Source organism: Aphelocoma coerulescens, unplaced genomic scaffold, assembly GCF_041296385.1.
Source record: "Aphelocoma coerulescens isolate FSJ_1873_10779 unplaced genomic scaffold, UR_Acoe_1.0 HiC_scaffold_63, whole genome shotgun sequence".
NCBI classification, from domain to species: Eukaryota; Metazoa; Chordata; class Aves; order Passeriformes; family Corvidae; genus Aphelocoma; species Aphelocoma coerulescens.
In genome coordinates, this window is record NW_027183981.1 from 1,790,113 (window position 1) to 1,857,500 (window position 67,388).

At 48.7% G+C, this 67,388-nt stretch overlaps 1 protein-coding gene across 7 annotated transcripts; it reads left to right on the forward strand.

Annotated features, from left to right (window-relative positions):
• Window positions 1-27,541: 27,541 nt before the first annotated feature.
• On the forward strand, window positions 27,542-60,731 carry LOC138102170 (centrosome-associated protein CEP250-like). 7 transcript variants are annotated; one of them, XM_068999904.1, is made up of 12 exons: window positions 27,542-27,611; window positions 27,869-27,949; window positions 29,161-29,267; window positions 29,727-29,886; window positions 30,475-30,787; window positions 31,296-31,423; window positions 31,687-31,807; window positions 32,401-32,552; window positions 33,034-33,630; window positions 34,140-34,280; window positions 34,645-34,761; window positions 57,731-60,731. In XM_068999904.1, the coding sequence occupies exons 1-11, from the start codon at window positions 27,597-27,599 to the stop codon at window positions 34,738-34,740; spliced, it is 1,911 nt and encodes a 636-aa protein (XP_068856005.1). In that variant the 5' UTR covers window positions 27,542-27,596; the 3' UTR covers window positions 34,741-34,761; window positions 57,731-60,731. The 7 variants fall into 7 exon arrangements, with proteins under 7 accessions (XP_068856005.1, XP_068856004.1, XP_068856007.1 ...); XM_068999903.1 differs by lacking the exon at window positions 57,731-60,731 and adding an exon at window positions 37,178-37,222; XM_068999906.1 differs by lacking the exon at window positions 57,731-60,731 and adding an exon at window positions 36,623-37,131.
• The last annotated feature ends 6,657 nt before the right edge of the window (window positions 60,732-67,388 follow it).

The window sequence follows — 67,388 nt, forward strand, 5'->3', positions numbered from 1 at the left end:
GAAGGTCCCACGAGTCATGGCAGCACTACCTTCCAATTGTGCCAGACTTTACCCAGCTATACCACCCCGTGGGTAAGGGGCTCGATGGCTCATGTCTCCAGACCCACTGGCAAGAGGTCTGGGGTTCCATGAGAATCTGCCACCCCAAGCTTTCATCACCAGAAAGATACTATCGAGTGGGGGGTGAAGCCACTCGGTAGGGTGGGAGGGTCCGTGTTCTCCCTTTATTACTGGGGCGGAGGCCAGTTCGGTTACCCAGGGCGGGGCATCCGGCTGGATCAACGAGGAGGTACGGCCTCCGCAGCTAAGCCCAGTTTGCAACTTACTCGTCCCGTCTTAAGAGAGTCATAGTTACTCCATTTACATAGTTACAGCCTTTTACCCGTGCATCATTGAATTTCTTCACCTGGAAATTCAGAGCACTGGGCAGAAATCACACAACGTCAATACCTGCCTGGGGTCACATCCACCATGAATACTTGCTTTGCCTTTACAAATATTAGCTCCTGTTTCTATAACTCATTGCTGTCGTCTCTTAGATGTGGTTCCTGAAACATTACCCACTCCTCCTGTTCAGCTCCCTTTGGTAACATTTCACGGATGTAATTGTGCCTTTTAATTCTTGCATCCTGCATGATTGGGCAGTTCCCGATGACCTGAGAGCGTGTTTCATTCTCAGCCTGGCAGTGGCTGCAGGATTTGATGTGCCTTTCTTACCTACCCTTTGCCAGAAACTTTCTGGTGGGGTAAATGTTGGCTCTCACCTGCAGTGCTGTTCCAAGCTCCCTGTGGGGTATGTGCCTCTGTAGCTCTTGATCCAGAAGTTGATGGTCCTTTCCCATTCAAAGCTGGTAACAGCCAGGCCCTGGAATACCAGTTTGGTCCATTTTGCAAATTCTACTTTTCTCCAGTTGTGAGGTTTCAGAGAGCTGGTCTTTGGAGTGGTTACCTCCCATTCTGATGTTATTTCCTCATCACCATATTTGGGTGCTTCTGTCGCTGGGTTGGGTTGCCATATTGATGGCGTCTTGTCTTTGTCTCCTGCGGCTCGTATCCATGTTTTTCATAGGCTTGTCGTATTTGTTCTTTCTTCAGAAATGTTTTGATTGTTTCATCTGCGGATTGAGCAAGTCTATTCAGTCTTTGATCTTGTACAGTTGGAATCAGTCCTATCAGCCTGGTGGTACTCAAACCTCCTTTGTGCTTGAATACAGGATGGTGTCACATGTGCTTGGTGGTAGATGCCACCATTCCTTGAAAGCTGATCATACTTGTGCGCCAAGGGACTCAAGGGACCCTGCTTTGACATCTGTGTGGTCTGCCAATTAGGTCCGTCTGGGGATGGTATAAGGCTTCAAGATTTCAATTTTCTGTAATGGTTTTAGTGGTGCCTTATTGATCATTGTAACCAATCTCCTGATTTTACAGATAGCTCCAGTTTAGATACACCAGCTCAAGGGTTAATCTGCAGGTCCAGATATTTCTCAGAATGACAGGGATCAGTCATATTGAGGATTAACTGTCCATGCTGGAGAGTCCTTGATTCTTATGTTGCTTGATATAGAAGCATTGGCACTTTCCTTCCTTTATCTGGAGACCAGTAAGTTTGCAGAAGGCCTCTAAGATTTTGGTGTTACTTTTCATACCTTCACAGGATCCACTTAATAAAGCCAAATCATTAGGAAAGGCTGTCGCTGTTTTGATGTTCCCTCCCTGGTGGTGCTCTTTGCTATAGCTTTAATTGGTTTAATGCCGAATTGAAGAAAAGTGGCGACACTGGATCTCCTCGTTTCACATCGGCTTGTGTCTGGATGGGGTCTGTCTGTTCATTCTTCCTGTCAATATACATATAGATGTTCTCATACATTTTCTTAATCAAGTTGACAATAAGAGGCTCTACTCTCTTCTGTTTCATCCATTAGGATGTACTGACAGCTCACAGTGTCAAAGGCCTTAAGTATCAGTGAATACCACCCCCTGTCCCTGTTCCTTCTATGCATTTTGAATTAATGGTTGTAACAGTTTCAAATTCTCGGAGCATCCTGCTGCTTTTATACACCTTCTCTGCTGCTCTTATACACCCTGTTTCTAAGGATTCTGGGGCTCACCAGGTTGAATCCTCCTGGTGGACTGCATGGCCTCACCCATTTACCTCTTAGCAGTTTCACACCCTCTTGAACTCTCTCTTTGAAGTTCTTTCAACTTGCCAAGTCTGGTTGAGGGGACCAGGTCTACACATGTGCAGATAGGGGATGGAGGGCCCAGTCAGGGTGACCAGGTCTACCCGTGTCTCTCCCACTAGGCACCAAGTCTGGTTGAGGAGACCAGGTCTATCTGCCGCTTGGAAGGGAGGAAGACGAGCCTCTTCTCCACCCCAGGCACCGAGCCTGGCACCTAGCAACGGTGGAGAAGGGGCACGATGGTGGGATTACACGCTTCTGCCCCACTCAAGGCAGCCAGCTGGCTGGGCACACTGAGCATCCATCTGTCCTTCCGGTCCTGATCATGAGCGGTGCTCCACGCTGGGCCCACCCGCAGACGGGTGGGCAGGCAGCTATCGCGAGCCCACCAAGGCGCTGGTGGCGCTGCGGTATCACTTCATCTAGGCAGGATTCGGACTTAGAGGTGTTCAGTCATAAGCCCGCAGATGGTAGCCTCACGCCAGTGGCTCCTCAGCCAAGCGCACGCACCAGGGGTCTGAACCTGCGGTTCCTCCTGTACTGAACAGGATTTCTATTGCAACAACACATCATCAGTAGGGTAAAACTAACCTGTCTCACGACGGTCTAAACCCAGCTCATGTTCCCTAGTAGCGGGTGATCAATCCAACGCTTGGTGAATTCTGCTTCACAATGATAGGAAGAGCCGACATCGAAGGATCAAAAAGCAACGTTGCTATGAACGCTTGGCTGCCACAAGCCAGTTATACCTGTGGTAACTTTTCTGACACCTCCTGCTTAAAACCCAAAAAGCCAGAAAGATTGTGAGGCCCTGCTTTCACGGTCTGTACTCGTACTGAAAATCAAGATTAAGTGAGCTTTCGCCCTTCTACTCCATGGGAGGTTTCCGTCCCTGAGTTGTGCTTTGACAGGTGTACTGCCCCAGTCAAACTCCTCACCTGCCGCTGTCCCCGGAGCGGGTCGTGGCCAGCACGCACCGGCCTCTTGGTGCCAGAAGAGAGAGCTCCCCTTGGGGCTTGCCACCCCTGCCTCTCAGGGTCAGTGAAAAAATGATCAGAGTAGTGGTATTTCACCAAGGGCTGAGACACCAGCCGGCAGGTCTCCCTGCACCACCGAGTCTGTGCCTGGTCTCCCACTTATTCTACACCTCTCATGTCTCTTCAAAGTGCCAGACTGGAGTCAAGCTCAACAGGGTCTTCTTTCCCCATTGATTCCGCCAAGCCCATTCCCTTGGCTGTGGTTTTGCTGGATAGTAGGTAGGGACAGTGGGAATCTCGTTCATCCATTCATGCGCGTCACTAATTAGATGACGAGGCATTTGGCTATTTACTAAACATATACAATTATACATTTCTTTTCCAGGTTAAGTAAAGGTGGACCATCCACCTAGTCCAAATTGGTAAATTTTTTCCAAGTATGAGCAGTGGGCGACACAGTATTGTGCAGAAGAATCATATTGTTCCCACATGTCCAACCCACTGTCCAGCGATGCCGAGCAGCCATATTTTATTTTCAATCAACAGAAACAATCAAACGAGCTCTGCTCGCAAACATATGAACGATATCAACGGAGGAGAGGAGTTCTCTGGATGCTAGGGCCTGGGCAGTCTTCTCTCACCTCATCTTAGAGAGACCTAGGGCCAATAGCACCTCAGAATTCTTTCCATACCACTTGCCTCATGCTCCTATAGGAAAGCCTACTATTTCAGTATCTGCTGCATTGGTAAGGTCTTCAATTTGTCTGAGAAGGTGCTGATATTTCTTAGCCTTCTCATTAGCAGCATCTCTCAGAGATGAGTTAGAGTGGTCATATTTAACCGTCACGTCCACAACAAATGCCTTATCCCCTTTAACAAAGATAAAATCTGGCTTATAAAGTTCATTATCATTGTCTCTTATGTGCGGTTCCTGGAATACAGTCCAATTTCCCTTCTTAGCCTCGCAGCTAAGCATCTCACAGATGGAATTATGTCTTTTGTTCCTGGCCTCTTGGGTAATTGGACAGTTCCCAGTAATATGGGCGGATGTTTCATAATCAGCGCCACAATGTCTGCAAGTTTTCACACAGTCATCTTACCTACCCCTGGCCAGGAATTCTCTTGTGGGCTAGACTTTAGCTCTTAGTTGTAGCGCGGTTATCAATCTCCTGTGAGGTATGTCTCTATACCGTGTTGTCCACTAGTTACTGATGTGTAGATACAAAAATGCTGCTAGCAAGGATTTTCTTGCTATTTTCTAAGTCCGTGAGAGACTTTTCTCTCTCACAGAAGAGGTAGCAGAGTATGTAAACAACCAAGCCACCTGCAACCTTGAAAAGTCTTGTTTATGGTATAGTAGAAAAATATTTTGACAATGGATGTTTTAGGATTTTAGCCAATCACCCCCAAGGGGTGGCTGGTCCTTTGTCCAATTAGACTATGAAGAAAAAAGTCTCTAAAAGAGTTTGTGAAATAATTCAATAAATCAATCTTGCTGCACAATTCCTGCCTGCTGGATCTTCTCTCCTCCTCCTCCCTATGGCTGTGGGACATGGTGATATACCCTAGGGCCCAGGCCTGCGGTAATATTTGGTGCTGCCCGACGTGATCTGCACTCTGTGACATGTCCTGCTGCTGCGAGCCAAGACGAATTTCTCTAGAGGTATGCTGTTCCCCTTCCCCCCCTGGACCGGGAGGTCCAACGTGACTGAGAAATGGCGAACAGCGGCTCACAAACCGACACTGTGGTAATGGTCTGGAAAGGTGTGTTTAGTATAAGGCACACCTCCATTTCTGAGAACTCAGTTTGGGAAATATTAGATTGGGCTACCGTAAAAGGGATTTCCATGGACAGAGATACTGCCCTGGGCTTTGCCTTATGGCAGGAACTTGGCTGTGCTCTCGGACACGAGCTCCCGTCTGGGGAGCCAGCAGTGTTAGAATTATACAAAAGCTGGCATTCGTTATTTATTCTGCTGACAGACCTTGATGGTAGCAGCAGAGCTGGCTCGCCTGTTTTGGTGATGAGTGACGGAGGAATGTCCGAGGGGGACCCCGCTGACTGAGCTTAGCCAAAGTGCCCCTCTCCGTCCATCTCTGTTCGCTCCCAGTGTCTCAGAGTTGCCTTTGCCTGATGATTCCTCGTCAGGCAGTGAGGCAGATGAGGTTCTGGCCCCAGGTCATCAGGCGGCTGTAGCTGCGCGGCGAAGAAAAAGGCTGTGCCAGTCTCGCCCCTGGACCTTTCAGGACTGCACAGTAACAGTGCGTCCAACCCACTACAATCACTTCTTAGACTCAGTTAAGATGCAAGCATTGGAGGAGGGTGACTGGAGGTTATTGGAAACACTCGGAATGCCAAACAGATTTGTGGATTCTGGGGGTAACTGGGGAGCTGTTACACTTCATCCATAGGCTGTGCCAGAAGTTCAGGATGGTAGTGACTCCCCAAAAGGGGAGATCAAAGCTTTCCCAGTGTATAAGGCTCTCCCAAATTCTGGCGAGCGTAATAAGCATGAGGTAATTGCTTGGAAAGTTGCCCGGGACCTGCAATCCAAGGTGGCACAATATGGGCTAGGTTCTGCTGAGGTTATGCAGATAATAACGGTGATAAATACAGATTTGCTTTCTCCATTTGATATCAGACACTGAGGTCAAATTCTATTTCAACCTGTACAATTTACAGTTTTTGAGAAAACCTGGAGAAAGCTGGCTAACAAGGCTGCATTAGGGAATATGCAGCTCCCTGCTGCCGATCCTAGACAGACAGCAGGAATGGATGCTTTGATGGGGACTGGTCCCTTCTCTGATCCCAGTCTACAGGGTACCTTGTCCTCTAGCATCCTGCAGCAAGCTCAACAGGTCGGCATGGCTGCCCTGTTGAAAAACCATAGAGTTGTCTGAGCCTAGAAAGCGATATGCTGAAATAGTTCAAGGGAAATCAGAGTCATTCCTCTCTTTTGTAGAGAAAGTCGCTGCTTCTCTCGAGAAGCAGGTTGAGGATGACGGGTTAAGACAGTTGTTGTTAAGGCAGTTAGTGAGAGATAACGCAAACGAGGAGTGCAGAAAAATCATAGATGCCTTACCAGGGGATCCTGAGGTAACAGACATGGTTGAAGCCTGTGCTAAAGTGGGATCTGGGAACCAGAAAAGGTCTGCTTTGGCTGCGTTCCTGCAGCCTGTTCACACATCTTCTGATAGTGAACCAAAGCCACCAAAACAGGCGAAAAAACGGAAGCGGCCTAAGCCGAGCCAAAAAGAGAACACACTGATCCCCAGTGCAAGAGGTGTGGCAGGCCAGGGCATCGCTCGGACTATTGTAGATCCCGGACTCATGCTGATGGTCGGCCTTTGTCGGGAAACTTCCGCCGGGGTGCAAGGAGGGGGAATTGCTCTCCGATGCAGTCACTCCCCCAGAGAGTGGCACAGGTACAGGCACAGGCCTACCCAGCCACCCTAGAGACAGCACCCAGGGATCAGACGGGTTTGACATCCACACCGCAGCCGCAGTCGTCTTAGATGCTAGCGGTATTTATAAGGTTCCCTTGGATGCATATGGACCCTTAGCCCAGGGATCCAGTGTGATGCTGGTGGGAAAACCTGACATTGCCCATCTAGGAATCTTAGTGCACTCAGGAGTTACAGATGCTGACTTTAAAGGTCAGATTTGCGCTATGGTCTCCACTCAAAAACCCCCTGTAACTATTCCTGAAAAGACCTGCCTTGCTAAAATTAGTGCCTTTTAAGTCCTGTGTCCCCAGGATAGAGCAACCAACTCACGAAGATAACAGCAGTGGATCTACAGGACTTCTGCAGGCCTTCTGGACTGCAGGTATCTCTGACCAAAGGCCACAGCTGACATGTACCCTGATCCTGCTGAACACCCATCTGCCCTGGACTCAGCTTCGAGGTTTGATTGATACGGGTGCTGATGTAACTATCATCTCCTTCTCTGCGTGGCCTCCCTCATGGCCTTTAGCCCCGGTGGGATCGGCCATCGCAGGATTAGGAGGAACCACACAGAGCTATTGAAGCGAACGGCCTGTGGTGGTGAAGGACTCAGAGGGGCACCCAGCTATGATTAGGCCTTATGTTGCTACCACTTCCTTTAACCTTTGGGGACGGGACGTGTTGGCAGCTTGGGGCGTATGGATTGGGACAAATTTTTAGCAGGGGTCACTGTGCGTAAGGGCGCACAGTATCCTACACTGCCTTTGTGGTGGTTCATTAACACACCAATCCAAGTCAGACTCTGCTCAGTTAGTTGAATTAAGGGCTGTTATGATGGCTTTTCAACGATTCTCACAGGAACCTTTGAATTTGGTTACTGAAGCCGACTAGAAAAAGCTTTGTATACAACTAATCACCTTATAGTACCACAAAATTCAAATAATCCTGTTATTCTGAATCATTTTCTCTCATTGCAGTCTGCAGGCAAGAGACAACTGCCCCGGGCAAAGGTCTGGGTGCGTAATTTACTCACTAACCAGTGGGAAGGCCCTCATGAGCTTATCGTTTGGGGTCGTGGGTATGCTTGTGTTTACACAGATACTGGGATACAGTGGCTACCTTCAAAATGCATTCGCCCTGACCTACGGCACCAGAGGCAGAACAGGCAGCCTCCAAATGATGGCCAGAAGGCCAACAATGCAAATTGCAACCAGAATGAAGATCATCAGCCTAATGACTCTTCTGATGATGACCAAGATGTCAACCATCAGGCAGATGGTCCTTCTACAAGCAGAGACTGGGATGGTCCTTCCACAAGCAGAGACTGAACTTTAAATTTCTTGTTATGGAGTCAGATAGTTAAAGCCTTAAGGACAAAATAAAAATTAATAACTGATGTAGATTTCTATTTAGGATTAATAGTGGAGTTGTTATCTTATAAAACAAAAAGGGGGAATTGTAGATACAAAACTGCTGCTAGCAAGGATTTTCTTGTTATTTCCAAGTCCATGAGAGACTTTTCTCTCTCACAGAAGAGGTAGCAGAGTATGTAAACAACCAAGCCACCTGCAACCTTGAAAAGTCTTGTTTATGGTATAGTAGAAAAATATTTTGACAATGGATGTTTTAGGATTTTAGCCAATCACCCCAAGGGGTGGCTGATCCTTTGTCCAATTAGACTATGAAGAAAAAAGTCTCTAAAAGAGTTTGTAAAATAATTCAATAAATCAATCTTGCTGCACAATTCCTGCCTGCTGGATCTTCTCTCCTCCTCCTCCCTATGGCTGCGGGACACAGTGATATACCCTAGGGCCCAGGCCTGTGGTAATACTGATGTTATCATTCTAAAAGTTCTCAGTACCATGGCCTTGGGTTACCATTAGTTTCCACTTATTAAATTCATGTTTCTGCCAATAGCAAGGTCTTGGATAGCGGATCTTTGGAAGGGCAACCTCCCGTTCAGGTGCATCTTCACCCTCACCAAAGAATCCTTCCAGTAATGGAATAGGCTCCCAAATTGGTGGGATATTCTCTTTATCACCCCCCAGCTCGTATCCACAGTTTCTCATATATGAATTCCAGGTGTTCCCCTGTTAGGAACATTGTCAAAACCTCATCGGAAGACTGGATCAGTCTATGCAATCTCCATGCTTGTATACTTGGAAGAAGTGCTGCGGCTTTGTCAAGATGGATGTAACAGCACACACTTGTTGTAATCCAAAGCTGTAAAAGTTTTTTATTTTCTCTACCGCTATTCTGATAGCTCTTCACAATTGCTGTGGCTTGAGATTGGCTGCTTAGCAAACAATGACAAGGCTGTCTAACAAGCAATGACCATTCAAGCAGTAAGACAATTAGCTATACAAGCAAAGGTATAGTTGTTACATATTATCCACAAGTTTTTCCTTGTACACTCTTAATGTCCCATAACAAGAACATCCTCTCCTTGTGTCCCAAACATCTTCTCTCATTGATTATCTTCTTGGCTTTCTCTGTAGGTTTCATTGAAGCTGCAAAATTTCACTGTAAAATTCTCACGGGTAAATTCTGACTGATTTCAGGTCTGACCCTGTGAGGCCCCCCAGACCAGCTGTTGGCCTCATCAAAGTGCCACCAACTTGAGGAAACCCAGACCACCATCTTTACAACCCGAGTACAAGATAGCATCACAGATGTTTGGTGCAAGATGAAGACATTCCTTGACAGAAGATTGAATTAACAAGTCAGGGGATTCGAGGAGCCCAACTTTTACTTCAGTGTGGTCGGCAAGGTATACCAACCTCTGGATGCTATAAGTTTTCAGTATATTGATTTTCTGAAGAGGCTTTAGTAGTGCGTCACCAATCCGATGGAGCCAATCTTCTGGTTTTTTGGATAAACCTGTATCTGCTATGCCAGTCCAGGGATCAATCTGTAAACTGAGATATTTCTCAGAGTGACCGGGGTCGATCATATTAGGGGGGGTGCCATTTATCACCCACACTGGACAGTCATTGATGGTATAAGTAGAGTCTTTAGTTGGCTTGATGTAAAAGCCGTGACACTTCCCCCCCCTGTGTCTTGAGACCAGTTAGATGGCAAAAGGTCTCTAGGATCTTAATGTTCGTACACATGCCTTCCCAGGAGTCACTCAATAACACTAAATAAATCATCCACAAAGGCCATGGGGGTAATTTTGAAACTTCCTTGATGATAACCTTCACCAAGATTCTCCAATTTACATAATAGGGTGTCATGCACCATGTTGAATAACAAGGGTGACATTGGATCACCCTGTTTGATACCAGGAAGGATCTTAATAGGATTCGTCTTTTCCTTTTTGGTGTCGATCTACATGAAGATACTCTCGTACATTTTGCCAACAAGATGTTTAATGTGGGGGTCAACCCCTCTCTGCATCAGACTCATGATAATAGGCTGATGACATACGGTGTCAAAAGAATCACAGAATCACCAGGCTGGAAGAGGCCTTCAAGATCAACCGAGTCCAACACATGCCCTAACACCACCTCAACTAAACCATAGCACTCAGTGCCACATCCAATCTTTTTTTAAACACATCCAGGGATGGTGACTCCACCACCTCCCCAGGCAGATGATTCCAGTACTTTATCACTCTTTCAGTAAAAAACTTTTTCCTGACATCCAACCTAAATTTCCCTTGGCACAGCTTAAGACTGTGTCCTCTTGTTCTGTCAGTTGTTGCCTCGAAAAAGAGACCAACCACCTCCTGACTACAATCACCTTTCAGGTGGTTTTGGAGAGTGATAAGGTCACCTCTGAGTCTTCTTTTCTCCAGGCTAAACAACCCCAGCTCTCTCAGTCATTCCTCACAGGGCTCATGTTCTAAGCCCTTCACCAGCCTTGTTGCCCTCCTTTGACATGTTCAAGCGTCTCAACATCCTTCCTGGACTGAGGGGCCCAGAACTGGAAACAGCACTCGAGGTGCGGCCTCACCAGTGCCAGGGAAGAATGACTTCCCTGGTCCTGCTGGCCACACTATTCCTGATACAGGCCAGGATGCCATTGGCCTTCTTGGCCACCAGGGCACACTGCTGGCTCATGTTCAGTTGGCTGTCGACCAGTACTCTCAGGTCCCTTTCTGCCTGGGCACTGTCCAGCCGCACTGTCCAGCCACACTGTTCCCAGCCTATAGCATTGCTGGGGGTTATTGTGGCCAAAATGCAGGACTCGGCACTTGGACTTGCTAAACTTCATCTTATTGGACTCTGCCCATCTATCCAACCATTCCAGGTCTCTTTGCAGAGCCCTCCTACCTTCCAACAGATTGACACACGCTCCCAGCCTAGTGTCATCTGCAAATTTACTAATGGTAGACACAATACCCTCATCCATGTCATCAATAAAAATATTAAATAAAACTGGCCCCAGCACAGATCCCTGAGGGACACTGCTAGTGACTGGCCACCAACTGGGTGCAGCACCATTCACCACCACTCTCTGGGCCCGGCCATCCAGCCAGTTCTTAACCCAGCGAAGAGTGCACCTGTCCAAGCCATGGGCTGCCAGCTTTTCCAGTTTACTGTGGGAGACAGTGTCAAAGGCCTTGCTGAAGTCCAAATAGACAACATCCACAGCCTTTCCCACATCCACCAGGTGGGTCACCTGGTCATAAAAGGAGATCGTAAACCCATGCTGGCTGGGTCTGATTCCCCGGCCATCCTGTAGGTGCTGTGTGATGGCACTCAAAAGAAACTGTTCCATTACCTTACCGGGTACCGAGGTCAGACTGACTGGCCTATAATTTCCAGGATCCTCCTTCCCACCCTTCTTGTGAATGGGCATCACACTGGCCAGCTTCCAGTCATCTTGAACCTCACCAGTGAGCCAGGACTGTTGATAAATGATGGAGAGTGGCATAGCAAGCTCATCTGCCAGCTCCCTCATCACCTTGGGATGGATCCCATCTGGTCCCATAGATTTACGAACATCCAAGCGGCTCAGCGGTTCTCTGACTGCTAATAACAGGGGGGCCATTCTGCTCCCTGACACCATCTACCAGCCCAGGAATTCAGTTGTCCTGAGGACAAACCGTCTTTCCGCTAAAGACTGAGGCAAAGAAGGTGTTAAACACCTCCGCCTTCTTCCCATCTGCGGTCACTAAATTCCCTCCCACAGCCAGTAGAGAACTGAGGTTGTTCTTACCCTTCCTTTTGCCATTAATATATTTGTAAAAACATCTTTTATTATCCTTCGCAAAAGTTGCCAAATTAAGTTCTAACTGAGCATTGGCCTCTCTAATTTTTTTCTACATGTCCTACCAACCTCCTTAAATATTTCCTGAGATACCTGACCCTCCTTCCAAAGATGATACATCCTCTTTTAATTCCTTAGTTCCTTCAAAAGCTCCTTGCACTTCCAGACTGGACATTTGCCTTGTTGACTCATCATCTTTCAGCAGACGAGGACAGTCTGTTCCTGTGCCCTCAAGATCTCTGTTTTGAAGCACGCCCACCCTTCCTGGACTCCTTTGTTTAGCAATAGCTAAAAATTAGCTTTAGCAATGCCCACGAAAACAATCCCAAGCTCTTTGTGCTCCTTTTTCGCATGTTTGACAATAAGTTGTAACAACTTCAGATTCTCAGAACATCCTGCTGCATGTATAAATCCCCTTTGTCTCAGGTTTATGGGACACGCTTTGGTCAATCTTGCCATTAAAATCCTGGAGAATAACCTAAACACCGTAGAAGCAATGGTGATAGGCCTCCAGTTATTGATGTCATTAAGCCTATCCACCTTGGTAGACTCGAGGGTCAAGATGGACTGGCATTCACTCAGGGCAGCAGGAATAGTTCTGGTTACGAGCCATAAATTGAAGATCTCCATCAACAGGGAATACCTGGGATGCATTTTGACAAGACAGCCCAACGTAATCCTGTGTGGCCCAGGAGCAGAGTTCTTCCTCATCTCTTTGATATTCTTTTCCACTTTTTTTCCATAATCAGGGCCTTACAAGCAGTGTTATCTGCTTCCTTCTATGAAGGGAAGGATTCAATGCCCATGAAATTTCCTGTTGTTTCCCCATCTGAATTTAAAAGCAGAGTAGACAATGCTAGGAGGTATTTCACATTTCAGGGCTTCACTGTCATCCAAAATAATACGCGCTAACCTCCGTCTATGCAAATGAAATAGTCTCTGATATTGAAGATATTTCCCTCTTTTCTTTGCTCTCCTTTTCACCCAGTTTGTCAACATTTTGACAAATTTCACGTTTTGGGACCTTTGCAATTTCTGATCCATGGTGGCATTTGTTATCTGACATAGCATATTCAGACATCCAAAACATTCTTCAAAGATATTGTTCACCACCACCTGCAGATCTTGTTCTTCCAAAATTCTCTCAAAGGCCTTCTGGCAATTAATGAGTCTGCATGATGATAACCATTCCTTGATGGTATCACAATAATGGAGCCCTAGTGGTCCCTTTTTTGGCAATTCGGCAGAAGGGGGATGTTCTCCTCTCCCCACATTAGGATCACCTTCCATATCAGGTTGAACAGTTTTAGAAGGAACTTCTGCTAGATGTCTCTTATCACTTATGTGCTTTGCCATTTTATATGGAATATGCTCTGCAGTTAAGTTAGTGGTGTTACCATCATACTTTATCACTGATTGTCTCAGAAGAGCCTCTTCCTCCTCAGTCCACACCTCTTGGTGGGCTCCTCTAACCGATGTTTCCTTTGGATGGGGGACAGCAATTCCTTCCAGGTTCCTTACGGGAGGATACACCAGCCTCTTGTGCTGTCCCAAGCCAATCTTGGTGGAGAAAGCCCTCTGGCATACTTCACAGATCCAATCACCCTTTGGGACCACTTCCACATTTCCTTTGCACTGTGGGAAGTGGCAGCAGATACTGTGGTATTTTAGATTTTCCTTACCACATTTGAGACACTTAAGGATGATCTTTCTTTTCCTGTGGGCTCTCTTTAGATGGTCAATCAGCCCCAGCATCCAATTGAATTGGGTATCACAGCATGGACAGGATGGATTTTTGTCAGGGACAGACACCACAGGAGTTTCAACCGGTGTCACTCCCATGCTGGTCCCAGGGAGAGCTACAGATATTTCTGGCTCATCTGTATCTCCAAGATCTTTAAGTACACACTCAGTTTCACCACCCCAGGCAAGCATGGATGACAAAGCCTCATATGCCTCGGGGTACTCAGCCAGCCCCTCCCAATTTTCACCTGGTTGGATTCCTGCCTCATAGTCAATTGTGGAGTTAACAAACTCCAAACATACTAAATTGAGCTTCTCAGTTCCCAACACAGAGGGTAAAGATGGAGCAATATTGGCTGTACTGACCCTCAGATCTGAGGGGTCGGTCTGAGTGGCCATTATAAGTAGAGCACTCTGATTGATTGTACCATTGTTCCAAGCCAGATAATTAATGTAAGTCAGTCCAAGTGAGGGTAGTCGAAGTCAGCAGCTGGCCTGCACCCATGCTGCCAACTGTATCCAACATGGCCCGTAGACAAGGCTCTGGGCAACAGCAACACAGACTGTACCAACAATTTTGTTTCATCAGGATCGTGAAACGACCGCTGGGTGGCGAGTTCAAGTGATAGGGAGAGGTAACTGTTGCCCTTCTCTCAGGCGGAAGCCAACTTAGTTACCACAAAGGGTATCCAGAGGGGCCACGAGGAGGTGCAGCTTCTGCAGCTGAGCCTAGTTAGTCACCATGCCCTCATCTTAATACACATATAAAATTATAAGTTTCTTTTCCAGGTGAAATAAAGGTGGCCCATTACCTAGTCCAACATCAGAAAATTTAGATCCAAATATGGGCAGTGGGTGACACAGTATGAGCGAAAGAACAGACCCTTCCCACGTGCCCAACCCACTGTCCAAGTGATGTCAAACAGCCAAGATGCATTTTATTCAATGGGTACAATTGAACAAGCTTTGCTTGCAAACATATGTACAATATCAGCAGAGGAGAGGAGCACTCTGGATGCTAGGGCCCAGGCAGTCTTCTCTCGCCTCATCTTAGAGAGACCTAGGGCCAGTAGCAACTCAGAATTTTTATTGTGCCACTTCCGCCGTGCTCCTATGGGAAAGCCCATGACAATGTCTGCTGCATTGGTAAAGTCTCAAATCTGTTTGAGTAGGCACTGGTGTTTCTTAGCCTTCTCAACAGCAGCATCCTTCAGTGACAAGTTACAGTGCTCATATCTAACCGTCACATCAACCATGAATGCCTTTCCCTCTTTAACGAAGATCAAATCAGGTTTCTACAGTTCATTGTCATTGTCCCTTATATGCGGTTCCTGGAACACAGTCAATTCTCTCTCTTAGTTTCACAGCTAAGGGTCTCACAGATGGAGTTGTGTCTCTTAATCCTGGCCTCCTGAGAAACTGCACAGTTCCCGATTATATGGGTGGATGTCTTACAATCAGCACCGCAATGCCTGCAAGATCTAACACAGTCATCATGCCTACCCCTGGCCAGGAGCTCTTTTGGGGAGTAGACATTAGCCCTCAATTGCAACGCAGTTATCAACTTCCTGTGAGGTATGCCTCTATACCATGTTAACCATCCATTACCAACGTTGTCATTCTCAAAGTTCTCAATACTGTGGCCTTGGGCAACCAGTTGTTTTCACTTGTTAAACTCACATTCCCGCCAATTGCAAGGTCTCAGGTAGCGAACTTTAGGAAAGCCATGACACTTCTCCCTGTATTTTGAGACCAGTAGGTTCACAAAAATTCTCCAGGATCTAAACATTCACTCAGGTACCATCCCCAAGAGTCACTCAGCAGCACTAAATCATCAGTAAAGGCCATGGCAGTAATTTTCAATGCTCCTTGATGGAAACCTTCACCAGCATATTTCAATTTACATAGTAGGGGATCAAGCGCTAGGTTGAATAGCAACGGTGACATTGGATCGCCCTGTTTGACATCAGTAAGGCTCTTAATAGGGTCCATCTTTTCTTTTTTGGTGTCTATGTATGTAGTGATGTTCTTGTACATTTCACCAGCCAGATGTACCACATGGGGATCAACCCCTCTCTGAACCAGACCCCTAATAATATGCAGATGACATATGGTGTCAAAGGCTTTGGCAATGTCCATGAATACAACACCAAGCTCTTAGTGCTCCCTTTTTGTGTGTTTAATCATGAGTTGTAACAGCTTCAAATTCTTGGAACATTCTGCAGCACAAATAAATCCCCTCTCTCTGGAGTTAATGGGACATGCCTGGGTCAATCCTGCCATTAGAATTCTGGAGAATAACCTAAGCACCGTGGAAGCAATGGTGATAGATCTCCAGCTATTGATGTCACTGAGTCTATCCGGATCAGTAGACTTCGGAATCAAGACTGTCCGTCAGTCCCTGAGTGCATTGGGGATAGTTCCACTCACAAGCCACAGGTTGAAGATCTCCATCAACAGGGAGTACTTCAACAAGGTGACCCAAACGCAATCCCATCTGGCCTGAGAGCAGAGGTCTTACTCATCTCTTTAACATACTTTTCTACTTCTTTCTCCATAATTAGGGCCTGAAAAACAGTGTTATCTGCTTCTTTATGTGGCAGGAAGGACTCAAGGCCCCTAAAATTAACTGGTGTTTCTCATCTAGATTTAAAAGTGGAATGGACAACACCAGATGGTATTTCAGGGCTTCAGTGTTACCCAAAATACTCGCGCCAGTCTCCCTCTATGCAGACAGAACAGTTTCTGAAATTGAAGATATTTTCCCCTCTTTCTAGCTCTCTTTTGCATCCAATTAGTTGTCGTTTTGGATGCTCTCTGACCATGGGATCTTCGTGACTATGGGTCCCTGGCCGCCTTTGTAACCTGGCAAAGCATACTCAGGCACTCTTCAAAAACATTGTTGGCCACTCCTTGCGGATCTCGCCCATCCAAAATTCTCTCAAAGGCTCCCTGACAATTAGCGAATCTGCCTGCTGATAACCATTTTCTGATGGTATCACAGTAGTGGAGCTTCAATTGTCCTTTCTTTGGCAAGTCAACAGACTGGGGAGGCTCTTCTCTCCCCACATTAGGATTGCCCTCTATTTCTGATGGAACCACATTAGAGGGACATTTGACGAGAAGGTGTCTCTTATCACTTATCTGTTTCGATGTCTTAGATGGAATATGCTCCGCAATTAATTTATTGATGTTTTTGTTACCGCCATACTTCACCACCAATGGACTCAGAAGAGCCTCTTCCTCCTCAGTCCGCAGCTTCTTGTGGGCTCCTCTTGCTGACGTCTCTTTAGGATGGGAGGCAACAATCCGTTCCAAATTTCTCACAAGAGGATGCGCCAACCTCTTGTGCTGGCCCAGGCCTATCTTGGTTGAGAACCCTCTTTGGCATACCTCACAGACCCAGTCACCCCTTGGAACCACACCTACATTCCCTTTACATCGTGGGATGTGACAGGCGATGCTGTGGTACTTAAGATTTTGTTTACCACATTGGGAGCACTTAAAAAAGATCTTTCTTTGCCCATGGGTCCTCTTTAGATGTTCAGTCAGTCCCAGCATCCGATTGAATTGGGTAAAACAGTGTGGGCAAGATGGATTTTTGTCAGGGATGGACATCACAGGAGTTGCAGCCTGTGCCCTCCCTTCGCTGGTCCCGGGGAGAGCCTCAGGTGTTTTTGGCTCATTCGTATCTCCTTGACCACACTCAATGTCATCATCCTGAGCAGGCCAAGATGGCAAGGTCTCATATGGCTCTGGGAACTCAGCCAAGCCCTCCCAAACATTTCCCAGACGGATTCCAATGTCATAATCGAGGAGTTTACAAACTCCAAACACACCAGATTGAACCCCTCAACTCCCAACACAGAGAGTAAAGGTGGAACAGCATTGGCCAATCTGACCCTCAGATGTAAAGGGTCAGTTTGAGCGGCTGTTGATACGTACCACAAAGTCATTGACTGCACCATTGCACAAATCGGGCAAACAGTAAGTGACACTCCAAGTGAGGGCAGTCAAAGTCAGCAGCTGGCCCTCGCCCATGCTGCCAACTGTATCCAACTTAGGTCCATGGACAAGGCTCTGGGTAACAGCAGGATACCTGTGCCAAACAATTTGTTTCAGCAAGATGATGAAACTCCCACTGGGTGGAGTCCAAGCGATGGGGAGGGGTAGCAATTACACCCTCTCTCACACTGGGGCAGAAGCTGACTCTGTTAGCGCAGAGGCTATCCGGCGGGGCCACGTGGAGATGCAGCTTCTGCAGCTAAGCCCAGTTAGTAACTGTGCCCTCATTTTAGGAGAGTCATAGTTACTCCCTCTGCTTGGTACCAGCAGCAAGAGCCCCCCTCGGGGCTCGCTTGCCCTCCCCGCCTCACTGGGTCAGTGAAAAAGCTGTCAGAGCAGTGGTACTTCACTGACGCCTGGGACACTGGCAGGTGGGTCACCCTGAACCGCCGAGCGTGCGCCCAGTCTCCCACTTACTCTACACCTCTCATGTCTTTTCAGAGCACCAGACTAGAGTCAGGCTCAACAGGGTCTTCTTTCTGATTCTGATTCCACCAAGCCCGTTCCCTTGGCTGTGGTTTTGCTGGATTGTCCATTCATGCGCATCACTAATTAAATGACGATGCATTAGGCTAATTACTGAGCATATCTTTTCAAATATGTTCCTTTTCTGGTTTAAGTATAGGTGGCCCATCCACCATGGTCCAAATCAGTAGAATTTAGTCACAGATGTAGTTGTGTCTTTTAATTCTGCCATTTTGTGTTACTGCACAGTTTCTGATGATGTGGGAGCACGTTTCATTTTCAGCCTTGCAGTGCCTGCAGCTTTTGACGCACTGATCTTGTCTTCCTCTTGCCAGGAAGGAACTCTCTTGTGGTGTAGACATTGGCTCTCAGCTGCAATGCTGTTATTACTTTTCTGTGAGGTATGCCTCTGTATCTAAAGATCCAGAAATTGCTGATGTTATCCTCCTCAAAGTTTGTAATACTAGGGCCCTGGGATACCAGCTGTTTCCCTTTAGTAAATTCCTCTTTCCTCTGGTTACATGGTCACAGATACTGAGCTTTCAGAGTAGCTACTTCCCATTCTGATGTTGTGTCATCACCTGCACCATCCAGCAGTTCTGTCTTAGGTTTAGGCTCCCATATGGACAGGATCTTTTCTTTATCTCCTCCAGCTGTTATCCGTAATTTCCTGTAGATTTGATCGGAGCATTCTTCTTTCAGGAACGATCTTAAGGCATCATCCAACAATTGGGCAAGTCGACGTAATCTTCGGGCCTGTATACTTAGACTGAGGCCCATCAATTTGGTGATACCCAAACCTCCATCCTTCATGCTGGAGTACAGGACGGCATCACGTGTGCACGGTGTTAAGTGTAGCCATTCCTTGACAGTCAATTGAATTTGTAGGTCAGAGGATTCAAGGAACCCTGCTTTGCATCCGTGTGGTCTGCCAAGTATATTAGTGTAGGGATGGTGTCTGTTTGGAATGTCCATTTTCTGAACAGGTTTTAATGGAGCTTTATCTAAGTGGTGTAAACATTCCTCCAATTTTGTGGATAGTCCTGAGTTAGTTACGGAAGTCCAGGGATTGCTCTGCAAGCCCAAATTTTTCTCTGAACTTCCTGGGTCAATCCTATTGAGGGGAGTGTCATTAACAGTCCATGCTGGGCAGTCATTGATGGTGTAGGAGCATTTTGTTGGCTTGATGTAAAAGCCATGGCACTTTTCTCCCTGTGTTCTGAGACCAGTTAGATCGCAGAAGGTCTCTAGAATACGATGTTCTTAGTCACGCCCTCCCAGGAGTCACTTAACCATACTAGGTCGTCTGCAAAGGCCATCGCTGTAATGCTCTTTCTGCCCGGTTGGTATCCTTTAACTTCAGCTTCAAGTTCACAGAGCAGAGGGTCTAGCGCAACATTAAATAACAAAGATGACATTGGATCACCTTGCTTGGCACCTTTTAGAATCTTACTGGGAGCTGACTTCTCGTTCTTGGTGGTAATGCATGTATCGATGTTCTTGTACGTGTTCTTCATGAGGTGTATAACGTGTGGATCCACCTCTTTCTGTTTCAGACCCATTAATATATGGTGGTGACTCACAGTGTCAAAGGCAATGTCCACAAATACTATTGCTAATTCTCTGAGCTCTTTTTTTGGGTTTCTTATTAATAGCTGTAGTAGTTTCAAGTTTTCGGAACATCCTGCTGCTCTTAAGAAACCTCTTTGTCTCAGATGAATGGGGCATGCCTTGGTCAGCCTTGCTGTTATAATTCTGGAAAACAGTCTGAGAACTATGGAGCAAATGGTGCTAGATCTCCAATTATTAATATCTCTCAGGTGGTCAGGTTTGTTAGATTTTGGTATTAAAACTGTTTGGCATTCCCTCCCCACATCTGGGATAGTTACTGATACAATCCAGAGTTTGAAGATTTCCATCATCCAGGAGTATTTGGGGTCCATTTTAGAAAGATCTCCCAATGTAATTTCATCTGGCCCTGGAGCAGAATTTTTAGTCGTTTCCCTGATGTTTTTAGCAATTTCTTTTTCTGTAATGAGGGCCCGGAAAGTGCTGTTATCCACCTTGTGGGCTGCACTCTCCATCACAAGGACTTGGGTCCCCCGAGAGCGCCACCAGGGAGGGAGGGGGGCTTCTGTACACCACCTGTCCCGTGCCCCACCACAGGGCGAGTTTTGTGCTCGACTCCCTTGTTTCACTCCCGGATAGCACAGCTGCAAGTTTTTTACTCCCTGTTTTTTCTCAGGCTGTTTGTTTTCCTTCACACAGGGACTTTCCCATGGAAAGTGTCTTTCACACCCAAGCCTAAAAACTTCCAGCCCTATTGCTTGCACAGCTCTTTTATTGATCCCAGTAATTCTATTTCCCAACAGTTCCCGAGTGGATTCCCAGGCAGTGCTAGGGATGTTCCTGGGCTGGTTTTCCAGGGTGGGTTCCTGCGCAGGTTCCCAGGCTGTTCCTGGGCGGTTCCCAGGCTGTTCCTGTGGCAGTTCCCAGGTGCTGTTTCCAGTCTCGGTTGGACAGCGCAGCCTCTCTGGCCGCAGTGGTGCCTCTGCCCCGCTCCCTCTTGCCCTCCCAGCATGTCCACACTGGGTCCAGAGCTGGGAGCGGCTCTGCGTCGGCAGCGCTGCCCCGGTGCTGGCACTCAGGGGGCTCTTGGCACCTGCGGAGCTGCGGGACAGCAGGAGCTCAGAGACACAGAGTGTTCCAAAGGGGCTCTGTCCTGGCACTTCATTGCTCCTTAACTAAATGCTGCACCCAGAGCTTTGCTGCTCCTCACTCGCTCTCTAAATATCACATCCATGAAACATGCTGTGGGAAAAGGACTGGGGACACTGGGGACAGGTAACTGGGGGTACAATTAGAGAGAACTGAGCACTTCTCTTGGCATCCTGATAGGAGTTATAACAGCATGGGTATTAGACAGTAAATCACAATTGCTGCTCCCTGCATGGAATGTGCTTGGCATGACTTGAAACCTATCCCACAATGATTCCCCCCCCACACACACGCCTGCTAAGGGGGATGGAATGGACGGTGCAGCGGGGTGGAGACACTGAGGCCGGGCTCTATGGGGATCCTTGCAGGGAAGGGAACTCGATGGTTCTTTGCCCATCGAGTAAGGGGAAGATGTCCTGATGCTGAGCCAGCAACTCTGCTGAAATCTCTCTCCTCAGATGAACTTGGTTCATGAAAGCCTAGAACAGTAATATTAATGCACACCCTATCCCAAAGTTTCCCACCCGCAAGGTACAACCACCCCTCACTGGGCACGAGTTACTCAAGCTCCACCTAAACACAAAGAAATAGTATCAAAGCAAGTCGAGAATGGGAAAAAAGTAGGGAAGACTCCTCGGTAACTGCTGGGATCAGTCTTATTGTGGACCCTTGGTTCTATGAGGCCATGCTGTGTCACAATGGACCCCCAGGCCCCACCCCCTTCCCTAAAGTCTGGCCTCTTTCCCTGTGACACCTCCTCCCCAGACACCCCTAATCCCCCCTCAACACTCCCCAGAACCCTCCCTTAGGGACCTCAAATTCCCCTTAACCCCGCTAGAGACCCCCAAAACCTTTGAGATGACCTGCAAACTCTCCTTAGGGACCTCCAGGATGCCCAAAATAATTCCAGAGACCATGTTGGGACCCTCAGAACTCCCTTAAACCTCCCATAAGGCTCCAAATCCTCCTTAAACCCAGTTAGAGACCTCCAGTTACCTCCAAGGACACCCCAAACCTTCCCCAAGAGTCCCTAGTAACCCCCCTTTAAGGAAACACCCAGCACTCCCTTAAGGTCCCCAAGCCCCTCTTTAGGGACATCCCCAAAGCCCCCACGCCCCCCCAAACTCCCCCTCAGAGGCCCCCGGCTCTCTGAGGATCCCCAAACCCCCTCTGGCCCTGCCCCCCCAGCCCCCTCCAGCCCCTCAGGCGCCCCAATCCACACCCCTTCCTGAACCACACCCCTTCCCCAAGCCATGCCCCTTCCCCAAGCCACACCCCTTCCACTGCCATGCCCCTTCCCTGAGCTACGCCCCTTCCCGAGCCACGCCCCTTCCTGAACCATGCCCCTTCCTGAACCATGCCCCTTCCCAAACCATGCCCCTTCCCCGAGCTACGCCCTATTCCTTAGCCAGGCAACTTCCAGAGCCACGCCCCTTCCAGAGCCACGCCCCTTCCCCAACCATGCCTCTTCCCCAGCCATGCCTCTTCCCTTAGCCACGCCCCTTTCTGAGCCATGCCCCTTCCCAAGCCACACCCCTTCCTAAACCACCCCTTCATAACCCATGCCCCTTCGCGAGCCACAGCCCTTTCTGATCCACACCCTTTCCCAGCCACGCCCTTCCCCAGCCATGCCCTTCCTCAGCCACGCCCCTTCCCCGAGCCACGCCCCCTCCTCCACGTTAGCGCCCCCTACTGGGCAGGGGCCAGCCCAAGGTGCAGCAGCGTTCCTGGGTCCTGGGAGCACCACGGGGGCGGGGCCTCACTCCTCGCGCCCAATCACAAACAGGGCCCGGAAACCGCCTGAGCGGGGCCAGAAAACAGCGGCCAATGGGAGCAAGGCAGGGGAGGGGTGGGAGTGACCGGCGGGGGGAGGCTCCCGACTCAGCCAATCCCCCTCATTGACTGAAAGGGTGGGGCGGCTCCTTCTGGAGCCGTGCCAGGAAAGGTCCCTTGGGCATTGGCTGGCCAGGTGAGCGCGCCCGGTTCCCGCCTCGGCGAAACTCCCTTCGGGGATTTGCTGGCGGGATCACGATGGGGCGACCTGAAATAGACCCAAATCCCCTCGAAATTGAAACAAAACAGACCCAAGTTGAATAAATTTGAATATATATGGAAAGTTAAAGGCCATATTTAATTTACATTTAAAAAAAGGAGGGTTGAACAGGCAGATTGGGTACTAAAACGTGTCAAAACCTCTCTGAAAAAGCCTCAAATTTCCTTTAAACATCCTCCAAAAGTAAGTAAAATTGAGTAGAAGCATAATAAATACAAATAAATATAATTAAACTAAAGCCATATTGACCTTATATTGAAAAAACAGGGGTTGTGGTGAAAGGCTGCTTTGGGCACTAAAATGCCTCAAGAAAGCTCAAAAAAACCCCAAGCACTAAATTCCCCTCACCCCCCTCCCCAGAACTTTGAAACTTGAAAAAGATTGCCCAAATTTGAATATTAATAAATCAAGGAGAGATTTAAAATATTTTAAAAATTGAAGATAAAGAAATGGTTATGGCACTGAAATGCCTCAAAAAACACCCAAAGACCCAAAGAGTCCCCAGAAGAGCCATTAAGTAAATTACTGCTAAGGAATTAATAAATATTTAAATAATACAGGTGTAAGGGTTAATTGTTGAATTAGGGTGGAATTTAATTAACTTAAAGCATTAAAAAGAGTCTTTTGGTGAAAGTGTCAGGAAAATTAATTCACAAACACCAGAGTTTATGTCCAAAAAGGAGACAGAGGAGTCCTGTTACTTGGTTGGAATTAAGGGAGAGGTCATGGGCATTTCCCATGGGGTCTCTGGAATTGTTGGGGGTTGCAACCCCCTTTTTATCCTAATTCCCAGCCACATCACCCTCTTCCTTTCCCCATTGGCTGAGGTACTCAGAAGGTACAGACTTCTCAAATCACCTGTTCTATGCCCCCCTCTAATGTGCACCCCCCTTTTTGTTATATACAAGAAAAAACCTATTCATGATTCTATTAAATCTTTGGGTTTTTTCTCTAGGTTCAGGAATGTAACACGGCCTTGGCTGAGCAACAGTCTGTGTTGATTAGTAACATCTTCTAGGACTGAGAGTTTTCTTCTGTTCCTTCCCTATCTCTAAGCTCCTAGCCCTATCTACAAGCAGATTTGTAAAGACACATTCATCTTATTCCTTTCATACGTGCTCCTAACCCCGTGGCCTTAAGGCAGTTGGTGTCCTACGGCCATGCTGTGCTAATTGCCCCCTCACTGTTGGACCAAGTCACAGACCTCAGCACTCAATGGATGTTTGGTTTATCGGTGGAAGAATGTGCATTCCAGCTACTGAACCGGACTGCATGCTTTGGCTGCACTGCAAATCGAGCAGGAGGTGGGAGCAGCAGTCAGTCCAGCACACACAACCCTGTGGTGTCAGGAAAAAACAGAGTTGGAGGAGTTTCAAGGCCTCAGCTGTGCTTTAAGGCTCATTGTCCCCCCAGGCTTTGTTTCCCACATTGTGCTCTGCTCCTGTGTGGAATGCTCTAAAGTTTGGGAGAGGGAGCGTTTGCTCCCTGCCCATGGGCTGGCTTGAAAGGAGCTCAAGTAGAAAAGTTCTCCAGTACCTTGGCTAAGCAACAGCCCTCCTGCTGAGGCACAGTCTGTGGAGAAAGAGGTCAGTGGCCCAAACCTGTGCTTTGGAAATCAGAATTGGGTTACTAAATCCTGATAGAACGCTCTCTAATAGACCCGTGATGGCTGAGGGTTGTAGGTGGGAAGGGTCTGCCAGCAAGGAACTTGAATTGTTGATAATCTGAGCTCTGTTCAGGGGCAGTCTGGGAGCCTCTTCTTTCCCCTTCCACAAGGACAAAGTGTTTGCCAGGGCTGGAGCTGGGGGTTGTGTCTGCCCCAACAGCCGGTACCATGGGGCTGCGGATGCTCCTGGAGTGTGGGCTTGTCTGAGCTGGGCCTGGTGCCTCTCCCAGGTGTGCCTGGCCCAAGACCAACAGCACCGGCAGGATGACATGGAGAGCTGTGCAGGGACCAGCCAGGAGCTGTCAGACCTTCACCAGGAGCTGTGCTGCTCCTTCACAGCTGTGCTCGGGGAGCCCAGAGCTGCTGTTCTGGAAGCAGAGACTTGGAAACTGGATCAGTCTCTGAACCTTAACTTGGCACTGACAAGTCTCTGAACCTTAACTTGGCACAGTCTCCAGACAGACAGCCCAAGCATCCAACAGCCAGACCTGCCAGAAGTGATGATGACCTGAGGTCATGGCACCTGCGCTCTTCATTTGAATGGAAGGATTTCTGCCAAGACAAAGAGCTCATGGATGTGAGAAATGGCATCAACACCTCAGGGCAAAGCCTTTTATATCTGTTCCCCTCACTTTCAGCTGGTGCTGTTAAACGTCACCTTATGTTAAGGATTAGGATCTATGAAACATTTTTTCATGAAGCAGATGATTTCTGTGGACAAAATGTGAATATGTGAGAACAAAGACACAGGCAAGGAGAGAGGATGATATATGGAGAAGGAAGCCCAAACAAGAAATGAATAACCCCTGACCAGTAAAATTTAGGGGTGACATGTGTCCGAGGACAGCTACTCAAATAAAATAAAAGGACACAAAGATTGCGCAATAAACAATTAAAGTAACATAAGAGTGTGCTCTTTGCATTTGTGAGCATCTCCTAGGGACAGACATTTTTAAGTCTTTTTTCATGAAAATTTTTATCAGAAGAAAATTATACTCATTTTTCACTGGCACAGTGAGCTCTTGTGCAATTTCCCCTCTTGAGGACAGAGCTGTTCTGTGAAATGAGAAATGGGAATTTGAGGTGTTGTCAAAGGGGTGGAGAGTCCAGAGCACGGAGTGAAGGTGAGTGAGAGGTGGGGCTTCCCTTCTCCCTTTTCTTCCCTTTTCCCCTCCAAAGCGCTGGTGGCTTTGCCACAACAGCAGGCCTGAGGGACAGCTCAGCTGCTCTCCAAAGGATGTCAGTGCTCAGCTCCAGCCCTTCCATAGCCAGAGGCTCAGCATCTTTAAGGTGCTGGAATTTTTGTTCAGTCTTAGGGCTGGGGCTGGATTCTTCCTTTCTTTCTGTCTTCTTGTTTGAAAATCCCCCTTGAATCAGAAAAGGCCACGAACTGAGTACTGATTTTCCTCTTCTTGACAAGTGAGCACAGTGCCCAAAGGGCAGCGCAGCCTCAGCAGGCGCCGCGCCCCAGAGCTGGGGCTGCCAGCCCAGCATCAACTGCTCGGGTGGTCTCTGGGGAAAAGCAGGGCTGTTCTTTGCTCCCTGCTGACAGCTCTGGGGGCTCTGGGAACCCATGTGCCTGTGCAGCCCCAGCGGTGTCAGAGCCCCCAGGACAGGCACTGCCACGGGAGGGTGAGACGTGGGGCTGAGCCCTGACCCAGAGAGGGGCCCTGGAGAAGGCAGGTGCAGCTCTTCTCCAGAGGGTTTGTGTGCTGCTCAGAAAATGATTGCCATCGAATGGGGGGCAAAAATCCTCCTTAGGGCTCACAGGAGCACTCTCAAAGATGGGAGTGAAAAATACCTGACAAAGCTTTTTCAAATATTTGTTCTTGAAGGTCTGTTCCTAGTGAGGAATCTTTAATGTAGTCAGCAAGACTTTTCTTCTGCCTAGAAGACCTACTGATATATTGCCAAAGAGAGCAGAGAAAAAAAAATCCACTCTTGGATGTCTCAGGATTCTTAATCTATTTTATGAGCCTTAAACAGTACATCTCTTTGCATCATGCAAATTTCAAAAGATCCTGAAACAGCATTTTTCCTCCTCATGTGGCTGTTCTAAACCCAAAGTTTTCCTTTCCATGAATATTTTTAACGAGTAAGAACCTTTTTAGGCTTTTTCTTACATCTCCCATTTGTCAGGGAAGACAGAAGAATTCCTGTGACTCAGGAACTGAGTGCATCCGTAAAGAGCATGTGGGTCAAACCCTGCTGTCTTGGGAATGCTGATCCTGTCAGGAAAACTAATCCACAAACACCAGAGGTTTATGTCCAAAAAGGAGACAGAGGAGTCCCGTTACTTTATTTGAATGAAGGGAGAGGTCATGGGCATTTCCCACGGGTCTCTCAGATTGTTAGAGGACGCAACCTCCTTTTTATCCTAATTTCCCAGCCGCATTTCCCTCTCTCTTTCCCCATTGGCTGAGGTACTTGAGAGGTACAGACTTCCCAAATCGGCTAATGCAGACCCCCTTCTAATGTATACCCCCCCCTTTTCTTTTCCTATGGAATTTATGGTTCTTCCCACTGCTTCTTTTGTCTCTCAGTCTCTATCTTTACCTATCAGCAGACCAACAGTTTGTCTGTAAAGACAAATCTATCTCATTCCTTTCAATCCTTAAAGCTGATGCTGTCTGGACCCACAACTTTGAGCTCATGTTACAAGCCAGGCCCCTGCCCAGCTGCCCAGCAGGGCTGTGGGGACATGGGGGTGGCAGAGCAAGTGCCAGGGCCAGCAGGGAGCTGGGATGGGGGCAGAGCCAGGGGAAGGGCTCTCCCACAGCCCCTGGAATGTTGGGGTTTGCACCCTGGCAACTGTCAACAGCCCCTGGAATGTTTGAGATGTGGACTCTGCAGCTGCCAACAGCTCTTGGGCCTTGGGGTTTGGACCTCTCAAAGGCCAATGGCACTTTGATATTGTGCTATTGACTCTGCAAAGGCCAAAGACCCTTGGACATCGGAGTTTGGCCCCTGCAAAGCCAATGGCCTTTGGATATTGATGTTTAACCTTGCTACTGGCAACATCCCCTGGCTATTGGCATTTGCACACTGCTCATGCCAAGGGGCAGATGGAGACCCAGCGGGTGAGGAAGCTGCTGCTCTCCCTGTGCCAAGCCCAGTGCGGGGCTGGCTGGGCCTGGGCTGTCCTACAGGGAAAGGTTCCCTTTGGGAATAACAAGGGATTAACAGTTGGCTGCTCCAGAGTTGGCGGCAGCTTTGGTGCTGGCTCTGGGGACAAGCCTGGGAGGGAGCAGGGGGCTCCTGGCTTGGAAGCATTTAAGGGTGACTCCCTCAGGGCCAGCCATGCAGTCTGAGTGTGCTCTTACCTGTGCTCCTCCAGGAAGCTCGAGGGCTCGGAATGAGCCAGCGGTTCACTTCCCAAATACTTTCTCACCAGCGACTCTCCCCAGGAGCCCCTGAGGTGAGTATAACTGTGCTGAGCTGGCTCGGGACCATTTTGCAACGGGATTTAGGGAAGGCAAGTGCAGGAAGCCTGGAAGGGAGAAGCTGCTCTGCCATGGGTCTCCTGTCTGCTGTGAAGGGGGCTCGTGTCTCTGTGCCTCGTTTCTGTAGCCCTGTTTTCCCCCAAAGGAGACTTCTCTCCTCCGTTGGCTCCACAAGGTCTGTGACAGGGACTCTGTAGAACGGTAGCAGGAACCTGACCTCAGAGGGCCCTATTTAATTTCAGTGTAATCCCAGGAATAAATGCACTAAGCACAAACCGTGCTCAATGTAGAAGTGGATTTTGTACACTTAGCTGGATTTTGGAACTGGTTCTCCATGAATGGACACCCATTCTTGTTGGGATCAGAAGAGACACCTCAGGGGTCCATTCACTCAGCCAGCTGAGGCCCGCCCTTTCTTGCCTTGGCATTTGTGGTCCTGCACTGCCCTGCTGGTCTCCCCAGCTCTGTCTTCTACTGCTTTTGTCTCCTTGATGCCCACCCCGTCAGCAAAGCTTTGGCCTTCAGGGGAGCTGTCTCTCTGCTTGCTGCTTCTCCCAGCTCCCTGGAGCCATCTTCCCTGCTCCTTATTGGTCATTTGTGCTCTTTCCCTGCCTGCTCCTGCAGGCCCTGAGAGAAGAGTTTTCTGCCAGGCAGGGCTCAAACAATTTCCTGCTAGTGGGCATCAAAGAGGAAATGCATCTCCTCCTTGAGCAGAGGGAGGCTCTACAAAAGCAGGTGAGTGAAACAGCAGTGGCACTGCAGTCATCCAGCGGGTGCTCTGTGCCCTTCTTGCCTTTCCATGGCAGAGCAGCAGCTGAGGGAGTGATCCCTGGGGCTGCCTCGTGCTGTGGGCTCCATGGCAGCTGCTCTGAAGGACCATCAGTGCTCTGCTGAATCTCAGCTGCTGCCCTGGGCAGCTAGGCTAGCCCTCTGGGCTCTTGACCAGCAACCACCAGCATGGATTCCTGCTGGCCTCTTCCTGCTAGCCTTGGTGTGGGAAGTGCTTTTCCAGATGCCCTTGGTGACCCAATGAGAGTTCAAAACAAGTTGTCCATATCCATTGTGAATCTGGCCCTTTCAGGACAGGCAGAAATGGAAAGCTGTCCTTTGCCTTTCCTCACAGTGTCTGCTGTGGCCGACAGGGAAAGGCTGTAGCCTCTGACCACTTTGTTCTGTTGGACTTGAGGTGGGAGAGTTGACATCTCGGCTGGCAGCCCCCAGAGAGTCCCAGGAACTGATTGTCCACAAAGCTCAGCAAGACAGGAGTGAGGCCCTGGAGAGGGAAAAAGCCAGGTAAATGAAAGCCTGTGGGACTCTGCATTGTGATGAATGGATTCCCTCTTCCTAATCTTTGCATCTGCCAGCATTTCCTAAGTGGCAGAGCTCTGAACCGTCCATGCAGATGTGTTTCATTCTCTGGATGTTGTGCTTCATTTCTTTTGAGCCTTCAGTTGCAGTTTTCCTAAAGACAAAGGCTTTTGGAGTAGCTCTTTCCCTCTCAGGGGGTGTTCTGTTTTTCGGTCGGTGTCTTAACCCTGCCCAAGCTGCAGTGCAAGGAGCTGGGTACATCCGTTAGCTCCACCTTGGCTCCGGGAATCTGAACCCTTTGGGAGCTGGATCAGCCTGGTATCCTGATTCCTTTGCTTGGCAGAAAAATGTTAAACCCACGATTTCTGATCTAAGCCAGATTCCCCTCTGAGGAACCCAGGGACACAAATGTCTCTCATGGCCATCTGTTGCCTTGTTCTGCAGGCCAACTCTAACTCTGGAAGAGAAGGAACTGAGCCTCAGAAGCCTGGAAGAAAACAACCTGGCCCAGATCAAACAGGTGTCTCAGCTTTATTCGGCTCTTCACCGGGGTGAGCAGCTCCTCTCAGACCGCATAGGAGAACTGCAGGAGCTCAGCACCCAGGTAACCTGTGCACTGATATCCCCTTCTCCAGGGACACACACCACCACCTTCAGCTTGGAGGCCCCAACTGCTTCCCTCTCCCAGCAGCTTCCACTGCTGCCGTGTTTTGCCTGGGGCTGCTGCTGCACCCCGAGGCCAAGGCTGGCTCTGGTGTCTCCTGCCGAGAGAGACACAGGTGTTCCCCTGCTCTCTTCTGGGTCCCAGCAGGAAATCTCGGACCAGAAGCAGGAGCTTTGGAGACTCCTTTGGAGCTTCTCCATCCCTCTGTTAGCAGTGTTGCCCCAGGCAGAGTTTGCGCCTGAGCCAGGCACTGAGCAATGTGGGGACACAGGCGTGGGTATGGCCGGCTGGGGAAGGCACTTCCAGCACAACCAGCTCATCCAGAGTTTAGAGCTGCCCCATCAAGGATGCCCATTGCTTCCCTTTCTTTGTTTTGACTTTGTCTCCATTGGAATCCTTGGCTTTGCCCCTTCTGTGTCTGGTGTGTTTTTTGCTTGAAGTCCTTTCTCCTTCGTTCCTCGCCCTCCTGCCTGCTCTGCTGCCTTAGGAGCAGCCCTGTCCCTGAGGCTGTGTGCATCCATGTTCCAGATCCGCTCCCTGCAGGAAGCAGTGCTGGAGAAGGATGCTGCCCAGGCAGCTCGAGAGGAGCAGCTGTTGCGGGAGCTGGAGGAGTCCCGAGCAGGCAAACGGCGCTTGAGGGACTCGGTGCAGGTGTTGGAGGCTGAGGTCTCTGAGCTGCATTTGAGGCTCCGTAGCTCAGAGAACAGAGCAGAGGCCTTGGCCGCACAGTGTCAACAGGCCAGCAGTGCCCACTGGGAAGCTCAATCCCAGCTGGACAAACTGCTCTTGGTTCTCCACCGCATGATCAGGGACAGCAGTGGCTTGGTCACTTGGAGCTCAGGCAAGTGTGGCAGGCTGGGTTAGCCCGTGTGCAGAGCCCGTGTTGGGGAGCAGGTGGAGTGAGGAGTGGCTCATGGTTATCCTGGTATGACAGACTCAGCCTTTCAGTTTAGGCTGGCTCGCGACCATTTTGCAACGGGATTTAGGGAAGGCAAGTGCAGGAAGCCTGGAAGGGAGAAGCTGCTCTGCCATGGGTCTCCTGTCTTGGCAAGTCTTGGCGGCTTGACATCCCTGCAGAGTCACAAGTCCGTGTTTGTACGGGGAGAAATGATCAGTGTCAGAAGGGAAGAGGGCCTGAGTCCTGTCAAGCCACAGAGCCCGTGCAGTCATCCTTGGGGCAGTGCTGACATCAGTGGTCATCAAAATAACGTCAGCCTGTGACACACGTCCTACTGCAAGGCGAGCTCTGGGACGATGACCAAGGCACTGCCACCTTGCAGCTAGAAAAAGGCCTTGTTTGTTGGGGACTGTGGGATTAAATCTTGAAGCAGAAGGTCTTCTCTTTTCAGAAAAGGGTCATGTTGTGAGCCTAACTGCTTCTCAGGCCAGGGATGTCCCCACAGAGCTCACGGTGGACAGAGTGGCAGCAGCCCTGCGAGACCTGTGGAAGCAGCTGGAGCATTCCCAGGAAGATCTGGTAATGTGTGCCCAGTGCACCCAGAAATCCTGTCCCGCTGCCGGACTGCTGGACAAGCAGAGTGCCAAGGCCAGGATGGGTGGCAGTCCTTGTAGGGGCGTTGGCTCACTGCCATGGGGAGGAAGGAGGATCACGATCACATCTACCAGTTCTGTCCAGCTGCCCTCTCCCACCTGGGCTATTTCTGCCTTAGTGTTTGTAGCCCTTTGTCTCCTGCCAGCAGTGGCCCTGTGAGGTGATTCTGCTCCTCTTACCTCTTCCAGAATGATGCGAGGAAGAAGATTCAGGCCTTGAAGCTGCAGCTGAGCACGACGCAGGCTCAGAGGGACCATTTCAGTGCCTGCAACCAGGAGCTGCAGAAACAGCTGGCTGAAAGCCAGGAAGGTACAGCTTCTCCTCTCCCACCCACTGCCCCATCCTGTCTCGCCAGCGGGGATCTCTGATGCCACGCAGAGGAAAACTGCAGTGCCCAGAGATAGGAGAGGAGAAAAGGAACCAGCAGGAGACTTGTCCATAGCAGTGCCAGTGAAGCTTTTTTATGGAGACAGAACCCGTGGCTGGCAGAGCATCTGGCTGTGCTACGAGTGATCACGTGCAGAGGTGGTGCCTTTCAGGTGCCGTGTCTCTGCCAAGGAACTGTAGCTGGATGCCTCGGCTTGTATCCTCCAAACTCCAGGCCATCCCAGAGCCTCCAGGCTCTTGGCCTCTCTGTAGCAGGGCTGGACAGGCCTCCGTGCTCCTTTCTCTCTCTTTGACTGCCCGCTCGGCATAAGCCCAAAAACAAACACACTTCCCTATTCCTCTGAATCTTGCCCTTTTCGTTCTTCTTTTTTTCTCTGCCCAGAAGTTTCCCTCATTTCTGTCAGCTTTGGAAGCCCTTGTGGGTTTAGGGCCTGGCAAACACAGCCAGGCAAAGATGCAGGATGCACATCAGTTTGCCTTTGCTTTGCTTTTCCCCTTCTGCTTCCCTGGTGCAGCGATGTGGAGGGCAGAACACAAGAACTCTCTAGAAACTGCCCCGAAGGAAGAGGCCACTGCGAGAAAGGCAGAGGCTGTGACTCTTCATGAGGACGTGGCATCTCTGCAGAGGAAATTGGACAACACGGAGAAGGAAAGAAAGGATGTGCTGGTGAGAATGGCAGATGCCACGAAGGGCCCTTTCTCTGCTTTTTTGGGGCCTTCTCTTGCTATATCTAAGGAGCACCTCTTTCCAGTTCAACTTTCCTAATTGCATCCTTCTGAATGAGGAGGAAAAGGTGTTGTAGTCATGTCAAACCCAGTTAGGCCTGAGGCTGCTGATTTTCCTCCATGCTGGAGCTTTCTGCCCTTGAAGCTGGAGTTCTCAGTGTCCACACTTGGAGCTCTATTCCTCCCCAAAGGAACACTTGAGCAGAGCTCCAGAAGGTCAGGGAAGGGCAGAAAGGAACCTGGGATAGGCTGAGGGAGCTGGGAAAGATGCAGCAACAAGGGGGGGCCAGGAAAGGTCTGCAGCATCCCAAGAGGCAGGGAGAGAGGGGCAGCCCGTGCCTGCCACTGCGGCAGGAGTTCAGATCTGGTATGAAAAGCAAACAGAGATGGAATCACTGACTCTTGCTCTCCCTGTTTTGCAGCATGAACGGGACAGTCTGCAGGCAAATAAAGAAAAACTGGAGCATCAGATCAAACTTCTGGAAGAATCAGTCACAGCCTCTGAAACCCGAGCAAATACAGTGGTAGACAGGAATCGTTCCCTTCAAGAAGAACTCCAGACTATAATGTCCATCTTTCAAGTTAAAAAAGAAAAACTGGAAACACAGGAAAAGGAAATGGAGATGCTCCAGAAAGAGGCAGCAGAGGCCAAAGCTCTGCAGGAGCACGTCACTCGCATGGCTGCTGACCTGTCAGAGAGGGAGAGAGAAATCAAGTTGTACCAGGAGCAGATGAAAATGCTGGAAAAGAAGAATTTAATGCACACAGCTTCCTTGCAAAGGAAGGAACAAAACCAAATGAGAAGGGGGGCTGAGAGGGAAGCCATGAGGGAAGAGCTGGAGCATGTGGCAGCTGCTTTGAAGCAGAGAGAAAATGGAGAACGCGAATGGAGAAAGAAGGCTCAAGCCCTGTGTGCTGCCCTTGCCAAGAGTGAAGTGTCCAAAGGGACTCTAAGGAAAAAATTAACCATCCTGCAGAGAACGGCTCCCAGCAGGGACACGGACTGGTCTTGTCTACAGGTAGGCACTGGGACTGATCTCCAGTCCACTCAAATGTCCCTGAAGGATTCCAGTGATGTTTCCCATAAAGAGGTGGGAATATATATCCCTGTCAGTCCATGGCCTGCTTGGGCAAAGCAGCCAGGGCTGCAGCCAGCAGCCTTGTCTGGCTGACTGACTCCAGCCAGAGACTTCTGGCCTGCGGGAATGTTTCCTGGCACACCCGGCACGACTGACACAACTCTGGAGCTTGCTGTTCAAACCAGCTCCAGTCCAAAAGCTGGGCTTGGGGAGCTACTTCTCCCCTGCCTAGGCAAGGGTGGGCAACACGTGGTGGTTTGGATTTGGCGTGGAAAGGAATGGAGCAGCCGACCCGACCGATGGACTAAACTGAGCGGAGTTTTGTACCGAGGGCTGAACAGCAGCTGCACTGCTGGTGCTTGGAGGATGCTTCCAGAGATGGAGCGTTCTGAGGGACAGCTTTTCCGATGGTTTAAAAGAATAGAATCATCTCCTCTCTGAATACCCAGCAGGCTGCTGGAGCAGAAGGGAAGCGGCTGTCACGGCACTCAAGGAAAGGCCTGGAATGTGTGCTGGGTCTGGCTGCATCATCAGAAGAGCAGACAGAGAGGAGGGAACTCAATGCTGAGCCCACGAGGAATCCTGAGCAGGTAAAATGGGCTTTCACTGCCTCTGCAAAGCCTCAGGCTCCTCTGGAACATGATACGTTTGCCCAAGCAGCACTTTGGAGTCCTCTGCTTGCTTCCTTCCCTCTCCCCACTGTGGGCACACACTTGTGTTTTCTCTCTCCTGTGGCACCCCGTGGCCTTCACAAACACACCTTCACTCGGGTGTCCCCCTCCTTGCCCCAGTGTCCCCAGACACACACTTGACTCTCTTCCACAGCCCACAGCGAGTGCTTTATGCCCCCAATATCCTCTGGTGCAATTAAGGGTCTCTGAAGAGACATCTCCTTGCCTTGACATCCAGAGGTCCTTTTGCTCCATGTGACCCTTTCTCCCATCCAATGTGCAGGTGGAACATCAACAGAGGAGCCGGAAGGGATGTTGTAGGCGTCAGGAGAGGGAGAGTTTGCTCCCTGGGCGTGGGGCTTCCAAGGAGCTCAAGTAGAAGAATTCTTCAGTGCCTTGGGTAAGCAGCAGCCCTCCTGCTGGGGCACAGCCTGTGGGAAAGGGGTGAGTGCCCTGAGCTCTGTTCAGGGGCAGTCTGGGAGCCTCTTCCTTCCCCTTCCACAAGGACAAAGTGTTTGCCAGGGCTGGAGCTGGGGGTTGTGTCTGCCCCGACAGCCGGTACCGTGGGGCTGCAGATGCTCCTGGAGTGTGGGCTTGTCTGAGCTGGGCCTGGTGCCTCTCCCAGGTGTGCCTGGCCCAAGACCAACAGCACCGGCAGGATGACATGGAGAGCTGTGCAGGGACCAGCTAGGAGCTGTCCTGTTCCTCAGCAACTGCCAGCCATTATTTTGTAATAAAGAGCTTTTTCAGGAAAAGATCAGATTCAATTTTTCACTGGCACAATGAGGCTCTTGCGAGCTGTTGTGTGATTTCCCTGCTTGAGGCCAGAGCTGTCCCTGAGACAAGAAATGAGAATTTGAGGTGTTACTGAAGTGCTTCTGGTCTGAGATTTCCCGCTGGGATCCAGGAGAGAACAGGGGAAAACCTCGGCAGGAGACACCAGAGCCAGCCTTGGCCTCGGGGTGCAGCAGCAGCCCCGAGCAGAACATGGCAGCAGTGGAAGCTGCTGGGAGAGGGAAGCAGTTGGGGCCTCCAAGCTGAAGGTGGTGGTGTGTGTCCCTGGAGAAGGGGATATCAGTGCACAGGTTACCTGGGTGCTGAGCTCCTGCAGTTCTGTGCTCTGAGTGGAGCTGCTCGGCTTGCTGAGGAGCAGAACGCAGCTGAGCGGCCTGTTTGATCTGGCACAGTATCCCTCCAGCTGCTGAGGGTGCAGGAGCTCCAAGCCACCCACTCATGGAACCAAGGGGCCACTGTGACACTATGGGGTCTTGTGGAAGAAAAGGGCCATAGTGACACAGCGGGGCCTCATGGAAACCATGGTCCATTGTCACACACTGGAGCTTTTGGAAACCAAGGAGACCACTGTGACATGATGGAAGATGATTGAACCAAGGGGCAAGGCCGCAGGGAGCCAAGGGTCCATCGTGACGCTAAGAAACCAGGGATTCCATTGTGGCATTATGGAACCTCATGGAACCAAGGGGCCATTGTGACGGTCATGTGAAAAGGGGAGGCTTCTTTGCCCCATAGTGTGGAGAGATTTGCTCAGCCCTTAGTGTTGAATTAGTCTGTCAGTGTCCCAGGAAGGCCAAGGCCCTTGTGCCCAACCAGTCTGTCAGTGTCCCCTTAGGGGGATCCTTCACTGAGCAGTCCTGCTGCTTTGGGGGATGTTTGACTGACTCGGTCAGGGAAACACCAACAGCACAAAGGAAACCCCTCAGCAGCTCTTCCCCTTTATCAGCGTGTGTTCCTTGCTGCCAGCGACTGCCAGCGCCCGGGAAGGACTCACACTGACAGTTTATGGAATAACATCCTTTATTAATATAAAATCATGACAGGTTAAAGTTCGAGGATTGTCAGTGATAGTATCTGACTGTAAAAACATACTCAAAGGACTACAGAGACAAGCTCTAATCCCCAATAAAACAAGCAGTGTGTATAAAGTATGATTCTTACCCAACAGGCATCCCTATAGGGAAGAAGACAGGTTCAGCCCCTCAACCGGTCCCAGCAGTTACTGAGGAGTCTTCCCTATCTTTTCTCCCATTCTTGACTTGCTTTGATACTATTTCTTTGTGTTTAGGTGGAGCTTGAGTGACTTGAATCAGACATCCCTTTGTTACTGATGGGTGTAACATTCTCTCACTTCGTTTTTAAAGATGCAGTCAAAAAGAATGTAGAGCTCATGCCCACTGAGGGGTGGTTGTAGCTTGCGGGTGGGGAACTTTGGGATAGGGTGTGCATTAATATTACTGTTCTAGGTTTTCGTGAACCAAGTTCATCTGAGGAGAGAGATTTCAGCAGAGTTGCTGGCTCAGCATCAGGACATCTTCCCCTCTGTCCCTTGGCTGACAGATGCTCTGTGGTTTATCAGCTGCAAAGAACCATCGAGTTCCCTTCCCTGCAAGGATCCCCATAGAGCCCGGCCTCAGTGTCTCCACCCCGCTGCACCATCCATTCCATCCCCCTTAGCAGGCGTGTGTGTGGGGGGGGAATCATTGTGGGATAGGTTTCAAGTCATGCCAAGCACATTCCATGCAGGGAGCAGCAATTGTGATTTACTGTCTAATACCCATGCTGTTATAACTCCTACCAGGATGCCAAGAGAAGTGCTCAGTTCTCTCTAATTGTACCCCCAGTTACCTGTCCCCAGTGTCCCCAGTCCTTTTCCCACAGCATGTTTCATGGATGTGATATTTAGAGAGCGAGTGAGGAGCAGCAAAGCTTGGGTGCAGCATTTAGTTAAGGAGCAGTGAAGTGCCAGGACAGAGCCCCTTTGGAACACTCTGTGTCTCTGAGCTCCTGCTGTCCCACAGCTCCGCAGGTGCCAAGAGCCCCCTGAGTGCCAGCACCGGGGCAGCGCTGCCGACGCAGAGCCGCTCCCAGCTCTGGACCCAGTGTGGACATGCTGGGAGGGCAAGAGGGAGCGGGGCAGAGGCACCACTGCGGCCAGAGAGGCTGCGCTGTCCAACCGAGACTGGAAACAGCACCTGGGAACTGCCACAGGAACAGCCTGAGAACCGCCCAGGAACAGCCTGGGAACCTGCGCAGGAACCCACCCTGGAAAACCAGCCCAGGAACATCCCTAGCACTGCCTTGGAACCACCCAGGAACCTGCCTGGGAACCCACCCCAGGAGCCGCCCTAAAACCGCCTGGGAACCCACTCGGGAACCACCTGGGAACAGCCTGGGAACCCAACCCAGGAACAGCCCAGGAACCACATGGGAACGCATCCAGGGAACCACCTCGGGAACCCACCCCATGAACCTCCCTAAAACCTCCTGGGAACCCTCTCTGGAATCTGCCCAGGAACCACCCAAAAAGCCACCCCAGGAACCTCCCTAAAACTGCCCAGGAACCACCCAGGGACCTACCTGGGAAATCCCCAGCAGGAACCACCTGGGAACCTACCCAGGAACCCATCCCAGGAGCTGCCCTAAAACTGCCCAGGAACCACCACAGAAGCCCCTCTGGGCCCCACCTCAGAAACTACCCAGGAACCCCCCTGGAAATGACCTGGGCACTGTTCGGGAACCATCTGGAAACCCCTCTGGGAAGCCCCCCAGGAACTTCCCGGGAGCTGCCTGGGAACCACTCTAGGAATGGCATGGGAACCACCCAGAAACCAGGGGAACATGAAGAAACTCCACGCTTAGCAAATTTTCTAGTTACTATTTACTGTGCAAATGGAGTCCCTGGAACAGAAAGAGGCATCACAGCACATCTCTGTCACACTGGAGTCACAGTGGCCGTGAGGGGGTTGAGAAAAGTGTGGGATCTACTCGAAGTAGCTCATGCAATGGGTGCTCATCTAAGATGTGCCTCTCTAAGCCTACCTATTTGTTTCACAACACTATGAAGGCCACAGAGGATTGGGAAAAAACTCCAGCAAGAAGTCCAGTCCAGTTCAGTTATTCTTGAGGAGCTTTTCCAGGGTCAGCACAGACTTTCTGTTCAGCACCATCATCCCGAGCACAGCAGTGCTGGAGGCGATGTTCAGAGAGGGGAAGGAAGGGGCTTTGGTTGTAAGAGGGTGTTCACCATCATGGTCCCAGAGCAGAGCAAGCAACCACCACGGAGAGGGGAATCTCCATTGCTGGGAGCTGCCAAATCTGGAAAGGGCAAACTCAGCGGAAGAAGTTCCATTTTCTTTGTCCTCTTTTCTCCATGAGCTCTTCTGATGGTGCGAGGCAGAGAAGAGCTGAGGTGCCAAACCCGCTGATTTCTGTCAGGCTTGAGCAAATCTCACCCATGTCATGTTGTTGGGGGCAGAGGCTGGGCTCTGCAGGGCACTGACAGGAACATCCTGGAGGCATGTGGAGGTTTCTGAACACAGGGCTCTGGGGCGTGCTGGAGGGCACCAGGGATGTCCCAAGGGGACAGGAGGGCAAAGGGGGCCTGGAGGTCCTTTGGGAGCACCAGTGTGCCCAGGACGGAGCTGTCCCCATGCCCCACAGGGACACCCAGAGCCTTCCTACCCAGTGGTGGTCACTGGGCCCTGTTCCTGAGGGCAGGTTCCATGTAAACATCACTGGGAGCTGTTGCTGGGGGCAGGTGCTGTGTCCCAGGGGAGCCCTTTGTGAAACCCCACTGCAGCCCCTGTGGTCAGTGTCCGGCAGGACAGGGACAGGACAGGATGGGAGCATGGAGCTGGCGAGGAGCCTCCGCACACAAGCCTGTGACCTTCCCTGCTTCCTCAGCAGCCCCGTGGTGCTGAGGTATTTCCCCAAAGATTCCCACTTCCCCCTTCCCCACTTCCAGCCTTTTTATTTCTCCCGCAGGATGGAGAAGAGATCCCTGAGCCAGCCCAGGGTGGCCTGCAAGGAGGACGGGGCTCCCCAGGAAAGCAGCTCCCCAGTCAGTCAGAGGAGGGAAAGGATCTAATGAGGATTCCCTCAGTAAGAGCGAGCAAAGAGGGAAGAGCCCAGAGCCCAATCCCTGCCCTGTGGTGGGGCACGGGACAGGTGGTGTATAGAAGCCCCCCTCCCTCCCTGGTGGCGCTCTCGGGGGACCCAAGTCCTTGTGATGGAGAGTGCAGCCCACAAGGTGGATAACAGCACTTTCCAGGCCCTCATTACAGAAAAAGAAATTGCTAAAAACATCAGGGAAACGACTAAAAATTCTGCTCCAGGGCCAGATGGAATTACATTGGGGGATCTTTCTAAAATGGACCCCAAATACTCCTGGATGATGGAAATCTTCAAACTCTGGATTGTATCAGTAACTATCCCAGATGTGGGGAGGGAATGCCAAACAGTTTTAATACCAAAATCTAACAAACCGGACCACCTGAGAGATATTAATAATTGGAGATCTAGCACCATTTGCTCCATAGTTCTCAGACTGTTTTCCAGAATTATAACAGCAAGGCTGACCAAGGCATGCCCCATTCATCTGAGACAAAGAGGTTTCTTAAGAGCAGCAGGATGTTCCGAAAACTTGAAACTACTACAGCTATTAATAAGAAACCCAAAAAAAGAGCTCAGAGAATTAGCAATAGTATTTGTGGACATTGCCTTTGACACTGTGAGTCACCACCATATATTAATGGGTCTGAAACAGAAAGAGGTGGATCCACACGTTATACACCTCATGAAGAACACGTACAAGAACATCGATACATGCATTACCACCAAGAACGAGAAGTCAGCTCCCAGTAAGATTCTAAAAGGTGCCAAGCAAGGTGATCCAATGTCATCTTTGTTATTTAATGTTGCGCTAGACCCTCTGCTCTGTGAACTTGAAGCTGAAGTTAAAGGATACCAACCGGGCAGAAAGAGCATTACAGCGATGGCCTTTGCAGACGACCTAGTATGGTTAAGTGACTCCTGGGAGGGCGTGACTAAGAACATCGTATTCTAGAGACCTTCTGCGATCTAACTGGTCTCAGAACACAGGGAGAAAAGTGCCATGGCTTTTACATCAAGCCAACAAAATGCTCCTACACCATCAATGACTGCCCAGCATGGACTGTTAATGACACTCCCCTCAATAGGATTGACCCAGGAAGTTCAGAGAAAAATTTGGGCTTGCAGAGCAATCCCTGGACTTCCGTAACTAACTCAGGACTATCCACAAAATTGGAGGAATGTTTACACCACTTAGATAAAGCTCCATTAAAACCTGTTCAGAAAATGGACATTCCAAACAGACACCATCCCTACACTAATATACTTGGCAGACCACACGGATGCAAAGCAGGGTTCCTTGAATCCTCTGACCTACAAATTCAATTGACTGTCAAGGAATGGCTACACTTAACACCGTGCACACGTGATGCCGTCCTGTACTCCAGCATGAAGGATGGAGGTTTGGGTATCACCAAATTGATGGGCCTCAGTCTAAGTATACAGGCCCGAAGATTACGTCGACTTGCCCAATTGTTGGATGATGCCTTAAGATCGTTCCTGAAAGAAGAATGCTCCGATCAAATCTACAGGAAATTACGGATAACAGCTGGAGGAGATAAAGAAAAGATCCTGTCCATATGGGAGCCTAAACCTAAGACAGAACTGCTGGATGGTGCAGGTGATGACACAACATCAGAATGGGAAGTAGCTACTCTGAAAGCTCAGTATCTGTGACCATGTAACCAGAGGAAAGAGGAATTTACTAAAGGGAAACAGCTGGTATCCCAGGGCCCTAGTATTACAAACTTTGAGGAGGATAACATCAGCAATTTCTGGATCTTTAGATACAGAGGCATACCTCACAGAAAAGTAATAACAGCATTGCAGCTGAGAGCCAATGTCTACACCACAAGAGAGTTCCTTCCTGGCAAGAGGAAGACAAGATCAGTGCGTCAAAAGCTGCAGGCACTGCAAGGCTGAAAATGAAACGTGCTCCCACATCATCAGAAACTGTGCAGTAACACAAAATGGCAGAATTAAAAGACACAACTACATCTGTGACTAAATTCTACTGATTTGGACCATGGTGGATGGGCCACCTATACTTAAACCAGAAAAGGAACATATTTGAAAAGATATGCTCAGTAATTAGCCTAATGCATCGTCATTTAATTAGTGATGCGCATGAATGGACAATCCAGCAAAACCACAGCCAAGGGAACGGGCTTGGTGGAATCAGAATCAGAAAGAAGACCCTGTTGAGCCTGACTCTAGTCTGGTGCTCTGAAAAGACATGAGAGGTGTAGAGTAAGTGGGAGACTGGGCGCACGCTCGGCGGTTCAGGGTGACCCACCTGCCAGTGTCCCAGGCGTCAGTGAAGTACCACTGCTCTGACAGCTTTTTCACTGACCCAGTGAGGCGGGGAGGGCAAGCGAGCCCCGAGGGGGGCTCTTGCTGCTGGTACCAAGCAGAGGGAGTAACTATGACTCTCCTAAAATGAGGGCACAGTTACTAACTGGGCTTAGCTGCAGAAGCTGCATCTCCACGTGGCCCCGCCGGATAGCCTCTGCGCTAACAGAGTCAGCTTCTGCCCCAGTGTGAGAGAGGGTGTAATTGCTACCCCTCCCCATCGCTTGGACTCCACCCAGTGGGAGTTTCATCATCTTGCTGAAACAAATTGTTTGGCACAGGTATCCTGCTGTTACCCAGAGCCTTGTCCATGGACCTAAGTTGGATACAGTTGGCAGCATGGGCGAGGGCCAGCTGCTGACTTTGACTGCCCTCACTTGGAGTGTCACTTACTGTTTGCCCGATTTGTGCAATGGTGCAGTAAATGACTTTGTGGTACGTATCAACAGCCGCTCAAACTGACCCTTTACATCTGAGGGTCAGATTGGCCAATGCTGTTCCACCTTTACTCTCTGTGTTGGGAGTTGAGGGGTTCAATCTGGTGTGTTTGGAGTTTGTAAACTCCTCGATTATGACATTGGAATCCGTCTGGGAAATGTTTGGGAGGGCTTGGCTGAGTTCCCAGAGCCATATGAGACCTTGCCATCTTGGCCTGCTCAGGATGATGACATTGAGTGTGGTCAAGGAGATACGAATGAGCCAAAAACACCTGAGGCTCTCCCCGGGACCAGCGAAGGGAGGGCACAGGCTGCAACTCCTGTGATGTCCATCCCTGACAAAAATCCATCTTGCCCACACTGTTTTACCCAATTCAATCGGATGCTGGGACTGACTGAACATCTAAAGAGGACCCATGGGCAAAGAAAGATCTTTTTTAAGTGCTCCCAATGTGGTAAACAAAATCTTAAGTACCACAGCATCGCCTGTCACATCCCACGATGTAAAGGGAATGTAGGTGTGGTTCCAAGGGGTGACTGGGTCTGTGAGGTATGCCAAAGAGGGTTCTCAACCAAGATAGGCCTGGGCCAGCACAAGAGGTTGGCGCATCCTCTTGTGAGAAATTTGGAACGGATTGTTGCCTCCCATCCTAAAGAGACGTCAGCAAGAGGAGCCCACAAGAAGCTGCGGACTGAGGAGGAAGAGGCTCTTCTGAGTCCATTGGTGGTGAAGTATGGCGGTAACAAAAACATCAATAAATTAATTGCGGAGCATATTCCATCTAAGACATCGAAACAGATAAGTGATAAGAGACACCTTCTCGTCAAATGTCCCTCTAATGTGGTTCCATCAGAAATAGAGGGCAATCCTAATGTGGGGAGAGAAGAGCCTCCCCAGTCTGTTGACTTGCCAAAGAAAGGACAATTGAAGCTCCACTACTGTGATACCATCAGAAAATGGTTATCAGCAGGCAGATTCGCTAATTGTCAGGGAGCCTTTGAGAGAATTTTGGATGGGCGAGATCCGCAAGGAGTGGCCAACAATGTTTTTGAAGAGTGCCTGAGTATGCTTTGCCAGGTTACAAAGGCGGCCAGGGACCCATAGTCACGAAGATCCCATGGTCAGAGAGCATCCAAAACGACAACTAATTGGATGCAAAAGAGAGCTAGAAAGAGGGGAAAATATCTTCAATTTCAGAAACTGTTCTGTCTGCATAGAGGGAGACTGGCGCGAGTATTTTGGGTAACACTGAAGCCCTGAAATACCATCTGGTGTTGTCCATTCCACTTTTAAATCTAGATGAGAAACACCAGTTAATTTTAGGGGCCTTGAGTCCTTCCTGCCACATAAAGAAGCAGATAACACTGTTTTTCAGGCCCTAATTATGGAGAAAGAAGTAGAAAAGTATGTTAAAGAGATGAGTAAGACCTCTGCTCTCAGGCCAGATGGGATTGCGTTTGGGTCACCTTGTTGAAGTACTCCCTGTTGATGGAGATCTTCAACCTGTGGCTTGTGAGTGGAACTATCCCCAATGCACTCAGGGACTGACGGACAGTCTTGATTCCGAAGTCTACTGATCCGGATAGACTCAGTGACATCAATAGCTGGAGATCTATCACCATTGCTTCCACGGTGCTTAGGTTATTCTCCAGAATTCTAACGGCAGGATTGACCCAGGCATGTCCCATTAACTCCAGAGAGAGGGGATTTATTTGTGCTGCAGAATGTTCCAAGAATTTGAAGCTGTTACAACTCATGATTAAACACACAAAAAGGGAGCACTAAGAGCTTGGTGTTGTATTCATGGACATTGCCAAAGCCTTTGACACCATATGTCATCTGCATATTATTAGGGGTCTGGTTCAGAGAGGGGTTGATCCCCATGTGGTACATCTGGCTGGTGAAATGTACAAGAACATCACTACATACATAGACACCAAAAAAGAAAAGATGGACCCTATTAAGAGCCTTACTGATGTCAAACAGGGCGATCCAATGTCACCGTTGCTATTCAACCTAGCGCTTGATCCCCTACTATGTAAATTGAAATATGCTGGTGAAGGTTTCCATCAAGGAGCATTGAAAATTACTGCCATGGCCTTTACTGATGATTTAGTGCTGCTGAGTGACTCTTGGGGATGGTACCTGAGTGAATGTTTAGATCCTGGAGAATTTTTGTGAACCTACTGGTCTCAAAATACAGGGAGAAGTGTCATGGCTTTCCTAAAGTTCGCTACCTGAGACCTTGCAATTGGCGGGAATGTGAGTTTAACAAGTGAAAACAACTGGTTGCCCAAGGCCACAGTATTGAGAACTTTGAGAATGACAACGTTGGTAATGGATGGTTAACATGGTATAGAGGCATACCTCACAGGAAGTTGATAACTGCGTTGCAATTGAGGGCTAATGTCTACTCCCCAAAAGAGCTCCTGGCCAGGGGTAGGCATGATGACTGTGTTAGATCTTGCAGGCATTGCGGTGCTGATTGTAAGACATCCACCCATATAATCGGGAACTGTGCAGTTTCTCAGGAGGCCAGGATTAAGAGACACAACTCCATCTGTGAGACCCTTAGCTGTGAAACTAAGAGAGAGAATTGACTGTGTTCCAGGAACCGCATATAAGGGACAATGACAATGAACTGTAGAAACCTGATTTGATCTTCGTTAAAGAGGGAAAGGCATTCATGGTTGATGTGACGGTTAGATATGAGCACTGTAACTTGTCACTGAAGGATGCTGCTGTTGAGAAGGCTAAGAAACACCAGTGCCTACTCAAACAGATTTGAGACTTTACCAATGCAGCAGACATTGTCATGGGCTTTCCCATAGGAGCACGGCGGAAGTGGCACAATAAAAATTCTGAGTTGCTACTGGCCCTAGGTCTCTCTAAGATGAGGCGAGAGAAGACTGCCTGGGCCCTAGCATCCAGAGTGCTCCTCTCCTCTGCTGATATTGTACATATGTTTGCAAGCAAAGCTTGTTCAATTGTACCCATTGAATAAAATGCATCTTGGCTGTTTGACATCACTTGGACAGTGGGTTGGGCACGTGGGAAGGGTCTGTTCTTTCGCTCATACTGTGTCACCCACTGCCCATATTTGGATCTAAATTTTCTGATGTTGGACTAGGTAATGGGCCACCTTTATTTCACCTGGAAAAGAAACTTATAATTTTATATGTGTATTAAGATGAGGGCATGGTGACTAACTAGGCTCAGCTGCAGAAGCTGCACCTCCTCGTGGCCCCTCTGGATACCCTTTGTGGTAACTAAGTTGGCTTCCGCCTGAGAGAAGGGCAACAGTTACCTCTCCCTATCACTTGAACTCGCCACCCAGCGGTCGTTTCACGATCCTGATGAAACAAAATTGTTGGTACAGTCTGTGTTGCTGTTGCCCAGAGCCTTGTCTACGGGCCATGTTGGATACAGTTGGCAGCATGGGTGCAGGCCAGCTGCTGACTTCGACTACCCTCACTTGGACTGACTTACATTAATTATCTGGCTTGGAACAATGGTACAATCAATCAGAGTGCTCTACTTATAATGGCCACTCAGACCGACCCCTCAGATCTGAGGGTCAGTACAGCCAATATTGCTCCATCTTTACCCTCTGTGTTGGGAACTGAGAAGCTCAATTTAGTATGTTTGGAGTTTGTTAACTCCACAATTGACTATGAGGCAGGAATCCAACCAGGTGAAAATTGGGAGGGGCTGGCTGAGTACCCCGAGGCATATGAGGCTTTGTCATCCATGCTTGCCTGGGGTGGTGAAACTGAGTGTGTACTTAAAGATCTTGGAGATACAGATGAGCCAGAAATATCTGTAGCTCTCCCTGGGACCAGCATGGGAGTGACACCGGTTGAAACTCCTGTGGTGTCTGTCCCTGACAAAAATCCATCCTGTCCATGCTGTGATACCCAATTCAATTGGATGCTGGGGCTGATTGACCATCTAAAGAGAGCCCACAGGAAAAGAAAGATCATCCTTAAGTGTCTCAAATGTGGTAAGGAAAATCTAAAATACCACAGTATCTGCTGCCACTTCCCACAGTGCAAAGGAAATGTGGAAGTGGTCCCAAAGGGTGATTGGATCTGTGAAGTATGCCAGAGGGCTTTCTCCACCAAGATTGGCTTGGGACAGCACAAGAGGCTGGTGTATCCTCCCGTAAGGAACCTGGAAGGAATTGCTGTCCCCCATCCAAAGGAAACATCGGTTAGAGGAGCCCACCAAGAGGTGTGGACTGAGGAGGAAGAGGCTCTTCTGAGACAATCAGTGATAAAGTATGATGGTAACACCACTAACTTAACTGCAGAGCATATTCCATATAAAATGGCAAAGCACATAAGTGATAAGAGACATCTAGCAGAAGTTCCTTCTAAAACTGTTCAACCTGATATGGAAGGTGATCCTAATGTGGGGAGAGGAGAACATCCCCCTTCTGCCGAATTGCCAAAAAAGGGACCACTAGGGCTCCATTATTGTGATACCATCAAGGAATGGTTATCATCATGCAGACTCATTAATTGCCAGAAGGCCTTTGAGAGAATTTTGGAAGAACAAGATCTGCAGGTGGTGGTGAACAATATCTTTGAAGAATGTTTTGGATGTCTGAATATGCTATGTCAGATAACAAATGCCACCATGGATCAGAAATTGCAAAGGTCCCAAAACGTGAAATTTGTCAAAATGTTGACAAACTGGGTGAAAAGGAGAGCAAAGAAAAGAGGGAAATATCTTCAATATCAGAGACTATTTCATTTGCATAGACGGAGGTTAGCGCGTATTATTTTGGATGACAGTGAAGCCCTGAAATGTGAAATACCTCCTAGCATTGTCTACTCTGCTTTTAAATTCAGATGGGGAAACAACAGGAAATTTCATGGGCATTGAATCCTTCCCTTCATAGAAGGAAGCAGATAACACTGCTTGTAAGGCCCTGATTATGGAAAAAAAGTGGAAAAGAATATCAAAGAGATGAGGAAGAACTCTGCTCCTGGGCCACACAGGATTACGTTGGGCTGTCTTGTCAAAATGCATCCCAGGTATTCCCTGTTGATGGAGATCTTCAATTTATGGCTCGTAACCAGAACTATTCCTGCTGCCCTGAGTGAATGCCAGTCCATCTTGACCCTCGAGTCTACCAAGGTGGATAGGCTTAATGACATCAATAACTGGAGGCCTATCACCATTGCTTCTACGGTGTTTAGGTTATTCTCCAGGATTTTAATGGCAAGATTGACCAAAGCGTGTCCCATAAACCTGAGACAAAGGGGATTTATACATGCAGCAGGATGTTCTGAGAATCTGAAGTTGTTACAACTTATTGTCAAACATGCGAAAAAGGAGCACAAAGAGCTTGGGATTGTTTTCGTGGGCATTGCTAAAGCTAATTTTTAGCTATTGCTAAACAAAGGAGTCCAGGAAGGGTGGGCGTGCTTCAAAACAGAGATCTTGAGGGCACAGGAACAGACTGTCCTCGTCTGCTGAAAGATGATGAGTCAACAAGGCAAATGTCCAGTCTGGAAGTGCAAGGAGCTTTTGAAGGAACTAAGGAATTAAAAGAGGATGTATCATCTTTGGAAGGAGGGTCAGGTATCTCAGGAAATATTTAAGGAGGTTGGTAGGACATGTAGAAAAAAATTAGAGAGGCCAATGCTCAGTTAGAACTTAATTTGGCAACTTTTGCGAAGGATAATAAAAGATGTTTTTACAAATATATTAATGGCAAAAGGAAGGGTAAGAACAACCTCAGTTCTCTACTGGCTGTGGGAGGGAATTTAGTGACCGCAGATGGGAAGAAGGCGGAGGTGTTTAACACCTTCTTTGCCTCAGTCTTTAGCGGAAAGACGGTTTGTCCTCAGGACAACTGAATTCCTGGGCTGGTAGATGGTGTCAGGGAGCAGAATGGCCCCCCTGTTATTAGCAGTCAGAGAACCGCTGAGCCGCTTGGATGTTCGTAAATCTATGGGACCAGATGGGATCCATCCCAAGGTGATGAGGGAGCTGGCAGATGAGCTTGCTATGCCACTCTCCATCATTTATCAACAGTCCTGGCTCACTGGTGAGGTTCAAGATGACTGGAAGCTGGCCAGTGTGATGCCCATTCACAAGAAGGGTGGGAAGGAGGATCCTGGAAATTATAGGCCAGTCAGTCTGACCTCGGTACCCGGTAAGGTAATGGAACAGTTTCTTTTGAGTGCCATCACACAGCACCTACAGGATGGCCGGGGAATCAGACCCAGCCAGCATGGGTTTACGATCTCCTTTTATGACCAGGTGACCCACCTGGTGGATGTGGGAAAGGCTGTGGATGTTGTCTATTTGGACTTCAGCAAGGCCTTTGACACTGTCTCCCACAGTAAACTGGAAAAGCTGGCAGCCCATGGCTTGGACAGGTGCACTCTTCGCTGGGTTAAGAACTGGCTGGATGGCCGGGCCCAGAGAGTGGTGGTGAATGGTGCTGCACCCAGTTGGTGGCCAGTCACTAGCAGTGTCCCTCAGGGATCTGTGCTGGGGCCAGTTTTATTTAATATTTTTATTGATGACATGGATGAGGGTATTGTGTCTACCATTAGTAAATTTGCAGATGACACTAGGCTGGGAGCGTGTGTCAATCTGTTGGAAGGTAGGAGGGCTCTGCAAAGAGACCTGGAATGGTTGGATAGATGGGCAGAGTCCAATAAGATGAAGTTTAGCAAGTCCAAGTGCCGAGTCCTGCATTTTGGCCACAATAACCCCCAGCAATGCTATAGGCTGGGAACAGTGTGGCTGGACAGTGCGGCTGGACAGTGCCCAGGCAGAAAGGGACCTGAGAGTACTGGTCGACAGCCAACTGAACATGAGCCAGCAGTGTGCCCTGGTGGCCAAGAAGGCCAATGGCATCCTGGCCTGTATCAGGAATAGTGTGGCCAGCAGGACCAGGGAAGTCATTCTTCCCTGGCACTGGTGAGGCCGCACCTCGAGTGCTGTTTCCAGTTCTGGGCCCCTCAGTCCAGGAAGGATGTTGAGACGCTTGAACATGTCAAAGGAGGGCAACAAGGCTGGTGAAGGGCTTAGAACATGAGCCCTGTGAGGAATGACTGAGAGAGCTGGGGTTGTTTAGCCTGGAGAAAAGAAGACTCAGAGGTGACCTTATCACTCTCCAAAACCACCTGAAAGGTGATTGTAGTCAGGAGGTGGTTGGTCTCTTTTTCGAGGCAACAACTGACAGAACAAGAGGACACAGTCTTAAGCTGTGCCAAGGGAAATTTAGGTTGGATGTCAGGAAAAAGTTTTTTACTGAAAGAGTGATAAAGTACTGGAATCATCTGCCTGGGGAGGTGGTGGAGTCACCATCCCTGGATGTGTTTAAAAAAAGATTGGATGTGGCACTGAGTGCTATGGTTTAGTTGAGGTGGTGTTAGGGCATGTGTTGGACTCGGTTGATCTTGAAGGCCTCTTCCAGCCTGGTGATTCTGTGATTCTTTTGACACTGTATGTCATCAGCCTATTATCATGAGTCTGATGCAGAGAGGGGTTGACCCCCACATTAAACATCTTGTTGGCAAAATGTACGAGAGTATCTTCATGTAGATCGACACCAAAAAGGAAAAGACGAATCCTATTAAGATCCTTCCTGGTATCAAACAGGGTGATCCAATGTCACCCTTGTTATTCAACATGGTGCATGACACCCTATTATGTAAATTGGAGAATCTTGGTGAAGGTTATCATCAAGGAAGTTTCAAAATTACCCCCATGGCCTTTGTGGATGATTTATTTAGTGTTATTGAGTGACTCCTGGGAAGGCATGTGTACGAACATTAAGATCCTAGAGACCTTTTGCCATCTAACTGGTCTCAAGACACAGGGGGGGGAAGTGTCACGGCTTTTACATCAAGCCAACTAAAGACTCTACTTATACCATCAATGACTGTCCAGTGTGGGTGATAAATGGCACCCCCCCTAATATGATCGACCCCGGTCACTCTGAGAAATATCTCAGTTTACAGATTGATCCCTGGACTGGCATAGCAGATACAGGTTTATCCAAAAAACCAGAAGATTGGCTCCATCGGATTGGTGACGCACTACTAAAGCCTCTTCAGAAAATCAATATACTGAAAACTTATAGCATCCAGAGGTTGGTATACCTTGCCGACCACACTGAAGTAAAAGTTGGGCTCCTCGAATCCCCTGACTTGTTAATTCAATCTTCTGTCAAGGAATGTCTTCATCTTGCACCAAACATCTGTGATGCTATCTTGTACTCGGGTTGTAAAGATGGTGGTCTGGGTTTCCTCAAGTTGGTGGCACTTTGATGAGGCCAACAGCTGGTCTGGGGGGCCTCACAGGGTCAGACCTGAAATCAGTCAGAATTTACCCGTGAGAATTTTACAGTGAAATTTTGCAGCTTCAATGAAACCTACAGAGAAAGCCAAGAAGATAATCAATGAGAGAAGATGTTTGGGACACAAGGAGAGGATGTTCTTGTTATGGGACATTAAGAGTGTACAAGGAAAAACTTGTGGATAATATGTAACAACTATACCTTTGCTTGTATAGCTAATTGTCTTACTGCTTGAATGGTCATTGCTTGTTAGACAGCCTTGTCATTGTTTGCTAAGCAGCCAATCTCAAGCCACAGCAATTGTGAAGAGCTATCAGAATAGCGGTAGAGAAAATAAAAAACTTTTACAGCTTTGGATTACAACAAGTGTGTGCTGTTACATCCATCTTGACAAAGCCGCAGCACTTCTTCCAAGTATACAAGCATGGAGATTGCATAGACTGATCCAGTCTTCCGATGAGGTTTTGACAATGTTCCTAACAGGGGAACACCTGGAATTCATATATGAGAAACTGTGGATACGAGCTGGGGGGTGATAAAGAGAATATCCCACCAATTTGGGAGCCTATTCCATTACTGGAAGGATTCTTTGGTGAGGGTGAAGATGCACCTGAACGGGAGGTTGCCCTTCCAAAGATCCGCTATCCAAGACCTTGCTATTGGCAGAAACATGAATTTAATAAGTGGAAACTAATGGTAACCCAAGGCCATGGTACTGAGAACTTTTAGAATGATAACATCAGTATTACCACAGGCCTGGGCCCTAGGGTATATCACTGTGTCCCGCAGCCATAGGGAGGAGGAGGAGAGAAGATCCAGCAGGCAGGAATTGTGCAGCAAGATTGATTTATTGAATTATTTTACAAACTCTTTTAGAGACTTTTTTCTTCATAGTCTAATTGGACAAAGGATCAGCCACCCCTTGGGGTGATTGGCTAAAATCCTAAAACATCCATTGTCAAAATATTTTTCTACTATACCATAAACAAGACTTTTCAAGGTTGCAGGTGGCTTGGTTGTTTACATACTCTGCTACCTCTTCTGTGAGAGAGAAAAGTCTCTCATGGACTTGGAAATAACAAGAAAATCCTTGCTAGCAGCAGTTTTGTATCTACAATTCCCCCTTTTTGTTTTATAAGATAACAACTCCACTATTAATCCTAAATAGAAATCTACATCAGTTATTAATTTTTATTTTGTCCTTAAGGCTTTAACTATCTGACTCCATAACAAGAAATTTAAAGTTCAGTCTCTGCTTGTGGAAGGACCATCCCAGTCTCTGCTTGTAGAAGGACCATCTGCCTGATGGTTGACATCTTGGTCATCATCAGAAGAGTCATTAGGCTGATGATCTTCATTCTGGTTGCAATTTGCATTGTTGGCCTTCTGGCCATCATTTGGAGGCTGCCTGTTCTGCCTCTGGTGCCGTAGGTCAGGGCGAATGCATTTTGAAGGTAGCCACTGTATCCCAGTATCTGTGTAAACACAAGCATACCCACGACCCCAAACGATAAGCTCATGAGGGCCTTCCCACTGGTTAGTGAGTAAATTACGCACCCAGACCTTTGCCCGGGGCAGTTGTCTCTTGCCTGCAGACTGCAATGAGAGAAAATGATTCAGAATAACAGGATTATTTGAATTTTGTGGTACTATAAGGTGATTAGTTGTATACAAAGCTTTTTCTAGTCGGCTTCAGTAACCAAATTCAAAGGTTCCTGTGAGAATCGTTGAAAAGCCATCATAACAGCCCTTAATTCAACTAACTGAGCAGAGTCTGACTTGGATTGGTGTGTTAATGAACCACCACAAAGGCAGTGTAGGATACTGTGCGCCCTTACGCACAGTGACCCCTGCTAAAAATTTGTCCCAATCCATACGCCCCAAGCTGCCAACACGTCCCGTCCCCAAAGGTTAAAGGAAGTGGTAGCAACATAAGGCCTAATCATAGCTGGGTGCCCCTCTGAGTCCTTCACCACCACAGGCCGTTCGCTTCAATAGCTCTGTGTGGTTCCTCCTAATCCTGCGATGGCCGATCCCACCGGGGCTAAAGGCCATGAGGGAGGCCACGCAGAGAAGGAGATGATAGTTACATCAGCACCCGTATCAATCAAACCTCGAAGCTGAGTCCAGGGCAGATGGGTGTTCAGCAGGATCAGGGTACATGTCAGCTGTGGCCTTTGGTCAGAGATACCTGCAGTCCAGAAGGCCTGCAGAAGTCCTGTAGATCCACTGCTGTTATCTTCGTGAGTTGGTTGCTCTATCCTGGGGACACAGGACTTAAAAGGCACTAATTTTAGCAAGGCAGGTCTTTTCAGGAATAGTTACAGGGGGTTTTTGAGTGGAGACCATAGCGCAAATCTGACCTTTAAAGTCAGCATCTGTAACTCCTGAGTGCACTAAGATTCCTAGATGGGCAATGTCAGGTTTTCCCACCAGCATCACACTGGATCCCTGGGCTAAGGGTCCATATGCATCCAAGGGAACCTTATAAATACCGCTAGCATCTAAGACGACTGCGGCTGCGGTGTGGATGTCAAACCCGTCTGATCCCTGGGTGCTGTCTCTAGGGTGGCTGGGTAGGCCTGTGCCTGTACCTGTGCCACTCTCTGGGGGAGTGACTGCATCGGAGAGCAATTCCCCCTCCTTGCACCCCGGCGGAAGTTTCCCGACAAAGGCCGACCATCAGCATGAGTCCGGGATCTACAATAGTCCGAGCGATGCCCTGGCCTGCCACACCTCTTGCACTGGGGATCAGTGTGTTCTCTTTTTGGCTCGGCTTAGGCCGCTTCCGTTTTTTCGCCTGTTTTGGTGGCTTTGGTTCACTATCAGAAGATGTGTGAACAGGCTGCAGGAACGCAGCCAAAGCAGACCTTTTCTGGTTCCCAGATCCCACTTTAGCACAGGCTTCAACCATGTCTGTTACCTCAGGATCCCCTGGTAAGGCATCTATGATTTTTCTGCACTCCTCGTTTGCGTTATCTCTCACTAACTGCCTTAACAACAACTGTCTTAACCCGTCATCCTCAACCTGCTTCTCGAGAGAAGCAGCGACTTTCTCTACAAAAGAGAGGAATGACTCTGATTTCCCTTGAACTATTTCAGCATATCGCTTTCTAGGCTCAGACAACTCTATGGTTTTTCAACAGGGCAGCCATGCCGACCTGTTGAGCTTGCTGCAGGATGCTAGAGGACAAGGTACCCTGTAGACTGGGATCAGAGAAGGGACCAGTCCCCATCAAAGCATCCATTCCTGCTGTCTGTCTAGGATCGGCAGCAGGGAGCTGCATATTCCCTAATGCAGCCTTGTTAGCCAGCTTTCTCCAGGTTTTCTCAAAAACTGTAAATTGTACAGGTTGAAATAGAATTTGACCTCAGTGTCTGATATCAAATGGAGAAAGCAAATCTGTATTTATCACCGTTATTATCTGCATAACCTCAGCAGAACCTAGCCCATATTGTGCCACCTTGGATTGCAGGTCCCGGGCAACTTTCCAAGCAATTACCTCATGCTTATTACGCTCGCCAGAATTTGGGAGAGCCTTATACACTGGGAAAGCTTTGATCTCCCCTTTTGGGGAGTCACTACCATCCTGAACTTCTGGCACAGCCTATGGATGAAGTGTAACAGCTCCCCAGTTACCCCCAGAATCCACAAATCTGTTTGGCATTCCGAGTGTTTCCAATAACCTCCAGTCACCCTCCTCCAATGCTTGCATCTTAACTGAGTCTAAGAAGTGATTGTAGTGGGTTGGACGCACTGTTACTGTGCAGTCCTGAAAGGTCCAGGGGCGAGACTGGCACAGCCTTTTTCTTCGCCGCGCAGCTACAGCCGCCTGATGACCTGGGGCCAGAACCTCATCTGCCTCACTGCCTGACGAGGAATCATCAGGCAAAGGCAACTCTGAGACACTGGGAGCGAACAGAGATGGACGGAGAGGGGCACTTTGGCTAAGCTCAGTCAGCGGGGTCCCCCTCGGACATTCCTCCGTCACTCATCACCAAAACAGGCGAGCCAGCTCTGCTGCTACCATCAAGGTCTGTCAGCAGAATAAATAACGAATGCCAGCTTTTGTATAATTCTAACACTGCTGGCTCCCCAGACGGGAGCTCGTGTCCGAGAGCACAGCCAAGTTCCTGCCATAAGGCAAAGCCCAGGGCAGTATCTCTGTCCATGGAAATCCCTTTTACGGTAGCCCAATCTAATATTTCCCAAACTGAGTTCTCAGAAATGGAGGTGTGCCTTATACTAAACACACCTTTCCAGACCATTACCACAGTGTCGGTTTGTGAGCCGCTGTTCGCCATTTCTCAGTCACGTTGGACCTCCCGGTCCAGGGGGGGAAGGGGAACAGCATACCTCTAGAGAAATTCGTCTTGGCTCGCAGCAGCAGGACATGTCACAGAGTGCAGATCACGTCGGGCAGCACCAAATATTACCGCAGGCCTGGGCCCTAGGGTATATCACCATGTCCCACAGCCATAGGGAGGAGGAGGAGAGAAGATCCAGCAGGCAGGAATTGTGCAGCAAGATTGATTTATTGAATTATTTCACAAACTCTTTTAGAGACTTTTTTCTTCATAGTCTAATTGGACAAAGGACCAGCCACCCCTTGGGGGTGATTGGCTAAAATCCTAAAACATCCATTGTCAAAATATTTTTCTACTATACCATAAACAAGACTTTTCAAGGTTGCAGGTGGCTTGGTTGTTTACATACTCTGCTACCTCTTCTGTGAGAGAGAAAAGTCTCTCACGGACTTAGAAAATAGCAAGAAAATCCTTGCTAGCAGCATTTTTGTATCTACACATCAGTAACTAGTGGACAACACGGTATAGAGACATACCTCACAGGAGATTGATAACCGCGCTACAACTAAGAGCTAAAGTCTAGCCCACAAGAGAATTCCTGGCCAGGGGTAGGTAAGATGACTGTGTGAAAACTTGCAGACATTGTGGCGCTGATTATGAAACATCCGCCCATATTACTGGGAACTGTCCAATTACCCAAGAGGCCAGGAACAAAAGACATAATTCCATCTGTGAGATGCTTAGCTGCGAGGCTAAGAAGGGAAATTGGACTGTATTCCAGGAACCGCACATAAGAGACAATGATAATGAACTTTATAAGCCAGATTTTATCTTTGTTAAAGGGGATAAGGCATTTGTTGTGGACGTGACGGTTAAATATGACCACTCTAACTCATCTCTGAGAGATGCTGCTAATGAGAAGGCTAAGAAATATCAGCACCTTCTCAGACAAATTGAAGACCTTACCAATGCAGCAGATACTGAAATAGTAGGCTTTCCTATAGGAGCATGAGGCAAGTGGTATGGAAAGAATTCTGAGGTGCTATTGGCCCTAGGTCTCTCTAAGATGAGGTGAGAGAAGACTGCCCAGGCCCTAGCATCCAGAGAACTCCTCTCCTCCGTTGATATCGTTCATATGTTTGCGAGCAGAGCTCGTTTGATTGTTTCTGTTGATTGAAAATAAAATATGGCTGCTCGGCATCGCTGGACAGTGGGTTGGACATGTGGGAACAATATGATTCTTCTGCACAATACTGTGTCGCCCACTGCTCATACTTGGAAAAAATTTACCAATTTGGACTAGGTGGATGGTCCACCTTTACTTAACCTGGAAAAGAAATGTATAATTGTATATGTTTAGTAAATAGCCAAATGCCTCGTCATCTAATTAGTGACGCGCATGAATGGATGAACGAGATTCCCACTGTCCCTACCTACTATCCAGCAAAACCACAGCCAAGGGAATGGGCTTGGCGGAATCAATGGGGAAAGAAGACCCTGTTGAGCTTGACTCCAGTCTGGCACTTTGAAGAGACATGAGAGGTGTAGAATAAGTGGGAGACCAGGCACAGACTCGGTGGTGCAGGGAGACCTGCCGGCTGGTGTCTCAGCCCTTGGTGAAATACCACTACTCTGATCATTTTTTCACTGACCCTGAGAGGCAGGGGTGGCAAGCCCCAAGGGGAGCTCTCTCTTCTGGCACCAAGAGGCCGGTGCGTGCTGGCCACGACCCGCTCCGGGGACAGCGGCAGGTGAGGAGTTTGACTGGGGCAGTACACCTGTCAAAGCACAACTCAGGGACGGAAACCTCCCATGGAGTAGAAGGGCGAAAGCTCACTTAATCTTGATTTTCAGTACGAGTACAGACCGTGAAAGCAGGGCCTCACAATCTTTCTGGCTTTTTGGGTTTTAAGCAGGAGGTGTCAGAAAAGTTACCACAGGTATAACTGGCTTGTGGCAGCCAAGCGTTCATAGCAACGTTGCTTTTTGATCCTTCGATGTCGGCTCTTCCTATCATTGTGAAGCAGAATTCACCAAGCGTTGGATTGATCACCCGCTACTAGGGAACATGAGCTGGGTTTAGACCGTCGTGAGACAGGTTAGTTTTACCCTACTGATGATGTGTTGTTGCAATAGAAATCCTGTTCAGTACAGGAGGAACCGCAGGTTCAGACCCCTGGTGCGTGCGCTTGGCTGAGGAGCCACTGGCGTGAGGCTACCATCTGCGGGCTTATGACTGAACACCTCTAAGTCCGAATCCTGCCTAGATGAAGTGATACCGCAGCGCCACCAGCGCCTTGGTGGGCTCGCGATAGCTGCCTGCCCACCCGTCTGCGGGTGGGCCCAGCGTGGAGCACCGCTCATGATCAGGACCGGAAGGACAGATGGATGCTCAGTGTGCCCAGCCAGCTGGCTGCCTTGAGTGGGGCAGAAGCGTGTAATCCCACCATCGTGCCCCTTCTCCACCGTTGCTAGGTGCCAGGCTCGGTGCCTGGGGTGGAGAAGAGGCTCGTCTTCCTCCCTTCCAAGCGGCAGATAGACCTGGTCTCCTCAACCAGACTTGGTGCCTAGTGGGAGAGACACGGGTAGACCTGGTCACCCTGACTGGGCCCTCCATCCCCTATCTGCACATGTGTAGACCTGGTCCCCTCAACCAGACTTGGCAAGTTGAAAGAACTTCAAAGAGAGAGTTCAAGAGGGTGTGAAACTGCTAAGAGGTAAATGGGTGAGGCCATGCAGTCCACCAGGAGGATTCAACCTGGTGAGCCCCAGAATCCTTAGAAACAGGGTGTATAAGAGCAGCAGAGAAGGTGTATAAAAGCAGCAGGATGCTCCGAGAATTTGAAACTGTTACAACCATTAATTCAAAATGCATAGAAGGAACAGGGACAGGGGGTGGTATTCACTGATACTTAAGGCCTTTGACACTGTGAGCTGTCAGTACATCCTAATGGATGAAACAGAAGAGAGTAGAGCCTCTTACTGTCAACTTGATTAAGAAAATGTATGAGAACATCTATATGTATATTGACAGGAAGAATGAACAGACAGACCCCATCCAGACACAAGCCGATGTGAAACGAGGAGATCCAGTGTCGCCACTTTTCTTCAATTCGGCATTAAACCAATTAAAGCTATAGCAAAGAGCACCACCAGGGAGGGAACATCAAAACAGCGACAGCCTTTCCTAATGATTTGGCTTTATTAAGTGGATCCTGTGAAGGTATGAAAAGTAACACCAAAATCTTAGAGGCCTTCTGCAAACTTACTGGTCTCCAGATAAAGGAAGGAAAGTGCCAATGCTTCTATATCAAGCAACATAAGAATCAAGGACTCTCCAGCATGGACAGTTAATCCTCAATATGACTGATCCCTGTCATTCTGAGAAATATCTGGACCTGCAGATTAACCCTTGAGCTGGTGTATCTAAACTGGAGCTATCTGTAAAATCAGGAGATTGGTTACAATGATCAATAAGGCACCACTAAAACCATTACAGAAAATTGAAATCTTGAAACCTTATACCATCCCCAGACGGACCTAATTGGCAGACCACACAGATGTCAAAGCAGGGTCCCTTGAGTCCCTTGGCGCACAAGTATGATCAGCTTTCAAGGAATGGTGGCATCTACCACCAAGCACATGTGACACCATCCTGTATTCAAGCACAAAGGAGGTTTGAGTACCACCAGGCTGATAGGACTGATTCCAACTGTACAAGATCAAAGACTGAATAGACTTGCTCAATCCGCAGATGAAACAATCAAAACATTTCTGAAGAAAGAACAAATACGACAAGCCTATGAAAAACATGGATACGAGCCGCAGGAGACAAAGACAAGACGCCATCAATATGGCAACCCAACCCAGCGACAGAAGCACCCAAATATGGTGATGAGGAAATAACATCAGAATGGGAGGTAACCACTCCAAAGACCAGCTCTCTGAAACCTCACAACTGGAGAAAAGTAGAATTTGCAAAATGGACCAAACTGGTATTCCAGGGCCTGGCTGTTACCAGCTTTGAATGGGAAAGGACCATCAACTTCTGGATCAAGAGCTACAGAGGCACATACCCCACAGGGAGCTTGGAACAGCACTGCAGGTGAGAGCCAACATTTACCCCACCAGAAAGTTTCTGGCAAAGGGTAGGTAAGAAAGGCACATCAAATCCTGCAGCCACTGCCAGGCTGAGAATGAAACACGCTCTCAGGTCATCGGGAACTGCCCAATCATGCAGGATGCAAGAATTAAAAGGCACAATTACATCCGTGAAATGTTACCAAAGGGAGCTGAACAGGAGGAGTGGGTAATGTTTCAGGAACCACATCTAAGAGACGACAGCAATGAGTTATAGAAACAGGAGCTAATATTTGTAAAGGCAAAGCAAGTATTCATGGTGGATGTGACCCCAGGCAGGTATTGACGTTGTGTGATTTCTGCCCAGTGCTCTGAATTTCCAGGTGAAGAAATTCAATGATGCACGGGTAAAAGGCTGTAACTATGTAAATGGAGTAACTATGACTCTCTTAAGACGGGACGAGTAAGTTGCAAACTGGGCTTAGCTGCGGAGGCCGTACCTCCTCGTTGATCCAGCCGGATGCCCCGCCCTGGGTAACCGAACTGGCCTCCGCCCCAGTAATAAAGGGAGAACACGGACCCTCCCACCCTACCGAGTGGCTTCACCCCCCACTCGATAGTATCTTTCTGGTGATGAAAGCTTGGGGTGGCAGATTCTCATGGAACCCCAGACCTCTTGCCAGTGGGTCTGGAGACATGAGCCATCGAGCCCCTTACCCACGGGGTGGTATAGCTGGGTAAAGTCTGGCACAATTGGAAGGTAGTGCTGCCATGACTCGTGGGACCTTCCAGTTTACTGGACTTTTGCACGAGGTACTCCTTGGCTAGCCAGGGCCAGCTTGGCTGTCCTCTGTGTTTTTGAGGGGAAACGCATGGCAGTCAGGCAACTGTGCTGCAGGGCAGGCGTTCCTTGGTGGTTGTGTCTTCCATCATGGGGGCAAGACTGGGCCTGTCGTCGCGTCCTGCCCCCTGAAGGCTACGCGCTGGTCGCAACCCAGTGGCGTCAAGAGGTGGAGACGTGGCGGGGTACCAGACCCCATTGGGCACAGGGCTTGGATCCCAATACGGTCCAGGCCTACACAGGAACGTGGCATTCATGTCGTACAGGGCCACGACACTGGTAGCCTTGGTTGTGCCCAAGTCTGCTGACAGGCCAGACTGTGAGAATTAAGCTCGTCACACGCCACAAGGCGTGGATTCACGACGTGTCAATGTAACATCAATTGACATTTACCGATTATGACTTGGGTGGATGGGCCACCCTTACTTAACCCGGAAAAGGTGCATATACGCGCATATGTGCTCATCAAAAAGAGGTCATAGTTGCTAACTGGGCATAGCTGCAGAGGTCGCACCGTCTCATGGTCCCACTGGATGCCCGAAAGGGTAACTAAGTCGACCTCTGCCCCAGTGTGAGCAAGGGGGTAATATCTTCCCCTCCCTATTGCTGGACTCGCCACCCAGTGGTAGCTTCACGAATCGCAGAAACAAATTTGCTGGCGCAGCCATTTGCTGTAGCCCAAAGCCTTGTCCACAGGCTTTAGTTGGACACAGTCTGCAGGTTGGTTGAGGGTTCCATCTGCGGACTTTTGACAACCCTCTTTTGATTTTGACCAAACACCAACCCTGGTCTGACAATGGTACAATCTATGGCATTGCGGTACATGTCAACGGCCACCAAAACTGACCCTTTAGATCTGTCGGTCAGAGACGCCAGAATTCCATCACCCCTTGTGTTAGAGGAGGAAAGGTTCGATCTTGTTTCTTTGGAGTTTATAAACTCCAATCTTGTTCACAAAGTTGGTATCTGTCGGGGTAACACTGCGGAGTGTCTAGCTGTACTTCCTGAACCATATGAGTTCTTGCCCTCTGGGCCGGTTCAGGAAGAGGTAATTGAGTGTGAAGCAAGAGAATTAGAGGAGCCGTTAACACCTGAGGCTCCTCCCCATACCAGCGAGTGCAGGACAGTTACAGGAACTCCTGTTATGTCCATCCTGGACAAAAATCCATCAGAAGAAGTCCCGTGGACTTAATAAGATTGGGTTTAAATGCTCAAAATGTGGTAAACAAATATTAAATACCACAGTACTGCCTGTGACGTCCCTCGGTGCAAGGGTGAAGGTTGTGTGGCTCCCATGGACAGTCGGGTCTGTGGGGTTTGTTCCCGTGGTTTTGCTACCAAGATAGGACTGGGCCCGCACAAGCGAATTCAACACCCTCTTGTGCAAAACATGGAACGGATAGTAGCCTCTCACCCTAAAGAGTCATCTTTACGGAGGGCCCATAAGAAGGTATGGACTGAAGAGGAAGAGGCTCTCCTGAGTCAGTTGGTGGTAAAGTCTGCCGGTAGCAGGAACATCAATCAACTCATAGCCGAGCATATACCATCAAAGACGCCCAAGCAGATTAGTGATAAGAGACACCTCCTGGGAAAAGGTCCCTCAAGGAAAGTTCGATCTAGAAAAGGTGGGGAAATAGGGAGAGAGGAACCTCCCCAATCTGCTGAAGAGCAAAGTGAGGGACGCCTGATGCTCCACTATCATGATGCCATCAAGCTGAGGCTATTGGCTGGTGAATTCACCATGTGCCAGGAGGCCTTTGAGAAAATATTGTGTGGGCAAGATCCACAGGTGGTGGTGAATGAGGTGTATGAGATGTTTTGGGATAGCCTGAATAGGCTTAGCCATAAAGCATCCAAGTCGGGAAGGCCTCAGGGCCAAAAAGCATCCAAAACAAAAACTAAGTGGATGCAGAAAAGAGCTTTGAAGCATGGGAAATATCTCAGATATCCGAAGCTGTTTCAGGTTCATAGAGGGAAGCTGGCACGGGTTATTTTGGATAACGTGAAAGCCCTGCAATGCCAAATACCATTCGGTGTTGTCCACAACGCATTTCAAGAGAGGTGGGAAACATCAGTTTGTTTTAATGGTCTTGAAACCTTCCCGGTGTATAGAGAAGCAGATAACACCATGTTTCAGGACCTGATTTCAGAGAAAGAGATTGGTAAAAACGTGAATGAGATGGCTCCTGGGCCAGATGGGATTGCTCTTGGTCACCTTATTAAAATAGACCCTAAGTTCTCCCAGTTGAGAGAGATCTTCAACCTCTGGCTTGCTACCAGAACTGTACCGGTTGCACTACAGGACTGCCGGACAGTATTGATACCCAGTGAGGAGAGACTTGGTGATATCCATAACTGGAGACCTATCACCATTGCTTGGGTGGTGTTTAGGTTATTCTCCAGGATCACTAATGCAAGACTGGCCGGAGCGTGTCCCATTAATCCCAGACAAAGGGGTTTTATCAGTGCATCTGGCTGTTCCGAGAACCTTAAGTTGTTGCAGCTTCTGGTTAAGAAAGCAAAACAGGAGCATCGAAGTTTGGGGGTTGTATTTGTGGATATTGCCAAGGCTTTTGACACTGTTTGCCACCAGCATATTATCGCTGGTTTGGTTAAGGGGGGGGTTGATTCTCCTATGGTCCATCTAGTTGGGGAGATGTACAGGAACATTAAGATGTACATCATCACTAAGAATGGGAAGACAGACCCCATTAACATCTGCTCCGGTGTCAAGCAGGGCGGCCCTATGTCACCTCTGTTATTATATCTGGCGCTTGACTCTCTTCTCAGTAAACTGGAAACAGAGAGGAATGGGTTCCATCATGGCAGGTTTAAAATTACGGCCATGGCCTTCGCAGACGATCTGGTGCTTCTGAGCGACTTGTGGGAAGGCACATCTTATCAAAATTTTGGAGACCTTTTCTAATCTTACTGGTCTCTGAATTCAACGGGAGAAATGCCACGGCTTTTACATCAAGCTAAGGACTATTATACCATCAATGATTGTCCTGTTTGGCAAATCAGTGGGACTCCCCTCAATATGATCGACCCAGAAAGCTCAGAGAAATATCTAGGAACTCAGATCGATCCTTGGACCGGTTTTGCTGATCCTGGCCTTCCTATGAAACTTGAGGAATGGCTCCATCGGTTTGGAGACACACCGCTGAAACCTCTTCAGAAAGTCGATATACTCAGGACGTATACCATCCCTAGACTGATATATCTGGCCGACCATACCGAGGTAAGAGCTGGGCTCCTCGAATCCCTTGACCTTATGATCAAGAAGATGGTCAAGAAGTGGCTTCACCTCCCAACCTGTACATGTGATGCCATCTTTTATTCGAGATTTAAAGATGGAGGGTTAGGAATTATCAAACTGGCGGTGCTTATACCTAGTATTCAAGCATGAAGATTGCATAAGTTAGCTCAATCTTCAGATGGTACTCTGGTTTCATTTTTGAAGGGAGAACATCTGGAACTGGAATATGAGAAATTATGGTTGAAAGCTGGTGGGGCAAGAGAGTCCATCCCACCAATTTGGGAGCCTATCCCTGTGACTGGTTAGTGAAGGAGGTGAAGTCCTGTCTGAGTGGGAGGCTCCACGTTCCAAAATCCACCTTCCTAGACCTTGTGACTGGCGGAAAGCTGAATTTAATAAATGGAAATATCTCGTTGCCCAGGGCCATGGGATCAAGAATTTTGAGAATGGTAAGATCAGTAATGATTGGTCAGTACACTGCTGCGGCATTCCCCACAGAAAACTCGTAACAGCTCTGCAATTAAGAGAGAATGTCTACCCCATACGGGACTTTCTGGCAAGGGGTCGACACGATGTTTGCATTAGATCTTGCAGACACTGTGGCACTGATTATGAATCAACCGCCCACGTCATCGGAAACTGTCCAATTACTCAAGAAGCCAGGATCAAGAGGCATAATTCCATCTGTGAAACCCTTAGCCTGGAGGCTACGAGGGAGAATTGGACAGTTTTTCAGGAACCACATTTGAGAGATGAAGAAAATGAATTATATAAGCCGGATTTAATCTTTGTTAAGGATGCAAAGGCACTTGTAGTCGATGTGACGGTGAGATATGAGCATAGCAATTCTTCATTGAAAGAGGCTGCTGCGGAGAAGGTAAAACAATATCAACGCCTTCTACCACAGATTTGCGACCTCACTAATGTAACAGTGTAGAGTTTGTCTGTTTTCCCTTAGGAGCACAGGGAAAATGGTATGAAAAGAACTCTGAATTGCTACAGGCCTTGGGACTCTCTAAAACAAGGCTAGGGAAGCTTGCCCAGGCCCTAGCATCCAGAACGCTCTTCTCTTCCATGAACATTGTATATATTTGCTAGCAAAGCCAGATTGTTTGTACCTTTAATATAATAAAGGCCCTTTCCCTGCATGGTATCAGCTGGACAGTGGAATTGGTTTTGGGTGGGAGGGGTTCATCTGTCATAATGTGTCTCGCCCATATTTTGGGCAATAAATTCGAATCTGACCAGGTGGATGGGCCACCTTTACTTAACCTGGAAAAGAAACATATAATTTTGTACGTCTATTCAAAAGTCAGGACAATTAAGTTGCAAACTGGGCTTAGCTCCAAAAGCCGTACCTCCTCGTTGGTCCCGCCAGATGCCCCACCCACGGTAACCAAATCGGCCTCTACCCCAGTAAACGGGAGAACATGGACACTCCCGCCCTATCGAGTGGCTTCACCCCCCACTCGATAGTATCTTTCTGGTGATGAAAGCTTGTGGTGGTGATTCTCATGCAACTCCAGACCTCTTGCCAGTGGGTCTGGAGACATGAGCCGTCGAGCCCCTTACTCACAGGGTGGTATAGCTGGGTAAAGTCTGGCAGGGCTTGGAAGGTAGTGCTGCCATGACTCATGGGACCTTGCATCTAACTTGGACTTTTGCATGAGGTACTCCTTGGCTAGCCAGGGCCTGCTTGGCTGTCCTCTGTGGTTTTGAGGGGAAACATATTTCAGTCAAGTAACTGTGAGACACGGCAGGCATCCCTCGGTGGTATGTGTCTTCCATCATGGGGGCAAGCCATGAGAGGGCTCCGCGCTGCTCACAACCCAGTGGCGTTGAGCAGTGGAGACATGGCGGGGTTCCAGACCCCATCAGGCACAGGGCTTGGATCCCAATACAGATCGGGCTTTCACGGGAACACAGCATTCATGTTGTACAGGGCCACGTCACTGGTAGCCTTGGTTGTGCCCGAGTCTGTTGACAAGCCAGACGACGAAAATCTTGCTCGTCAAACGCTGTTAACTGTGTACTCATAGCCGCGTCAACATACCATCAAATGGACTAAATATCAATTGCGACTTAGGTGGATGGGGCACCTTTACTTAACCCGGAAAAGGTGCATATATGCGTATGTACGCTCATAAAATAACTATGACTGGCAGGAGTAACTATGACTCTCTTAAGAGGTCATAGTTACTAACTGGGCATAGCTGCAGAGGTAGCACCTCCTCATGGTCCCGCTGGATACCCAAAAGGGAAACTAAGTCGACCTCTGCCCCAGTGTGAGTGAGGGGGTAATATCTCCCCTCCCTATTGCTGGAATTGCCACCCAGTGGTAGCTACATGGATTGCAGAAATAAAATTGTTGGCACAGCCATTTGCTGTAGCCCAAAGCCTTGTCCACGGGCATTAGTTGGACATATTCGGCAGCTTGGTCAAGGGTTCCAACTGCCGACTTTGACAACCCTCATTTGACTTTGACCAAATGCCAGCTTTCAGTCTGACAGTGGTACAATCTGTGGTATTGCGGTACGTGTCAATGGCCACTCAAACTGATCCTTTAGATCTGTGGGGCAGAGATACCAGAGTTCCATCACCTCCTGCAGTGTTATGTGAGGAAAGTTTCGATCTTGTGTCTTTGGAGTTTATAAACTCCAGATTAGTTTATAAAGTTGGTATCCATCGGGGTAACACTGCGGAGTGCTTGGCTGTACTTCCTGAACCATATGAGTTCTTGCCCTCTGGGCCGGATCAGGAAGAAGAAATTGAGTGTGAAGTAAGAGAACCTGAGGAGCTGTTTGTACCTCTATAATAAAGGCCTCTTCCCTGTATGGATTCAGCTAGACAGTGGAATTGGGTTTGGGAGGGAGGAGTTCATCCGTCATACCATGTCTTGACCATATTTGGGCAAGAAATTCGAATTTGACCAGGTGGACGGCCACCTTTACTTAACCCGGAAAATAAACATATAATTTTGTATGTTTAGTAAATAGCCAAATGCCTCGTCATCAAATTAATGATGCGCATGAATGGATGAACGAGATTCCCACTGTCCCTACCTACTATCCAGCAAAACCACAGCCAAGGGAATGGGCTTGGTGGAATCAGCGGGGAAAGATGGCCCTGTTGAGCTTGACTCTAGTCTGGTGCTTTGAAGAGACATGAGAGGTGTAGAATAAGTGGGAGGCCGGGCGCCTGAGACACCTGAGGCTCCTCCCGGGATCAGTGAGGGCGGGACAGTAACAGGAACTCCTGTTATGTCTGTTCCGGATAAAGATCCATCAAGTCCATGCTGTTCGACCCGGTTTACTAGGATGCTAGGGCTGGTCGACCATCTGAAAAAGGCCCATGGGAAGAAAAAGATCTGGTTTAGATGCACTAAATGTGGTAAGCAAAATCTTAAATACCACAGTATTGCCTGTCACGTCCCTTGGTGCAAGAGTGATGCGTGTGTGGCTCCCACAGGCAGTTGGGTCTGTGAGGTTTGTTACCAAGATAGGACTAGGCCAGCACAAGAGACTGCAACATCCTCTTGTGCGAAATGTGGAACGGATTGTAGTCTCCCATTCTAAAGAGTCATCTTTACAGGGGGCGCATAAGAGAGTATGGACTGAGGAGGAAGAGGCTCTCCTGAGTCAGTTGGTGGTAAAGTATGCCAGTAGCAGGAACATCAATCAGCTCATAGCTGAGCATATACCATTAAAGCAGATTAGTGATAAGAGACACCTCCTGGGAAAAGGTCCCTCTAAGAAAGTTCGATCTAGAGAAGGCAGAGAAATAGGGAGAGAAGAACCTCCCCAGTCTGCTGAAGGGCAAAGTGAGGGACGCTTGATGCTCCACTATCATGATGCCATTGAGCTGAGGCTATTGGCTGGTGAATTCACCATGTGCCAGGAGGCCTTTGAGAAAGTATTGTGTGGGCAAGATCTGCAGGTGGTGGCGAATGAGGTGTATGGGAAGTTTTGGGATAGCCTGAATAGGCTTAGCCATAAAGCATCCAAGTTGCAAAGGCCTCGTGTCCAGAAAGCATCCAAAACAAAAACTAAGTGGATGCAGAAAAGAGCTTTGAAGCATGGGAAATATCTAAGATATCAGAAACTGTCTCAGGTTCATAGAGGGAGGCTGGTGCGTATTATTTTGGATGACACAGAAGCCCTGCAATGCCAAATACCATCGGGCATTGTCCACAGCACATTTAAAGAGAGATGGGAAACATCGGGTTTTTTTAATGGGCTTGAAACCTTCCCTGTATACAGGGAAGCAGATAACACCATGTATCAGGAACTGATTACTGAGAAAGAGATTGGTAAGAACATGGAAGACATGCATAAAACCTCTGCTCCTGGGCCAGATGGGATTACTCTGGGTCATCTTATTAAAACAGACCCTAAATTTTCCCAGTTGAGAGTGATCTTCAACCTCTGGCGTGCTACCGGAACTATACCGGATGCACTACGGGACTGCAGGACGGTTTTGATACCCAAGTCTTCCAATGAGGAGAAACTTGGT

Coding starts and splice junctions, on each gene's coding strand:
- LOC138102170 (XM_068999904.1), top strand. Junction 31,424..31,686: donor AGCATTCCCAGGAAGATCTG/GTAATGTGTGCC, acceptor TACCTCTTCCAG/AATGATGCGAGGAAGAAGAT. Junction 31,808..32,400: donor GCTGGCTGAAAGCCAGGAAG/GTACAGCTTCTC, acceptor TCCCTGGTGCAG/CGATGTGGAGGGCAGAACAC.